General features: G+C 32.7%; 2 protein-coding genes across 4 annotated transcripts; both read left to right on the forward strand.

Annotated features, from left to right (window-relative positions):
* The first annotated feature begins 11,248 nt into the window (after window positions 1-11,248).
* On the forward strand, window positions 11,249-21,163 carry LOC126883262 (mpv17-like protein). 2 transcript variants are annotated; one of them, XM_050648577.1, is made up of 3 exons: window positions 11,249-11,402; window positions 11,464-11,561; window positions 20,758-21,163. In XM_050648577.1, the coding sequence occupies exons 1-3, from the start codon at window positions 11,336-11,338 to the stop codon at window positions 21,139-21,141; spliced, it is 549 nt and encodes a 182-aa protein (XP_050504534.1). In that variant the 5' UTR covers window positions 11,249-11,335; the 3' UTR covers window positions 21,142-21,163. The 2 variants fall into 2 exon arrangements, with proteins under 2 accessions (XP_050504534.1, XP_050504533.1); XM_050648576.1 differs by having other exon boundaries at window positions 11,251-11,561.
* Window positions 21,164-28,645: 7,482 nt separating this feature from the next.
* LOC126883263 (protein Mpv17-like) lies at window positions 28,646-42,873 on the forward strand. 2 transcript variants are annotated; one of them, XR_007697593.1, is made up of 2 exons: window positions 28,646-28,911; window positions 42,465-42,873. XR_007697593.1 is itself a non-coding variant. In XM_050648578.1 (2 exons), the coding sequence occupies exons 1-2, from the start codon at window positions 28,741-28,743 to the stop codon at window positions 42,819-42,821; spliced, it is 519 nt and encodes a 172-aa protein (XP_050504535.1). In that variant the 5' UTR covers window positions 28,646-28,740; the 3' UTR covers window positions 42,822-42,873. The 2 variants fall into 2 exon arrangements, 1 of the variants encoding a protein (XP_050504535.1); XM_050648578.1 differs by having other exon boundaries at window positions 42,474-42,873.
* The last annotated feature ends 29,216 nt before the right edge of the window (window positions 42,874-72,089 follow it).

The following is a 72,089-nucleotide window of genomic DNA, read 5'->3' on the forward strand; positions in this document are numbered from 1 at the left end:
AAGACAATGGGACCTGCTTCAATATTTCTGTCTTGCTATAAAGAAAGTTATAAATTGTTTGAAGTAAAAGGTGCAGATTATTGAATTGCAAAGTTTAATCGCAAAAGTTGAGTGACAAAATTTGAAATTTAGCTGTTCAATTAATTTTATGTTAAAATCTAGAGTACAGAGAACAAAATGTTTTATAGAAAAAAGGTGGTGTAACTTTTAATTTTAAGAAAAACGTGATTTCAAATTTATTTATTTTTAGGGTAAAATTTCGATTTTGACAATGTTTCCCCATCTAAAATACAAAATAAAACTCATTTTCGTTTTCAGCACCATCAAAAACATAAAGTAAGACCAAAATTAGCCATTCACCACAGTGTGGTTGATATCTCGAGAAATGAGCGTTTTTTTTTTTTGGGGAATACCACTTGTCTATAAGGTCGCGTAACTTTTTTTCTGTTGAATATTTTGACTTGAAATTTTCCAGAAAACTTCTTCAGGACCTATGTTTTAATGCTGCGTTGATTAAAATTATAAACTGAACAGTTTGTCACCCAACTTTTATAAGTTAACAGAAAACTAATGAAAAATTGTTTAAACAATTTTCCGGCCGCGGTAGCTCTTGGTACCCTTTGGATTTGTTATAAGGAACTTTTTTTTGAGTAAGTTTGTACAAAAAATAAGAATCGGAATAATTTACCTAACGGGGTCACCGATACAGCCTGGACTACACACGGATTCAAAATAGAGAATAAAAAATGGCCTATACCTACCAATCGGGTTCTACTGTACCAAGTTTACTATTTTTTTTTATCTATGGTACCACATTAAAATAATCATTTTTATCTTATTTTCATTGCAAAATTATCCAATACAAAGCAGCTAATGGGATGTATAAACCTTTTTTAAGTGGCCTTTTTATTGTCATTTTTTAAATTTATTTATTTAAAATATAATTTTACTAAATAAATTTGCAAGATAATAATATTCATAAAATGCAAGTTTCTACCAAAATATATAAATATAATATTAAGCTTCAAATCCGGTATACTGTCAATGTTAAAAATGGGCTGCAACGGTCTAGTGCTAGCGAATGGTAGTCCGCGAATTTATTCTCATTCGGCTACGCCCATTATTTTTTTTTACTTTAGTCGCAACGCAAAATACTTTTTGTTTATAATACTACCGTTTTAACAATTTTTAACATTTTTTCTTGCTAAAAACTTTGTTAAAAACTTTGACTTTTCTTATAAAATATTGGTTAATTTCAGATCTTAGTGTTGTTAATTAACGTAACAGTGATTTTTTCAAAAAAAAAGGGGCATTTTTTGAAAACAACCCTAATTTTCGTTTTCAGCACCATCAAAAATATAAAGTATTACCAAAATTAGTATCAGTATCTCGAGAAATAAGCTTTTTTTGGGGTGTGCCAGTGTGCCGCTCGTCTATAAAGTTACATAACATTTTTCCTATTGCATATTTTAAATTAAATTTTTTTGGAAAACTTCTTTATGAATTATATTTTATTTCTGTGTTAGTTAAAATTATAAACTAAAAAGTTTGTCACTCAACTTTTTTTGTAAGCATGAAACTAACGAAATCTGACGACAAAATGTTTAAAAATTAACAACTTTTCTTTTATTGTGTTTAATCATTTTGGACAAATCTCATTGTTATCTAAATGCTTCAAAGATAGCACATTAAAATTTTCAAAAGGAAATATTTACAGCGACCAAAAATACAGTGAGTTAAAATTGAAAAATCATCAAAATTGATTTATCGCATTTTGGCATAAAATTTGATTTTTGAACATGTTCCACTAATTCTAGAAAAAAATAAACTCCATATTCGGATTCGGAGACCTCGAAAACATAAGGAATGACGAAAATTTGTTATTCACTTTAAAGTTGATTTTTGTGGTCGGTATAACGTAATTTTAGGAGTTGTTGCCGGTCGCCAACCACGCCCACTATTCAGTCAGTCGACTACGCCCGCTAGTTTTTACTTTAGTCGGAACGCAAAATACTTTTTGTTTATAACACTACTGTTTAAACAGTTTTTAACATTTTTTCTTGCTAAAAACTTTGTTAAAAACGTTGACTTTTCTTATAAAATATTGGTTAATTTCAGATCTTAGTGTTGTTAATTAACGTAACAGTGATTTTTTCAAAAAAAGGGGCTATCTCAGACCCCAAGGGTCGTACGACCTAAAATTTTTTTTACAAGTTGTGTATTTTAACCAGCTTTCCGTATTTTTTATTGCCATTTAATTTGATCTAATTTCTACGAAATTATTGTAATTGTTTATAAGCTTAAAAACTGCTATTTATTAACAAATAATTTTGTATACGTATATGTAATTTTTTTTTACTTTTTTTTTCATAGGCTGTTAGTATACATCTTAACGAAGGAAATGAGCTCCGGATTATTAAGATACATTCAGCTATATTAACTGGACTAGCCTCAGAAATTAGCTCGTTTTTCAAAAAAATTTATAAACAAATTCAATTTTGCGAAAACTATTAAACAGATCTGGACCATTTTTTGCACACCATTCAAACACCATAATGCCCTCAAGTTTAGGTATATTTAAACATATTCTAATAAACAATAAAATTGTTATTAACAATATTAAAAAACATTGATTTTGTAGTCTGTTTTGCAATAACTTTTTTGTTTATTAACCGATTTCATTTAGCGTATCTAATTCGATGTATCTTTTTATTCTAAAAAAGTTACCTGTGAACGTCAAATCTCTAAATAAACAAGTTTTTAAGTTATGAGCACAAAACTAAGTTTGACGTTTTGATTGTTTATTTAAAAATTGTTCCACTAAAAAATTGATGAATCCCAAGATGGTAGCCCTTTTGTAATATCTCATACTACACATTTCAACTGTCAAACCTCGTCTTTTCAATTATGTCGAAAAACGGCTTATTTTTTACTAACTTGATTGGTCTATAATGTCTGCTATAAGTTTGTCCAAAGTAGGTATAGTCTGTTCGCTAAACTCAGACACAACCGGCTAGTGGTTTTAGTAGGTAATTTTTGTGTGCAAAAACTTGCAAAATTACTAACTATTTAGTAATTATTAACTATTTAGTAATTTTTTTTGCCAATTTTACCAAATACTCCGAACAGTAGGTACTATAGTGGGGTCACCAACATTTAACACCACATTCTTCAAATGCACTGTTAATGACAAATTTTAATTTGACAGGAGACAATTTTCATTTCACGAATTCACTTGATATTACTTTTTGTCACCAATAGGACAAATAGGTGAGCGGCAGCAACCCCTAAAATCACGTTATACCGACCACGAAAATCAACTTTATGGTGAATGACCAATTTTGGTCATTCTTTATATTTTCGAGGTCGCTGAATCCGAATATGAAGTTTATTTTCATCTACATTTGGTGGAACAAGTTCAAAAATCAAATTTTATGCAAAAATGCAAAAAATTAATTTAAATTATTTTTCAAATTTAACTCGCTGTATCTTTGGTCGCTGTGGATATTTTCCTTTGAAAATTTTACTGTATCATCTCTCAAGTATTTGGATAATAACGAGATTTGTCCGAAATGTTTAAACAATGAAAGAGGAGTTATTAATTTTTAAACATTTTGTCGTCACATTCCGTTAAGTTCATGTTTACTTAAAAAAGTTGAGCGACGAACTTTTTAGCCTAAAATTTTTACTAACACAACATTAAAATATAACCCGTGAGGAAGTTTTCTGGAAGTTTTCAAGTCAAAATATACAATAGGAAAAGAGTTATATGACTTTAAAAATCGGTATCGGCCGCGCGCTCGTTGCACGCATAGTGTGGAACGTACACGGTAACGCGGCAAATCGGTTGCCGCGTGTATGCTCTATATGTGTATATATCAATGCTCTATACAAGGTGTCCAGAAACTCTACCGACAAATGAAGACAGGAGATTCCTAAGATGATTTTAAGACAATTTAACCAAATTCACCTAGACCGACCATGCTTCCTGAGGGAGCTAGAACTCTTTGAAGATGGCGTCTTTTAATTAGTTTTTATTAAATACCTTCAGAACACTTCTAGTTAGAAAAACGAGAATTGGTACGCATATTTATTTTCTCGAATTCTAGAGGATAATCGATTTCATCCATTGCGAATTTCTAGTATCGGTCATAGGCGTCCGTTTTGGTTAGGGCTACGGTTATTTTATCGCATAACTTTTTTGCCTGACTTGAAAGAAATGAAAGGCAGAATTTACAAAACAGTCATCAGACCAATAATGACATACGCGGCAGAAACACGACCTGATACAGAAAGGACAAAAAGAATGCTAGAAACAGCGGAGATGAAAACCCTTCGAAAAATCGATGGTAAGACTCTCTGGGACAGAGCTAGAAGTACAGATATACGACGATATGCAAGGTGGATAGCATTAATAACTGGGTAAGAAGCAGAAGAATAGAATGGAATGACCACATAAGCCGAATGACAACAAATAGGGTAGTCAGGACAGCGAGAGACGGTTCCCCAATAGGAAGACGATCAGTGGGAAGACCACGAAAACGATGGAACGACAACTTACTAGAGGCACATTGAAAAAACAGACAGAGTCATGTCTATACAAAAAGAAGAAGAGAAGAAGAACTTTTTTGCCTTTAAATTTTTAGCATTTTTGACTCTGGATTATTAAATTGTTAGGTATTCGAGTACTAAAAGGCACTCTTGCTTTAAGTCGGTAGGACACACAGTTTTCTAGAAAAATCGATTTGAAAATTTTTCGTCTTTTGAATTTGAAAAAAAACTGAAAAAAAATTTTGGAGGGAGTACTACTCGTTTATAAAGTCACATAACTTTTTTCCTATTGCATATTTTGACTTGAAATTATCCAGAAAACTTCTTCATGACTTATTATGTCTAATATTATTATAAGCTAAAAAATTTGTCTGGCAAAATGTTTAAAAATTAACAACTCCTCTTTTAATTGGTTTAAACATCTTGGACAAATCTCATTGTTGTCTAAATACTTCAAAGATAACACAGTAACATTTTCAAAAGGAAATATTTACAGCAATCAAAGATACAGCTAGTTAACTTTAAAAAATCATCTTAATTGATTTTTTGCATTTTTGCATAAAATTTGATTTTTGAGCATGTTCCACCAATTTTAAATAAAAATAAACATCATATTCAGATACCGCGACCTCGAAAACATAAAGAATCATCAAAATTGGTCATTCACCTTAAACTTGATTTTCGTGGTCGGTATAACATCATTTTAGGGGTTGCTGCCGCTTGCCTAACACTATGTGTGCGTTTTTGTAAAGTCATATAACTTTTTTCCTATTGCATATTTTGACATGAAATTTTCCAGAAAACTTCTTCATCACTTATATTTGAATGCTGTATTAGTTAAAATTATAAGCTAAAAAGTTCGTCGCTCAACTTTTTTAATTAAACATGAAACTAACGAAATCTGACGACAAAATGTTTAAAAATTAATAACTCTTTTTTTTAATTCGTTTAAACATTTTGGACAAAGCTCGTTGTTATCTAAATACTTCAAAAATGACACAGTAAAATTTTCAAAGGGAAATATTTACAGCGGCCAAATATACAGCGAGGTAAAGTTGAAAAATCATCAAAATGTATTTTTCGTATTTTTTTGCATAAAATTTGATGTTTGAACATGTTCCACCAATTCTAGATAAAAATAAACTTCATATGCGGATTCAGCGACCTCGAAAATATAAAGAATTATCAAAATTTGCCATTCACCTCTCATCGGTTCTAAGATTTTCGATTTCTAAGCCTCAAATTAGGGGCGTGCTGTTCGCCTAATAACTAACTTTCTGGGAAACACATATATACTTGCACAAAACCACATAATTATTTTATTACAATTACTGCAGCATTTAATGACAAGAAGCTCATAGGTCTGGATCCCGCATAAGAAAAAAAAGTTGATTAATAGCAAGCTGAAAATTTGTTAATGGCTTAACGGTGTCTAGTCGGACAAACTTTGATATATGGGAACACTGGAACAGGGGAAGTTTTAATGGTGGAACAGGTTAAAAATTTGCAACATCAGACTACGAAAACGTTAGAAGTATTTTGTCGGACAGAACTTCCAATTGATTTGTTACCCTTTCATTAAACTCTCATGCAAAAATCAGACTGCTATTTGTTGGTGAAAAACACCAGTCTGATTTTTGCATGAGAGTTTAACGAAAGGGCAACAAATCAATTGGAAGTTCTGTCCGACAAAATACATGGAACGTTTTCGTAGTCTGACGTTCCAAATTTTTAACCCGTTCCACCATTAAGACTTCCCCTGTTCCAGTGTTCTCATATATCAAAGTTTGTCCGACTAGACACCGTTAAACTATTAACAAATTTTCAGCTTGCTATCAATCAACTTTTTTTTCTTATGCGGGATCCAGACCTATCACTGGTTTATGTCATTATAAATAATCAAAGTATCAGCTCCAGGTTATCAATGATTGTCAGAGTGGGTATCTATAGGAAGTCTTATGACGCTTTATTCATTATATTGATTTTAACCTTTTAAATAATTTCATGTCAGTGAAATTTCATAAAATTAAAAACTTTCATTTTCCTTTTCCTTGTATCTTTAAAGTGAATTTACACCAGCAAAAGGAAATTAGGGGAGATTTATGTATAAGGGAAGCATGCATATAAGAGCATTGTACTAAGAAAATGCAGTCGACATATATATAGGGAATGCGTTTTAAAATCGTTGAAGAGCTGCAAGGGAAAAAGCTTTAATCTTGTTATCACGAAACACTTCCATGGATATTTCTAACAAATTACGGATATTTGGTCGAACAGTTTTAAATGAGTAAAAATTGTAAGAAAAATGTACATATCTTCAGAAAGCGAATATATTCACGGAAACTGAAAGTCGAGGGTAATATGTACACAATATTTTTTCATTCGTATTAACTCGACATAAATTGCCTATCGTTTTGCCCGTTTGTCATTTTTAAGTGCAGATTATCAAACACCTAAAGGAGATTTACGCAGAAAATAAAAATGCTTCACAACTGAAAAATACGAAGTTGTCCGATTATTTACTCAGTTTTTTGTTCGCAAATATTTTGCGCATGATTATTTGTTGCCGAAGATACAGTTATTTTTAATCTAAGTTATTGCTTATGAACAAAATTGACGAAAAAAATTATGGGGGAAAGAATCAGTACTACTTAACCCATATTAACCTATAAATTTTTATAGGCCGTTTCAACATGCTGTCAAGATTGTCAATATGGCGGCTGTGAGGAAAACATAAATTTATTCTATCAGTTCTTGTTCTTAATGTGGTTTAGATCATTTTAGTTGCTTTTATTTGCAATTTTGTTTTGTACAAGGATTAATTTAACATTTTTACTGTAATACTTCATAATATGCTTCATTTCTGTTGTGTTTTGAAGTGTGTAATGCGAAATAATCGTAAAAAAGTTCAGTTTTTTGGTTACCATCAGTGCTACATTTTAGGCAGAAAACTAACTGAACTAAATGAGTTATGATCTGAGAGACAAAAAAAATGGATAAATTTAATAATAAAGCTATAAAATTTCCTATAATAATGCTAAATAACCAACTAGTATACCTACAAACAACATCTGTATATTGTCTGCCAACAACTTTCGAAAATATGTAATCACTTATCTTTATTTATTCACTGTTTAAAACTAAATAAAGTCGTTCAAGTACTTCTACAACTAAAAACTACACAAAATCAACAACACAATGTTCTCAAAATACAACTAAAAAACTATTAAAGTGGTAAAAAATTTAAGAAACACAATGTCAAAAAATATAAACAAATAAAATACGTTCGTTCGCGGAGCCTGACGCGGACTTTTAGTCATGGCTTGTCGTCGACTAGTCCCTGACTGTCTCTGCGAATACACTTATTTCCTCCCAGCGCGCAGTGGTGACATAAACGTCAAAATTCTGAAACGGCCTATTATATTGATTGTTTCCCATCTTTACACGTATCAGAGTATGTCAACTAAAACTGTGACAGTAGTAGTTGCCAAACACGTCCGATACGTCTTAAGGTGGGAAACAATCAATATAATGTTTTATAAGTTATGTATCGCTAAATTTCCCAGCTCGACTAGTTTCATTTCTTTTTATCTCACAACTTAATACGTTTTCTATCTTTTGTGCTATTTTGCCGGTTATTAGCGCGCTCATCACTGTATATTATTATTGTATAATAAACTCATAAATGGTATTTTTTTCACAAATATAGCACTTTATCACGGCTGGGGTCTTGTTGAATGCTATTTAAAATATAATCTAAGCGTGAAATAGGTAATTCTCATAGCTGTTTTTTTTTACTTTTCTTCCTGTTCCGGAGGTGCACAAGTGACAACAACTTAAGCATTTTACATACTGTAATGTAATACAATAATTAGAATTCTAATATTCAATATGATGCTCACGCATACACCTTTAAGTAGTGGTACTTCTTTTTATATACATTGACCATTAGTTCCGATGATGGCAATTTGGTCGAAAGCGCTTAGCTAAGGAAATAAAATACTTTTACACATTTTAATATACAGGGTGTCCTGAAAAGATTGGTCATAAATTATACCACAGATTCTGGGGTCAAAATTAGGTTGATTGAACCTCACTTACCTATATACAATAGTGCACACAAAAAAGTTACAGCCCTGTGAAGTTACAAACTGAAAAACGATTTTTTTTCATATATCGAAAACTCGTTAGAGATTTTTTATTGAAAATGGACATGTGGCATTCTTATAGTAGCAACATCTTTAAAAAAAATTAAAGTGAAATTTGTGCATCCCATAAAAATTTTACGGGGGTTTTGTTACCTTAAACCCCCCAAACTTTTGTGTACGTTCCAATTAGATTATTATTGTTGCACTATTAGGTAAACACAATATTTTTAAAACTTTTTTGCCTCTTAGTACTTTTTCGATAAGCCAGTGTTTACCGAAATATTTTGAATATTTGTCGAATCCACCACATATTTGTATATGGCTAAGTACGATTATAGAGAGCTGTTAATAATTTGAAAATTTATTTATAATTTACTTTATTAGGTATATTTTGAAAAAGAAGCCACATCTCGATAAAAGGTGACATCAAAAAAAGATTAAGAGGCAAAAAAGTTTTAAAACACTGTGTTTACCTAATGGTACCACAATAATAGTTTAATTAGAACGTACACAAACATTTGAGGTTTTTTTTCCTTGACTGCGGACCTTAGGGTCAATTCGCCCATCTAACAGATTTTGCTCATTTTTACATTAATTTTAACTACTCTATGTTTATTTTCCTTCCCTATTTATACATTACAATATCATCATATATTATTATTATACATTTACACATTTTACTTCTATTTTTCATTATATTATTCATGTTTTATATTGAATTATTATTTTTTTTTTCTTTTTTATTTTTTTTTGTTATTTATTTATCTTTTTTTTGTTTTTTTTTTTTCCATTACGGTAATACTAAAACGCGATTCATCCTCTCGGAGGTTATTCGTCTTCTTAACGGTTTCTGTTTTTTTTAAGCAACAAAAGGAAGGTTTTAAAGGAACAAAAGCCCCATAAAATTTTTATGTAAACATATTAAAAAAGAAGCCGCATCCCTATAAAAACTGGCTTATCTAAAAAATACCAAGAGGCAAAAAAGTTTTAGAAACGTTGTGTTTAACTAATGCCACCACAATAATGAATTAATTGGAACGTACACAAAAGTTTGGGGGGGTTTAAGGGAACAAAACCCCCATAAAATTTTTATGGGGTGGACAAATTTCACTATAATTTTGTTTTAAGATGTTCCTGCCATATGAATGCCCCATGTTAATTTTCAATAAAAAATCTCTAATAGTTTTCGATATATTGAAAAAAATCGATTTTCAGTTTGTAACTTCAAAGGGCTGTAACTTTTTTTATGAGCACATTTATACTAAGGTAAGTTAGGTTCAATCGAACTATTTTTGATCCCAGATTGTGTGGTATAATTTATGACCAATCTTTTCGGTACACCCTGTATAACTTTTCACTTACTTTATACAGTCAAATATTTACAAAATTTATCATTTTTTGCCGATGATCAGATGATCCAAAATTCTGAGAAAAAATATAAATTGGTTTTGAAAAAGGCCGTTTGGAAACAATTTAAGCAATACAAACAAAAAAGTGTAAAAATTACAAGAGTATTTTTTATTCTTTTTATTTTAGTAGGGAAGCCTTGGACGCTAAATTTGCAGTTATTAATGCGTCATGGGAACCTATTGGATTGTGAAGTTTGGTCCTAAAACCAAAAAAAGTTAAGTTAAGTTTTGCATGCATGCATGCGCAACTTTTCAAAGTCAAAACAAGAAATTAGTACCTTTCTGCACTTGTTGCACAATATATTATGTACATATGACATGTGGTAAAGTTAAAGCAATAGATTTTTGGTAAAAAATATTGTCATTTACAAAAAATATCGACGACGTCATATCTTTTTAAGTAGATGACCCACAAAACGATCAATTCACTTATTGTCAAGGTCATCAGTTTTACGGTTTTACCCGTTTAAAACAATTCAAGACTTCTTTCCTACAAAACCTTGGTATTCAAATTTTCCATATAGAAATAGAAGACACACTACCACCATCATTAGAATGCGCACAGGCCATTGTTTAACAAAACAACATCTGTATAAAATGAATATAAAAGATAATCCTTTTTGTGAATGTGGTCGTCTCGAGGATCTAAACCACATCTTTTTTGAATGCCCGATTAATGTGATTCCTAATTTTGATATATACACAAAATTTATTTCCATGAACTTCAAAACACCGCTCTCTATATACAATATTCTAAGTTCTTTAACGGAAGAATCAGTCAATGTAATTATGCGTTTTCTTGCAATTAACCAAATAAGCTTATAAACTGCAATGCGTTTTCTAGAAATTAACAAAATAAGCTTACAAATTGCAAGGCTCAACTGTTTATATGTATCCGTGTTATATTATGTTGCTATTTGTCATTTAATTTATGTTTTAATTTTTAATCATACTGAACCTGACCCAATTAATCTCATTTAATTATAATCATCACACCTCATCAAAAGCTTCCTTACAAGAACATAGTCAGCGATTTTGGTATGGCTTAGAGCCAGACTACGTCAAGATCGCTTATAAATCGTGCTGGTAATCGCCTTGCAGCGAAACCAAAAACAAAAAAGAAGAAGAAGTACCTCTCAATAAAATGAAACATCTGTCATAAAATTAATACATCACTAAATTGTCAAAATACCCTGTGTTTGGTACATCCTATTGAAATAATAATTTATGAAAAATTATGTATATATAGTCAGTCATACTCAGTCACATGGCGTTTCTGAAAATTGTGGAACAGGTATTCAAAAATCCACTCTTAGTAAGTCAAGCTTTTCAAGTATCTGGTTTACTGGTTACAGGAGATCTAATAGGACAAGTATTTATTAATAAAAAGAAATTTCGGGAGGTAGATTATATTAGAACTGTACGAGTTGGTGTCCTAGGTGCAACTATAATTGTAAGTAATATGTAGTCATTATTTTACTAGTGTTTAATATACATATTAATATATTAATGGTATCAAACTACGTTTATTTTATAATGCTACGTGTCCCCGTGAGAGTTTTTCTGAGAGTAGCTTGAGACATCTGCACTCAGGTGTATGTCTATGTGAGAGCACTCTCAGGAATTTTTGCTATCAGACAGCACTTGAGAGCACCTATCAGATAGTGCTCGCACAATATACTCTCAGATGCGTGTCCACTTAATCAGTTTTCGCATACTCTCACGTTTTCTCACGATGAACAATAATAAAAGAAAAGTTGCTACTCTTATTATTTATAGAGATTCTCTAATTACTTGTAAATTATTTTAAATTATTTACATGCTCTTATTATTTATAAAAAGATAAAAAAAAATGGTAAAAGTGTTGATCCAACATAGAGCAACGTATGGTGCTTCTTCTACATTAACTGCCGAACTCCATATTGAAGAATCTCAGTAATAATAACTATTGCTGATTTACTGAAACCAAGTTAGTTCAGAGAAATAGGGAAAAAAATATCGTGTTGGTGACACATCCCCCTCCAGGCTGAAACCAAATTTTTCGAGTAATATGGTCATCTATAATAATAACCTATATGTTTCCTGCAGCCGATTTTGATGATATACATAGTTATAAACAAATGAAGATCAAAAAACGGTAAATTTTCGCTTTTTTCGTCTCTTACTAAAAAATTGGGCATTTTAAACAAATTTTATAGTAATAAACTCATAAACCGTATAAAAAACTTCAATATGGCGTTCGCTGAATATGTCTATCCTTATTGGTTACTTAGAAAATTGCCAAATAAATCATAAATTTTGAGTTTTTATAAATATTCATAACTTATGTAAAAATTAACTTAGAACCTTCTTATTACATGGAATGCTGAGACTTATGGTGCTTAAATTACACCCTAAATTACAAAGCAATTGGTCAAATAGTTTAAAAGTTATTTAATTTGTTTATCCAAAATTAATTTTTTTTGCAACACTGTAAGTCAGAAAATGATGAAGTTACAGTAATATTTTGGATAGTTTATGAAAGAAGAAAATTTACAGTATTAATTTAATTTAAAAAGAATGACAAAAAATAATTATATATATTGCAAAATAATTTTGCAAAAACATGTGAATTAAAAAAATGGGGGGGCTAACTTTGTCCCTAAATGTCCTAGAACAGTTGTTTTTCTTTCTAAATGTGTATAAAAATTCAGTCTTTCTAAATATGAAAAAATAATTTTTCTACGGGTAACGGTTAAAAAGTTATTCTAATTGTTTATAAGTAAGCAAAAAATGGACATGTTCTTGCAAAATAATTTAACACTGTTTAAAATTATTTTTTGTCATTTATTTTTAATTAAGGTAATAGTATAAATGTTCTTCTTTCATAAACTGTCCGAAGTATTATTGTAACCTCATAATTTTCTGACTTATAGTGTTGCAAAAAAAATGAATTTGGGAAAAATAAATTAAATAACTTTTAAACTATTTGACCAATTGCTTTGAAATTTAAAATATAATTTAAGTACAAGAAGTCTCGACATTCCGCGTAATAAGAAGATTCTAAGTTAATTTTTACCTAAGTTACGAATATTTATAAAAACTCAATATTTATGATTTATTTTGCAATTTTCTAAGCAACCGATAAAGTTGGACATATTCAGCGAATGCCATATTGAAGTTTTTTATACGATTTATGAGTTTCTTACTCTCAAATTTGTTTAAAGTGCTTAACTTTTTGGTAATAGACGAAAAAAGCGATAATTTACCGTTTTTCGATCTTCATTTGTTTATAACTATGTATATCATCAAAATCGGCTGCAGGAAACATATAGGTTAATAATATAGATGTCCATACTACTCAAAAAATTTGGTTTCGGCCTGGAGGGGGATGTGTCACGAGAAAAACCTTATTTCTCTGGACTAAGTGTGCAACTCTTTTTAGAGTTGTACGGTGCCGATGCGGAAGATGAAAATTAATATGATAAATAATTATGTGATAAAATATATATATTTCAACTCATTGTAAATGTAAAATTACCTCTAAGATGTTCAAATTCTTGATTGTAAAAAAATAAAGAGCTGATTAGGATTTCAAAAAAGTTTTACGTAAAAAGCTTAGGAGTGGGGTGTCGGGCGCCTTTGTTTAGAGTTTAGGTTGGCGTCTTTTTTAGAGTTTTGGTTGGCGCCTAGGTCCAAGACTCAAGGGATGTGTAAGTCTTACTTCTGTTTGATTCAGTTTGATTTGGTATCAGTGTAGGAATCAAAAGCTTTCAAGGCAGTAATGTAAAGCCAATTACTATTATAATTTTCATCGGTACCTACGCCACTTTTTTCTTTTTAATTTTCTTCAACTCTTTGGATACCTCTATTAAGGGGATCGGTGCAAACTATCGTAAATGGGATTCATTTTTTTCGAATCCTGAGAAAACTAATAAGTATTTTTGAAAAATTTAAACGCAGAATGAAAGATTACGTTATTAGAAGGCCGAAACTCCCTGAAAACTGCTATAATGTTTATTTTAATAAGTTACAGGGGTGAAAAACTAAGAGAAAAGTTAGTGTGATTTTTAATTTCAAATATCTCAATAAAAAAAACCTTTATTTATTCTGAGGGACTTTCAGCCCGCGGTAATAATTTAATATTTCATTCTGCGTTTAAATTTTTCAAAAATATTTATTAGTTTTTTCAGGATTCGAAAAAAATTAACACAATGTCCGTGGTAATATTTTCCAAATCGAACATTCGCTATCTTTGTCATACAACGCACTCAGACGAACAGAATGTGCTGACAAGATAGTGAAAATTTTAGATTTTTGACACGGCTTCAGGAATATTTTGAGTTGTTTATTAAATAATATTGAGAGTGTATTTGATAAATAATTGATTTGAGACGTAAAATTAATAAAAAGTAATTTATTGTTTATTATTTATGGAAGATCCCAAGCAGAGATTACAGCAGAATATATACTGTGATCCAAGTATTTTGTTGTTAAAGATGTTCAAAAATCTAAGCGTATCATAGGAACAATACATTATTAAAAAAATAATTTAATCACTTTTCCTCTTTTCTCGATTAAGTATTAGTTTTAATTGCATAGTACCTATATAAATTATTATAATCCCTGAATATATAGCTAGTGAAAAAATTATCATATTAATTAACTGAATAAATAATTTAAGCGATTACACAAGTAACAGTTATCCAAGAACATTCGAAAGTCATATATCTAAGTTAATGGTGACAATGTTATTGTCAAAAGTAATGTTTATGTACATATCCATACCAGTGAGAATTTTACTACACGTACTTTGCCGTGTAAAGAAAGAAAAAGTAGGTATAGCCGTAAAATATTTGCACCTACCCTCTTAACAAAATCAGAAGTAAATTATATCAAACAGAGAAAGCATTTTTTATAAACTTATATTTTTATCTTACTTTTGTTTTTATTTTGTTTATTATTTATTTTGTTTATTGTTAAGAATTTCCTTTTGTTAATATTTTCAATTGTTCGTAATTTTTAGACTACAAACAAATATGTCTTTGTTTGAATCTATGCATTAACACGAAATAATGTACATCCAGTCCATTATAAAGTCAATGATGATGGATGAGTGACTTTTAAGAATATAAAAATATTTCATCAAAATTCGCTTTAATATCAGAATTTATTATTTGGATCAGTTTCAAAAATTCTAAAAAGAGTTGATTCGGAAAGGATCTTCCTGCAATATATTTTACTTGCCGTCAGAGTTTAAAGTGTTACGTTGTGTCATAACTAATGTGTAATATATTTTACAAAGAAAAATGAAACTAGAAATGGAACAGTATCAGCGAATGCAACGATAGATAAAATTTACAACTCCTAATGGAAAAGACCACCTACGTTTTGGCAGAGTGCCGCCAACATTATTAAATGACTAAGACAATATATAAATAAATATTTAATAGCAAGTGTAAACATCGGTGAAAACAATATGTTACACTACGTATGTATAATAATAATATAAAATATAATATAACGGTAAGGAAAAATGCTAACGCCAAATATAAGAAGAAAAAAAGAATGTGTGTGTACCTTGTACGCACGTAAGAAGTTATACTTCTATTACATGATTTCAACGAAATAAATATACTTTCAACAGGTTATTTGTATTTAAAGATTAAACTAATTTTTACTTACTACTTTCAAAAAATTTTTACTAAAACAATACTAAAAATAAAAAAAAGTTAGATAACACACGGAATTGAACCAGGGACCTCTCGATCTCCGGTCGAACGCGCTACCGCCGAGCCAAACTCCCTTTGCTTTGACAGCTTACAAGATTTCTCATACATACTGACAAATTCAATAGACCAAGTGAAAAAATACTTTATAATTTAAAGTAAATATACTTACTATTATTATAAAATATTTTATTCCCGAGGAAGACAAATCCAAAGACACAAAAATAATAATGTTAATAATACATTTACTAAAAACACTAATATATTCTTTTAATGACTTATTTGCGCTGATACATTCATAATTTGAAAGATAAGCAACGAACTACATACTGTCTGTCTGCGCATGCGCCAGGCAAGTATAAAATTTCATCCTCGATCGTAAAGAAGTATAATTTCAAAAAAGAACAACTGGCTAAACAGAAAACTAGAAGAAATAGAACATGACGGGTGCAATAACAAATTAAAGCAGTTCTATATCAAAAAGAAAATCATTTAACACTAAAGGGAGACCCAAAGTAAGAGGAATGAGGGATAATTGAAGGAAGAATTGAGCATGATCCCATAAAAATAGGTAAACATGGCAAGAACATTTCAACAAAACACTGAATCAAGAAAACATAAACGACGAAGCAAATGAAAAAAGTGAGGAGGAGAATGTAGCGGAGAGGCAAGGGAAGTCGGAGGGAAGCATAAGATGCCCAACCGCGAAAGAAATACAAAAACAAATAAATAAAGCAAAACTGGTACAGCCACTGGAGGAGCTAAAATAGTAGCAGAAAAAGTATGTGACAAATATATCACCTGCCAGAATAGTACGCTAAACTTTTAGAATCATACGCAAAGATGAGCGCGCTAATAACCGGCAAAATAACGCAAAAGATGTAAAACATAATACATTGTGTAATAAAAGGAGATGAAACTAGTAGAGTTGGAAATTATCGTATAAATTAACATTACATTACATAGTTTCCCACCTTTAAACGTCTGTGACAGGAGTATTTTAAAAAATTCTCCTGTCACAGTGACAGTTGTCATACTCCTCCGATACGTCTAACGGTGGGAAACTATGTAATGTTAATTTATACGTTTATATCGATAATTTCCACTTCTGATAGTTTCATCTCTTTTTACTTCACAATGTATTATGTTTTCCACCTTTTGCATTATTTTGCCGGTTATTAGCGCGCTCATCACTGTATATCAGACATATACTTAAGGAAGGGTACGTAAAGCAGGGGGAAGTATACACTGAATTGAGACAGATTAGAGCTGGTGTTCCACGAAGAATTATCCTTGGACCATTTCTGTACATTTTATACACCAGAGATATCACTCAACTGCATCAAAATAATATTGCCATATTTGCAGATGACACGGCAATTATCTCTGTTGGAAATAATCATCAAGAAGCAGTACAGAGCTTTCAGAGCTCCTTAGATCAGATAGATAAATGGACTAAAGCATAAAGAATGAAGCTGAATGAAATAAAATCGATACATATTCATTTTACTAATAAAAGGAGACAATACATACCAATCAGAATAAATGATATCCAGGTTTCATATGAGAATACTGCAAAATATCTGGGTATCACTCTTGATGCAAGACTAAGATGGAAAACAACACTATAAAGAGAAAAGACAGGAGCTTGGAATCAGATATAAAAAAATGTATTGGTTGCTAGGACGTGACTCCAAATTATCAATTCATAAAAATTTGCTACTCTACAATGAAATCCTCAAGCCTGTTTGGAGTTATGGCAAAGAACTATGGGGTTGCACTAGCGAAAGTAAATGTACCTACAAATAATTCAAAGCTTCCAGAACAAGGTACTAAAAAACATCGTTGACGCCCCTTGGTACATTAGAAGCAGTAACATCCATAATGATCTGGGAATTGACACCATTAGACAGACTATCTCTAAACTTTCCCGGAACCACGAAGATAGGCTCCATCGTCACGTGAATGTTGAAACACTCCAGCTACTTGACAACACGAGCCAAAGAACCAGACGAGTCAAAAGAACTAAACCATATGAGCTAGTGTAGTGCGCATAGTGCAGTAGTGTACACGTTAATTGTAATGTTAATAGGCGATATGCTGATATAAACTAAAGAAATACCGCTTTTAGCTTGGAAAAATGTAGTTAGATTAGGTTAGAATTACGTTACTCAATGTTCTATCAGTGAACAGATTGTAATAATGTTACTTCGACTGGAGTATTTGTCTTTACCTCTTTATTTGAAAGTTTTTGAAGTAAAAACTTCTTTAGCGACGTTGTGCACTTTTTGGATTGGGAAAAAGCATTGAATTCGCGACCGTCATCGCTTCGCTGAAATAAATTCTGTATGTATATATATTATTATATTATGTGTATGTATAATATATAATAGTATTGAACGCACGTAACGCGTATATAATATAGGTATAGCATTTCTTTTTGGATGGGAAAAAAGCATTGAACTCGCGACCGTCATCGCCAAGTCGGATATTAGTAATTTATATACTATATTGAACTGAATTGCGTATACGTTCGACGGAAGTTATAATGGTCGAAGGAGGGATAGAGTGTGTACCGAAAGGAGCTTGCGAAGTAAGAGCCTGAGATACAACACAGTTTTCACTTCTCACTCCCCTGAGTGCCAGTTTTTTTATTTCTTAGTGGTTCTGGTAGAGTGAATTTTATTCATTATTCAGTTTCTTGTTTATTGTGATAAACAATCTCTTTGATTTTTGTGGCTGCGAATAAAAATGTATGCTTTTTCTCATGAGGATCTTTCAGTGCGTCACAGTTTTTCGATTTCTTTCTAACGCATTAAATTGTATGTGACAGAAAAAAACGCACGTCGGTGATTACATTTCGTCGGTGACATTTATAACATTTATTTAGTTGTCAATAGATGGCGCCATAATCGAAAATAAAATAATTTGCAAATTATATAATATATCTACAAATATAATCTGAACAATTTATAAGACTATACAAATCAAAGAAAATACCATTTTATAAATGCAATAAACACAAATGATTTGTTTTTTAAATTGCAAATAAAATGTGACAACTGTCAGATTCAACTAAAATGTCATGTCACTAAAATGTATATTATTGTCCTTTTCATGATCATTTTTCAGTGCGTAACAAATGATAGGAAAAAGGGTAAGTCCGTGATAATACACATTTATGACATTTATTCTAACACGACATTTTAGTTAAATCTGACAGTTGTCACATTTTATTTTCAATTTGGAATAAAAACAAATCAAATGTGTTTCTTGCATTTATAAAATGGTATTTTCTTTGATTTGTATAGTCTTATAAATTATACAGATTATATTTGTAATATTATTATCTAAGTAAAAAAAAATATTTTTTTATTATGGCGCCATCTATCGACAACTAGAATAACTAGAATAAATGTTATAAAAATGTCACCGACGAAATGTAATCACCGACGTGCCTTTTTTTCTGTCACATACAATTTAATGCGTTAGAAAGAAATCGAAAAACTGTGACGCACTGAAAGATGATCATGAGAAAAAGAATATCACGGACTTAAATACCTTTTTTTCTGTCATTTGTGACGCACTGAAAAATGCTCATGAAAAGAAGCATACGACTAAATATGACATATGACGTCTCAGTTTATTTTTTTTTTATAAAATCGTCAGTGTTTTAATAAATCCCGCAGAAATATGTACTTCGACTCTAACTTCTCCCATGCACGAAATTATTCACGAACTATTTTTTATACTAGGCCTCTTTTTATTTCACAGAAACTAGTATCGCAAAATTGAGCCGCTTTTCCATAGAAATCACAATAAGTTAAACAAGGATAAACAATATCGAATGTCTTTGATAGCTTATGAATTTTGACGTTTCTAATGTTCAATGAAAATAGCTAGAATAGCATGGACACAGAGGAAAACGAACACGGAAGTACTGCGAGAAATGGGTAAAGATTGCGAAATAATAAACACAATAAAAATAAGAAAGTTACAATATCTGGGACACGTAATGAGGGGACAGCGATATGAAATGCTAAGACTGATAATACAGGGAAAGATAAGAGGCAGAAGGAGTATAGGAAGAAGGAGAGTGTCATGGTTAAAGAATTTAACGGACTGGTTTAGATGCAGTTCTATAGAACTCTTTAGAGCAGCGGTGGATAGAGTAAAGATAGTGATGATGATAACCCACCTCCGATTAGGAGACGGCACTTGAAGAACAAGAAGAATTTTCAATGGCAGTGACAGTTTATTGATTTATTTGCATTTACTGTTTATTTGGTTTTATCAATAAAGTTTTATTTATTTATCAATAAAGTTTAGTTGGTTTTATATTTATAAAAAAATATATATTATTTCACTTGAATAAAGGAAGAGTTACAATACTGATTTTTGGGTCCCCAAACAAAGACAAGTATTAGTAATATCGTAATGTTGATAAATCAATTTGTGAAAAATTTGCATTTGTACCATTGTTTCCCCAAAGGTTTGATATATTAAAAATTGTTTTTTTCTGGTGTAATTCACTCGATAGTTTTGTATTTCTCAACCTTAGGTAATATTCAATCTTCTTAATAATAGTAACTTTGTTGTTGTGACTTATTTTTTAATTTATTTATTACCGTTCTATATTTATCTTTATATTCGTAATAGTCTGTATGGTATTCAAGCTGTTTAATTTTGAGTCCATCAATCTCCTCAATAGTGAAAAAATATTAAACACGTCAATAATTAACTTTATAAAATACGCTCACGGGATAATAGCCATTTCCTAATTATTACCACTGACTCTCTGACAGTACGTATAAAATGATCTACACATCGACGTAGGTACGTTTCATTTTCGTACGTACGTAAGTACGTACCTCATGGGAAAAGTTAGAGTAGAAGAACTATATTACATTTGTTTTAAATAAATGCAACTTTATTTTTTAGGGAACTACTGTATCATCATTTTTCAAAATTCTGGCACTAACCGTAGACGAAAAAAACAAATATGTGGGCATCAAGAAAATGTTAATTGACCAATTAATTTTTGTCCCATTCATATTTTTACCGCTATTCATGATAAGTGTGAACGTATACGTGAACTGTAACTCATGGAAACAGACTAAAGAAGAAATGAAGAATAAATATTTTAGCATTTTATTGACGAATTACAAGATATGGCCGCTTGTGCAAACCCTCAATTTTAGTTACGTTCCAATTCCCTATCAAGTATTTGTCACGCAATCAGTAGCTGTGCTCTGGAATACGTATTTAATTTGGAAAACAGTGAATGTCCGCAAAGAAGAGAGTAAACAAAAAGTTGTAATGTAATAAAGGACGTAAAGAAAATGTCTTTTTATGTTTTATTATGTTTTTTTTTCTGCAAATATGATTCATCACAGCATAATATGTGGCAAACTATAATTATAAAGGTTCAGCAAACTAACAGAAAATTCGTAATTCTCAACTTTAAAATTCTTTGGCCTAATAAACTATACTCTGTGATAAAAAATAATGCATAAAAATATGGAGGGACCACAGTATAATATGTAACAATCAGTATTTCCACTCTGATTTGGCGGTAAAGATCGCGCATAAATACAGAGACAGCGACGCCATTGTCTCAGAGGACAAAATCTGCCATTGTTATTGTGTACTTTGAATCGTCTGCATTGTACTGTACTCATACCGAGTACAACCGAATACACTCACAAAAATTTAGTTCGTAATATTGATTAACAGTGATTATTGAATAGTATTTCGTTGTAACAACAATTTAATTTTTTGTTTCAACGAACTTTTAGACATTGACGAATGTATTTGGTTATTGTCACAATGATTGAATAATAATTGTGAAAATAAGTAGAGTACATTAATCAATAACACACAATTTATTCAGCCAATAACTTAGTTTCGTATATTTAATAAATAATGTTAATTCTGGCAGCAACTCACTTTCTTGATTTCGTAGATGACAAGCAATTACCTTGGTTTATCGTGACAACGTACAAATTTCATTAAAACAATGTACAAATGTTGTTAATATAGAGTAATATATGATTATTGTATAGATGTAAACTGATTGTTGTGACAACGAATGCATTAATCAATCTACTACTGCGTTTAATAACCACAATCAATGCGTTCATGGTGACAATAAACGTAGTTGTTGAGACAATAAATATTTTGCTTGACCATTTGAAATGTAACGGCTTTTCCTCATCGTGATACCCCTAGCTTCTCTGTGTTACCATTGTTTAAAAAAGAATTCTTTGTTAAACAATGCTGTTACCTCTGCCGAAGTGCCGAATAATAAATTTATTTCGTTTCCAAGTGTAGTCCGTAGTAGAAGCAAGTTTTCGTGTGTCTATTATAGTGAAATTTCGGTCGAATTCTTTTTAAATTTTTTTCGAATCCTGAGAAAACTAATTAGTAAGTCACAGGGGTGAAAAAGAGAAAATTTAGTATGATTTTTAATTTCAAATATACCATTCATAAGAAACTTTTTGTTTATTCTAAGGGACTTTCAGCTCTCGGTAATAATGTAATCTTTTATTCTGCGTTTAAATTTTTCAAAAATACTTATTAGTTTTCTCAGGATTCCAAAAAAAAATAAATGCGTTTAAAAAGAATTCGGTCGAAATTTTGCACCTGCGCTCTCAAAAAGGATTAAAGTGTTATATACTTTTGGAATCACTATTTCAAACGCTTTTAAATGAGCTGTCACATGATGTACTTTCCCATTTAAAAAAATCAAAGTTATGCCTGTCACCTGAAGAGGGATAGTGTAAAGTTCGAAACATTGATGTTACAATATACTTTGATTATTTTTTTTTAAATCGACCTGCCCGAGCGTTTTGCTTATGTGCTAAAAATAAATAAGTTAATAAGCGGGGGAGTTTCACTTATTCCAGCGCACTGTATAAGTGAAATCATAATATGATTTCTCATATTATGAAAAATTACACAGTGTAAAGTCCATTAGGTTTAGGACAAAAAAGGGGGATTTAAAAAATTATTATTAATTAATATCATACATTGGGCTAATGCATTCAGTAATTATTAATATAAAATACGTTCATAGTAGGAATGAACGAAACTGATTGTAAGAATGAATATAATTGTTTGTAAGAATAACCGTATTTATTGTGGGAATGAACGGAAATAATTGTAGAAATAAACGAAATACGTTAGGAGGAATAACACTGTTATTGACATAACGAATATTCTTCGTCGGTCAATTAACGACGTTGTTGTTTCAATGGATAGTGTTCGTTGACTCAATGAACAGAGTTCGTAATATCAATAAAGTGATATCATGGTATACAGAATGAATGTTCATCCATTCAATAAACGTAATACATTGGCTCAACTTACGAAAATAATGAATTGATGAACAACGCTTTGTTGTTCCAATAAAACCAAGAATTGGACAAATTTTAAATATTGCGTTTGTTATCTGAATTAACATTTTTATTGATATTACGTACCTTTACCGTTGAGTGTACCTATACTCATACCGAAACAATACCTTTAAGGTCTTAAAAACAAGGTCTTCAAATACTACATTTTAACTCTTTCTATATTTTTTTGTACTTTACTGGCATAAGTGTTTTTTTCTCAATTATCTCGGAATTACCCAATCGCAATATTGGGGAAAATGCCTAAATTGATCCTTTAATCGAGGACTTTGTCTCTCACATACCTGAACTTTATTAACCATTATGTTTATTGTACCTAGAGGTATATTACAACTGTAGCACCAGCAATTTTTCTGTCTTTCCATAAGACTTTTGGCACTTACTTTAACCGCTGGACCTGAGTGATCATTATCTTTATTGTACCTATGGCCACAGTATATTGAGGTTCTACAGTAAAATCACTCCTCTGTCGGCGCTTTGAACTCAAGAAGTAATACCGGCAGTACGCAATTGGTAATTCACCAGTGGTGGTTTTCTCTGTTAAAATTCGTACGTTTCTATGCGACTAGCAATGCGAGAGTGGGGCAAAAGCGACTGCGAATATTGCGCGGTCGCCATGCGCGACTACAGATTTTACTTCCAATTTTTCGGAGAGTGGTTCTACTGTCCCTCTTTATACTGTGCTATGACCGGTTTTACCAACGGCAAATAGTAGTTTATTCTATGAATAAAGTTATTCGACCAATAAACTGACATTTCCCCCATTTTACTAACGTCAAATAAGAATTATTTTGCTTATTTATCAAATAAATACTTACTCTTCGAATAAACTGGCAAGTTAATCTCGCTGTAAATATTTATAAGAAAGTAAATTCGCCAGTTTAACTTTAAATTATCAAAATTATATTGAAATAAAATATAAATATAAACGTCTAGTAAATTTTATTCCACGAATAGATTCATTGATTTATTCATTGATTTATTTGTTGTTGGTGAAACCGGACCCTAGAGGCATAGTGTAATTGTCACACCAAATATGCTCTTTCTGCTCAGAGAAATATCTGAAAAATCAACAATAAACCTGCCTACATATGTTTTGTGACATGACATCTTTAACAAATGTCTGAATGGTTAGAAAGTTCGTAACCAAAAATGGCTTAAACATCGTCCACATACAAAAAAGGACAACAAAATAGACTCAGAATTTTAGAGGTATATTAGTCAGAAGCACAATTAACAAATTTTATGGAGAAATAGAAATCTAATAGAATCAGAGTTTATAGAAGAAGAAAAGATATGCGGATTTAGAGTCGGAAGATCATGCACAATAGAATATAACACAGATAATAGATAAAAGATCAGCAGTTGGCTTAAAAGCACATATCCTATTTATGGATCTCTCAAAAGCATATGATAATATACCAACTAGCAAGCTTTGAGAGATATTACAATACCTTTAACAGATAGGCATTTATCCTACAATGTGTAGAGGAACAGGCAGTACTGGTAAGCGAGAAGACCTGGAATATATAGCACCGAAGATAAAAGAACTCTAAAAAGATTGGGGATTACCTAAAAATATTGAAAAGACCAAATATCTACGCATATCTTGCAACAAGGCTACGAACTTGGCATTTAGAAACAAGGAAAAAACAAACTAGGAAGATTGAAGGCAACCGTAAATACGTATTTCTGACTGTTGGTCATTATCAGTACAATGCAGCGAACTTAGAATTGGACAACGTTAACTTGATAAAGGATCACTACGAGGGCTATGTGACCAATTTGTGGCAATAATGTCAACAATGAGTTTTCACAGCAACAACTAACCATATATATAATTACAAGTAGATTAGGCCAGGTCCGAAAAATAGCGTAACGCGGAGCAGTTCGGGTCGGTGGTCTATCTATCTCTCTCTACCGGCGCTTAGCTTTCTTTCTCTAGCATATGATGACCGCCGCCTCTGTGTTTGTGTCGTTCCATTACTCCCACCTCTTGGTAGATACGCTCACACTCGCACGACGGACAAAGATAGCTAGACCACCGTACTTGATATTGGCGTTACACCCCGATGCATTGAGTGGCATATAACTAGCCAGGTTCATTGCTAACATGTCTGCAACTAACACACTCACCGAGGAAGCTACAGCTACTTCAGAAACAGTAACGTATTTAACAGTAATAAGTATTTGGTTACACTTTTGAATTACTGTCCTAAGGTTGACATTTACATGTAAATAGCTACTGACTAACTACTAACAACTGTACTTTGACACTCTAGATCAGTTTAGATAATATTTTCTTTTATATAATTTTTCATAAATAAGCTCTAACTAACAAAAACTTGTTGTTTATTTATTTCATCGCTTTATAACATTTACCTTTATTCAAGCTGGCAAATTTGTTCCATTTTACGTACCTGAAACAAAATATAATAAATTAGAACCAGATTTTCCAAATTAGTAATATATTTTTTATTTCAAGGAAACATTTTGACGTATGATGCACAGCGATTTTAGAGGTTAAATTCGATTTTACATGTGTTGGATTAAAATCTAGGTTCATTGTCAAAACGTGCTATTAGAAAAAAGATTACTGTGTGTGTGTGTTTATGTTTTATTGGCACTGGTTTAAGCAACCAACTGGCCAGAAAAAAGATTACTAAACATGAAAGTGGAACTGTTATATTTTAATATTATATATTATATTAATACATTTATATAAATATTTTTTTTCTGATTTCTGACAGCAGTAAAATGTATTTTGAATTAAATAAATTACATACATTCTTTTTTTGTGTCAATTAATTTAATTAAAAAAATATTTTTTGGACACCCTTTATAAATAATGATGTTAATGTTTGTATTACTATGTAGAGAATAATTCAATTATTGAACCCCGTTCAACTGAGCTATCAAACGACTTTTTTCTCTGATTCTGGCCTTGGTTTAGAACTAGAACCTTTAGCCACGTAATTGTATAACTTATCACTAACTCAGGTGTAATGTGTAGTGTGTGTGTTGAGTAAGTGTCTTGTTACTTTGCAAAGTCGACGTCATTGTCTTTGCAAAGAGACGCTAATCTATTCCCATTTAAAAAATCATCGATTACGTCATCACGTCCAGATGGAAGTCACTAGTATGATATATGTAATGCCTAAAATCATAATTTAAAAATAAAAATTAACCTGTTTTGAAATTTATTTCCAAAATCGCACATTAATGAAAAAATGAATTTATTCCAAATTATACGTGCTCACTGGATACCGTAAAATAGAAACATTGCTATTCGCTCCGTGCGTGACCATGGTGGGGGTACCCTGAAGTGATGCCAGCGTAAGTAGCGGCGAAATATAACAATATTGTATGTATCTCTGTAATGGCATTGTCATTGTTTGTATTAATATCAAATTTTATCAAAAATGGTAAATCAATGTTGGGTATTTAATTGTGCTAATAATAGTCAAAATAGTAAGTGTAGTTTTTATAGATCTCCAATTATAACATATAAATTAGAGAAAAGATTCAAACTATGAGGAGTAAACTCAACAGACAGATTCACACCCAATAATGTCATCTCCTTTTTTGGTTGACCATGTCGGCCTTCGATGGTAATCCAGTAATCAGTATCGGACTATCGGACAACTTATAAGACTAACAATAATACGTCGCTAAAGAGTTATCATAACTCTTTCATTCATTCTGAGTTATAATAACTCAGAAAACATGAAAAATCGCCGATATAATTTAATTAACGTCTGAATTTTAAATGTCAAGTGTTAAAATTTCATAAATGTCAAGTGTTAAAATTTCATAAATGTAAATAGTGGCAAAATTTCATAATTTAATGGAGTAAAGTTGCATGCGGTTGGACCAATTACAAACAAGCATTACAGCGCGGTAAATTTGAATTACTCCTCCTAGTTTAAAAACGAGGGTAGGATTTTACCCTTTCTGTTTCGCTTGGGGCTAAAAAGTTAAATTGTGATGAATTTTTAGAAACCCACTTTTTAATCCATTTTATAAATAAATTGGAAAAATATCGTTGAATAACTAATTATTATTAATAATTTGCAACTTCACAATAACCTCAAATTGTGAGATCCAAAAATGTCAGGTGAAGGCGCTAGATGTCGCGCCAGTCACGCTTGGAGCTCTTCTTCTTCTTCTTCTTCGTGCGACTAGGATTACTCCTGTTTGTCTGCCTCTTATTCTGTTTCAGTTGTTGTTGACTGTACATTGTCTTTCCACCTTTTCGGCGGCTTTCCAACGGGTCTTCTGCTACACGGCTTATTGTTTTTACAGATGTTCGCTAATCTATCTGGTTCCATTCGGTTTACATGTTCGTTCCAGTTTTTCGTTCTTGTTTTTATCCACCTGTTAATATTTTGAATTTTGCATCGTTCTCATACACTTCTGTTGCTTTGTCTGTCTCTTAATGATATACCCGCTATTGATCTTAATATGTACTTTCATTTCGATATTGTCGATTTGTTGTTTCGTCTTTCTTGTATCGGTCCTTGTCTCCGCAGCATATGTTAGGATAGGTCTTACTGTTGTCTTGTATACTTTTATTTTGCTTTCCGTGGTGAGATATTTGTTTCTCCATATGGTTTCTTGAGGGCAACCACTTACTCTCTCTGCTTTTATTGCTTGTGTTGTGGCCTCTGTTGGTTATATTCCTGTCACTAGTGATCTTTACTCCGAGGTAATTGAATTTCATTACTTGTTCTACAATTTTGCCGTATATTTCTGACTTGCATCTACGCGGCTCTTTACTTATTACTATACATTTAGTTTTTTCTACTGATATTCTCATATTAAGTTTGTTTGCTGTGATATTGAAAGTGCGGACCTGCCTTCGTAGGTCATCCTCGTTATCAGCAATTAATACTGCATCATCATAGCATAGTATCGTGATTTTATGCGCTCCCATGTGGTATCCATGTCGTTTTCTTACTTCGTGAATTATTTGATTCATCACCATATTGAATAACAATGGGCTGAGTGATCCTCCTTGGCGGATTACTCCTTTTAGTTCTATGCGTTCTGTTTCTCCTATTGACATTATAACTCTGGTCTTGTTGTTCTTGTTGATTTCATTCATTAGCCTAATTATCTGATGGCCAATGTAACAAGAATAAAACCTTCTGCTGGAGTTTATGTAGAGGGAATGAGAATTAGAAAGTTGGATGAAAAATAAACTCCAACAGAAGTAGAAATAAAATTAGCTAATGTAGCAAAGATGGGAAACGTTGGAAGCCGATATAACAGAAAATACTACTTTTACAGTAGTTTTTGTAAAAGGAAATGATAATTTGAAGAGATTAAGATGAACTAATAACAGAAGTATGCAAACTGACAACGCTTGGAGCGAATAGCTTTGTTTTGACACTAATAATCTTGAAATTGAAGTTAACGTCATATTATGAAATTTGACCTTTAAATTAATTAAGTATATAATACGGTTTTGATACTTACAATAAAAAACTGTACCAATATAATAAGTATGTATAAACATCTAAGTAAACATAAAATCATGATTCGACATTCATTGGAAGTTACATGTTTGATGACAATAGGAGATCTTGTTGCTCAATGTATAGTCGATAAAAAACCTATCTCACAAATAAACTTAAATAGAACACTCAAATTTGGATCTTTGGGATTCATTTTAGTAGTAAGTAGAGTATATCCTTCATATTATGGTTTTTTAATAAATTTTTGTGCTAAAACGTGTTAAAGGACATTCTTCTTCTTGTAGTGCCTATCCGTTTCGGATGTTGGCGACCATCATGGCAATCTGCACTTTGCACACTGCTGCTCTGAAAAGATTTGTAGTGGTTGTGTTGAACCACGTTCGTAGATTTCTCAGCCAGGAAATCCTATAAAGGACATTGGTGCAGTTAAAAAATACAATTGTGGGGCAATGAGTTATTGATTTGTATGAAAGTACATCGAATCATACAATGATTATTCGATGTACTCTACTTTCGATACACTGCGTTCTATGTGTATCGAAAAAGTGTTTCAGAATAACTATTTTTTTCCTGTCAATATATTTTTACATATTAGCCATAAGTATTAAAGATTTAGTTAATTATTCCACAGAAATAGATATATTTCTATGCGCAAGCTAGCGAAGTCAGCGGGATTAAGTAACTTGGTGACATCTTGTAAATAAGTTTTTGTCAGCTTGTGTTAGATTAGATTTTCTTCTTAAAGTGCGCTCTCCTTAATGGAGATTGGCTACTATAAGAATTGTAAACTCTTCTCTGTCTTTAGCTGTTGTTATTAGCTGTTCTAACTTTAGCCAATGTCGGATGGTTCTGAGCCACAATAGTCTTTTCCTTCCTAGTCCGTTTTTTCCCTCAATCTTTCCTTTCACTATAAGTTAGGTATATTGGTACTTATTACATATTTCTTAGTATGTGGCCTAGGTAGGATGTTTTTCTAACTTTCGCTGTGTTGAAAAGTTCTCTTTCCTGCCTATTCTATGCAGCACTTCTTCGTTTGATGTATGCAATGTCCATGAAATTTTGAGGATTCTCCAGTAAATCCACATTTCAAAGGCCTCCGATTTATTTACGGTTGATGTTTTATGGGTCCATGCCTCAACTGCATAGAGAAGAGTTGACCACACATAGCATTTTGATAAAAAATGTAGTCTTAGTGTTTCGAGTTTTATTCGAGAATCATTTCAATAGAATACATTTATTGTAGACAAGACGAAAATGGCGGGTCCGTTGGGAAAAATATTCCCATGAGATTTTTTTGCATAATCACATTCGTGAGACATCCCAGAATAAGGTTCAAGAAGTCGCCCACGTGAAAAGTGGTTCAATTTTTTTTAACATTTTTTTTAATCAAATTGCAAAAATCAATATTTTTGGCTCGGACAATTTTTTTGTAGGTTTTTTGGACCATTCTTAATAAAAAAGTCTCTTATAATTTTTCTCTAAAGTTAATCGTTTTCGAGTTATAAGCAATTTAAAATTAAAAAAAAAAACGAAAAATGGCGATTTTCAAGCTTAATAACTCGGTAAAAAGTTATTATTATGAAAGTCAGAACGTGCTAAATCAAATTTTAATGCCCCCCTACAAGATCCTGAAGAAATGTTTGTCATTATTTTATTTAGTCCTGTCGCCAGGGGGTACAACGGCCTCCTTAATTCAGATGGACTTACCTAAGTTTTCTTTATATATGTATTTTGACCCGCAGAATACGAATTTTTTGGGTAACAGTTGATCCGGGTGTCGATAAGATTGTTATAGACAAAGAACTTGAGGAATTACATAACAGTAATTTCTCGCAAAACAAAACATCTTTTGTATTTTTTTGGGTCATTCTAGGCAAAAAATGCTCTAACAAGTTTTTTCGTAGGGTGCATAGTTTTCGAGATAACCGCGGTTGAACTTTTAAAAAATCGAAAAATTGCAATTTTTGAACCCGAATAACTTTTGATTAAAAAATAAAGTAACAATTCTGCTTACCGCATTTGAAAGTTTAAGTCAAATTATATTGGTTTTTGGTTATTTGCATTGCTAAAAATTTATTATTTTATTGTTAAACAAAGCTCTAAACACCTAGTGCGTGAGTGATGTTTTCAATGATTTCTCATTTAAAATCGAACGAGTAGGTAGAGTAGTTACAAGTGCAAGGGAGGCCATTTCTACGTAGCATACGTTAAAACGCATGTATTAGGCACGGGAAACAATATGTGTTTATAGCTTTGTTTATCAATAACAAAATTAATTTTTAGCAATGCAAATAATCAAAACCGATATATGTAATTTGACTTAAACTTTCAAATGCGGTAAGCAGAATTGCTACTTTATTTTTTAATCAAAAGTTATTCGGGTTCAAAAATTTCAATTTTTCGATTTTTTGAAAGTTCAACCGCGGTTATCTCGAAAACTATGCATTCTACGAAAAAACTTGTAGGAATATTTTTTGCTTAAAATGACCCAAAAAATACAAAAAGATGTTTTGTTTTGCGAGAAATCGCTGTTATGTAATTCCTCAAGTTCTTTGTCTATAACAATCTTATCGACATCCTGATCAACTGTGACCCAAAAAATTCGTATTCTACGGATCAAAATATATAAAAAAAACTTGGGTAAGTCCATCTGAATTAAGGAGGCCGTTGTACCCCGCCTGGCGACAGGACTAATTACTAAGCTGTTATTTTTAACTAATAATAATGAGCGCCTAGTCTAAGAGCTAGTGAACCCTCCGACTAACGGTCTTCCTGTAAGGCTAGAAATTTGTCTAGTGATAATTCATGCCACCATTCACCAAGGCTAAAAACCATGACCTGGCAGGCATCAGCCCTGCACATGTATCTACCAGGTGAATCGAAAAGTGCTTAGTTTAGTGAAAAAATAAACTTTCTCCTGTAAAGTTTAAATTTAAGTATGTGTTTGATTAAGTCATTTAGAAGAAATGTGTATGGCGATTCTGAACAGCATGACCTTGCCAGGCGAGGGGAAAGATTAGGCTTTTTTCCTAAAATTATTTTTTTGTAACAAAGTTTTTTTAGATTATTTGAATCATTCCAAACAGAAAAGGTCTTTAGTGACTTTTCTCGTACGTTAATAGTTTTTGACATATAAGCGATTAAAAAGTTTAAAAATTTGCTAAATCGACCATTTTTAACCCAGAATCGGACATTTAACTGAAAATTTCAATGTTGGTAGGGTAGGTAGATATTCTTTAAACGTCGATTGATGAAATCCCGAAGAGTTCTTTGCAATACAATATCGAAAACCCCTTTGTTCTTTAATTGTTAATCAAGCGGGCGCGACACTGTAGTATAAGTGAGGACGTTTGAGTTTGCATAAATTCATTATCTCGAGAATGGACAAATTTGAAGAGAAATCCTCAGACAGGTCGATTTTTATTTTTAAATTAGGACTTTTTGGCATATATATAATACTAGTGACGTCATCCATCTGGGCGTGATGACGTAATCGATGATTTTTTTGAATGGGAGTAGGGGTCGTGTGACAGCTCATTTGAAAGGTTATTTAATTCTCTATACAGTTATATAAACGTTAACCTAATTATTTATACAAATGGTGTGCAAAAAATTTTTCTTTTTGTGTAAATTAATTTAATAAAATTTTTTTTTGTACATCGTGTATAACTAATTATGTTAATGTTTATATTACTGAATAGAGAATTAAATAACTTTTCAAATGAGCTATCAGACGACCCCTACTCCCATTCAAAAAAATCATCGATTACGTCATCACGCCCAGATGGATGAAGTTACTAGTATTATATATATATATATATATATACCAAAAAGTCCTAATTTAAAAATAAAAATCGACCTATCCGAGGATTTCTCTTCAAATTTGCCAATTCTCGAGATAATGAATTTATGCAAACTCAAACGTCCTCACTTATACTACAGTGTCGCGCCCGCCTAATTAGCAATTAAAAAACAAGGGGATTTTCGATATTGTATTCCAAAACACTCTTCAGGATTTCATCAATCGACGTTTAAAGAATATCTACCTCTCTTGGCAACATTGAAATATTCAGATTAATGTCCGATTCAATGTTAAAAATGGCCGATTTCGCGATTTTTAAATTTTTTAATCGCTTTTATGTCAAAAACTATTAACCTAAGAGAAAAGTCACTAAAGACCTTTTCGGTTTGGAATGATTCAAAAAACCCAAAAAAACTTTTTTCGATGCAAAAAAAAATAATTGTAGGAAAAAACCCTAATCTTTCCCCTCGCCTTGCAAGGTCTTATGCTGTTCAGAATCGCCTGGCATTGTACACATTTCTTCTAAATGCCTTACTCAAACACATACTTAAATTTATACCTTACAGGAGAAAGTTTATTTTTCCCCTAAACTATGCGCTTTTCGATTCACCTGGTAGACACACGTGCAGGGCTGATGCCTGCCAGGTCATGGTTTTTAGCCTTGGTGTGCTATGAATTATCACTATACAGATTTCTAGCCTTACAGGAAGACCGTTAGTCGGAGGGTTCACTAGCTCTTAGACTAGCCATGCACGTGGTAGGCGGCCGTAAATGTGAGTGCAAGTAAGATGCACAATTGGACTGCCGGAGTGGCATCTCTCTCGCACTCAGCATTTAAAAGCTTAAAAATAACAGCTTAGTAATAAAATAATGACAAAAATTTCTTCAGGATCTTGTAGGGGGGCATTAAACTTTGATTTAGTCACTTTCTGACTTTCATAATAATAACTTTTAACCGAGTTATTAAGCCTTGAAAATCGCCAGTTTTCGTTTTTTTCAATTTTAAATTGCTTATAACTCCAAAACGATCAACTTTAGAGAAAAATTATAAGAGAGCTTTTTTATCCAGTATGGTCCAAAAAACCTACAGAAAATTGTCCGGGCCAAAAATATTGATTTTTGCAATCTGATAAAAAAACTGTTAAAAAAAATTTGGCCCACTTTTCACGTGGGCAACAAAAATCTCATGAGAATATTTTTCCCAACGAACCCGCCGTTTTCGTCTTGTCTATTGTGCAAGGTTGAGGTACGTTTTGGTTTTTTCGGATTGACATGCCTTTGGTTTTTTTAATGTTTATTTTCATACCAAATTGCTCACAGGTCGAGTTGGTCTTGTCGATGAGTCGTTGTAGACCCAAGTCGGAATCCGCAATCAACACCGTATCATCGGCGTATCTGATGCTGTTGATATTTACGCCTTTCACCTTGACTCCATCCTTGGAATACTCCAGTGATCCAGTAATCCAGATTAGATTTAGTTCGACAAAATTTGGTTTGGTTTGGTTAGTACAAAAAATGGCTCAGTTCATTCTTAATGATTCAGCGCTTTCCTGCGAACTGAAATATCTCTAGGCTGGTGCTACTACCAAAAGAAAAAGACAAATATCGACTTGTCTACTTTCTTGACTTAAGGGAATGCTAAAAGGACGAATCGACATAATTCGACACAACGAATAAAGGAGAGTCAGGAGTTCTGTCATCCGGTCACTGCGGTTTCAGAAGAACAGGAGCATCTTTGAAGAGGGCATAGAATAAGATGGTTAAGGCACGTTCAACTGGGATATGATAATCACTCAATATGAAGTAGGTACTACGTGTCAAATTACTGGAAGGATTATGGCAGGAAAGTACACCTGGTGGAAGACAGTGACACAAGAAATATCAGGGGTATTTGTATTGATATGATCCAAGATATTATAAGCTTATAGAGAAATTTGATTACAGAAGCAGACTCCGTATGGACATATTAAAAGAAAAGATGATGACGAAGTGAATCATTCATAAGAAACACAATGCAAATATGAATGTTAAAGAACAAAGATTCAATACTAACGGCTTAATATTCATATCACAACAAATTCACATTTATTCCAGGAAAACTACTCTCATTATAAATTGGTCAACAATCGCAATCAATTTTGTATAAAGTAAATTCTCGATGTATGTATAAAGGGATACATAGTTCTTGAAATGACTTACGGAACGGAAACAATATTACTCATTAATAGATTCCTCAAATGATTCACAAAGTGAAATGGATAAACACAAGTTTAATAATCCACATCCTATATGAGATTTTATGACCAAGACCTAACATAGAGGTTATTATTGACATTATATTAATATCAAAATGAAAAGAGGGATGATATGTTGCTCGAGAGGAAAGAGACAGGATGCACAATGAAATGGAGATCGAGATCAGATGAAAAATATTAGGAAAAATGTACTGCATGAGAACAGCGCAACATCTAGTAAAATATTAGAAATACATATTAGCGAAATTTTGGCAAATATTTAACCGAAAGTAAATACTGATAAAAATTTGAAAGCTCCAATCTATTACTAGGTAATAAGCTCCAATCTATTACCGACAAGTACTTAGCCTCCAAAAGAATAACGAAAATTTTGGAAAAGTGGTGATTTATTTTTCAGTGTTATCTCCATTTAGCTCTATACACTTGTCCCAGCGAAGCTCCAACCTGTTTAACACGTCTGAAGAATACGTTTTTTCGAAGTCTGCAAAATAGGTTTGCATTGCTGCGATAAATATTATTAGCTCTTCGACATTCGACTTATAAACCGGGAGATATTATACAGAAGTTCAGCCACGATTTTCTAAGTCCTGCCTTTTGCAATAGTGGACGGGTAGACGAGCTACTTACAATTTGTGGAAATATCCACAAATTTCCTGTGACATTTTCCTGTAAAAATTAGATTTTCCCAAAAAATAAAAATAGGGTTTTGCAATGAATTTCTGAGTCCTGCCATATCCGTAGAATGACAGGATACTATGGATTTTATGAAGAAAATTTTTTGGGCAGGAGGGTTGCAAACGGTCTAACGGAGTTTATATGTATATAAACATGTAGGTAAGGAAAATAATGAAATTTTCATGAATTTCTGAGTCCTGCCAACTAAATAAATTAAACATATTTATTTCAAAATGATCAAAAAAAAAATGTTAGCATGACGTCTCCTACTGTTTAAGTACACTTGTCCCTTGGAAAATTATGCCAAAATTTTTACCCTGATTTTACTCTTTACAAAGAGGCAGGATGGTTTTATAGTTATTTCGTATACAGGGTGGGGCATTAGTGTGACAAAGTCCAATTACTCGTTTGTCGTAAGAGATACGAAAAAAAGTTATTTAGGTAAAACGTGGGGCAAAGAGAGGATCACAATTTAAAAATATTTTCTAATATACAGGGCTACCCGTATTGACAGGGTGACACAAACTTTTGTTTTTTCTAAATGGAACACCCTGTATATAATTTTAAGATTCATAAGATAATTTTAAGACAATGTAACACAATTCGCATAATCCAAAAATGTTTCCTAAGGGAGCTAGAGCTCTTTGAAGATGGCGTCTTGTGATTTGATTTTTTTTATCTCCATAACGCTTCCATTTCGATAGACAAAAACTGGTCCGCCTTTTTATCTTCCAGAGATAAATCGATTCCATCAATTGCGAATCTCTAGTACCGGTCATAGGAGTCCGTTTTGGGTAGGGCAACGGTTATTTTATCGAATAACTTTTTTGTCTTTAACTTTTAAGCATTTTTGACACTATATTATTAAATTGTGAGATATTCTAGTACTAAACGGTACTCTTGCTTTAAGTCGGTAGGATGCACCGTTTTCTAGAAAAATCAATTTCAAAATTTTTCGTATTTTGAATTTAAGAAAAATTTTAAAAAATAAAAAAAACGGTGTATTTACCGACTTAAGGCAAGAGTAACTTTTAGTACTAGAATACCTCATAATTTAATACTCTACTGTCAAAAATGCTTAACAATTAAAGCAAGTTATGAGATTTCGTTGATCTACCCAAGACGGACGCCTATAACCGATACTAGAATTTGACCATTGATAAAATATTCATCTTTGGAAGAGAAATAAACGTACCAGTTTTCGTTTTTCTAAATAGTTTTTTTTATTTTTTTTTTCAAATTCAAAAACCGAAAAGTTTTTCAAATCGATTTTTCTAGAACACGGCGTATCCTACCGACTTAAAGCAAAAGTACCTTTTAGTACAAGAATACCCCATAGTTTAATAATCCAGTGTCAAAAATGTTTAAAAGTTAAACACAGAAAAGTTATGCGATAAAATATCCGTTTCCCTACCCTAAACGGACGCCTATGACCGGTACTAAAAATTGACAAATGATGGAATCGATTTATCTTTGGAAGATAAATAGGTGTACCAGTTTTCGTTTTTCTAAATAGAAGTGTTCTGGAGCTATTTAAAAAAAAACTAATTAGAATACGCCATCTTTAAAGAGCTCTAGCTTACTTGGGAAGCATTTTCGGACGAGGTGAATTGAGGTAAATTTTCTTAAAATTATCTGAGGAATCTCCGGTCTTCGATTGTTAGAACAGTTTCTGGACACCCTGTATAATTGGTACAATCCCTACTATAACCAATTAATTGTAAAATTATTGATATTCTTCCTATTACCTTTATTACGATTACTTAGATCAGTGGCGGCTCGTCAGGGTCGGCAGGGTCGGCAGTGCCGACCCACACATTTATGGACACATTATAGATTTTTTAAATATTTAATTTAATCGGAGTTGATGATATTCGTTTCTGTGAAATAAAAAATATATCTGTGAGATAATACAGACTAAATTTTATTCATTGTTTTTAAAATACTTCGATCCCGATACGTTAGTTAAGTGATCCCTGTGCGCTGTGCGTAAGAGACTTTTCAAATTAATGATCCTATAGCCATGCACCCGCACCCCATTGCGATTGTGTGAATTCTTATTATAAAGCCCGGCACGGCATGCCGTCCCCAGATCGAGGATTTGGCGAGGATAGGCAACCAATTATACATTCTCCCTACTTATTTGAATGTCAAGTACGGCAGCGGGTACCTCTGTCGAGGCCGAGCGGTGATCTGCAAACGGCAGAAAGGCACGTACGTAGCCACGTATTGCCTTGCTAGCGCGCCCGGGAAAATTATGAAATAGGTACCTAAGTAGTTTTACGTCGTTTAATTATTAATATTATTATTGATATTGTAATTCTTTTAAGTTGTTAGGAATTACCATTTAGGGGACAGGATGTATCGAAGCATTCGTTAAATCAAGTTAATTATAGAGAACAAATAAAATTGTTTAACAAATACGATCTGGAATTTTCTAATTTATTTTCTGACTCGAAGAATATACCGGCGTACCTAAAACAGCACAGAATGAAAGAATCAATTAGTAGTTACATTTTGATCCTTTTCGGTAGAAGTAGACGAAACTACTGATAGAGGTAACATGTCATTCACAAGTATCAATAATTGTTCTTCGATACGCGTTACGTCTAAATTTATGAGAGGTTGTTAGGTTTTCAGACGTGAGTAGAAGCCATAAGACAGAATATATTTTTGGTGTTTTAATTTAAAGGATAGGATAGATTAAATTTTTTGATATCAAAAATAAATTGGTAAGGCAAATTTATGACGGGGCTGTCTTGATGTCCAGTGAATTGTATGGTCTCCGGACAAAAGTTAAAACAATTGCACCAGGCAAAACTATTATTTACTCACTGTTATAAGTCATTGACCTCTTTGACTATTCAAAATTTAAAAGTTACGCCAAAGATTTTTCAAAATATCTATTAGACAAGTTCATTAAAAATTATCCATCATTTTTTAATCAAATAAAATAAGAAAATTAATTAACAGTTTTATATTCTGATCCAAATATTTTCGGAAGGTGGGATAAGTTACAGACTATGTATAATTTTATATACTGCAATTCATTAGGTACAACAAACTGTTCCCGAAATTAATAAATTATTGTGCTCAAATGTGGGCATATTCTGTCTCAAATGAACGGGATTTCTCTTGTCTCAAAAGAGTCAAAACGTACTGTCGAAACTTGTCTCAAATGTCGATAGAAAAAAACTTTTAAAATCCCTCCAAAACAATAATAAATTTTACAATTACATACATTATAACCCATTTTGCTACTTCCAAACAACATAGACTAGAGTTAATTTATAAACAGGTATAGTTTCTAAATTTATAGGAAAAAAACAAAAAAAAAAAACGAAAAAAATAAAAAAAATAAAAAAAACAAAAACCAAAGATCTCCTATGAAATTGAAGCCTTTGGAGACAAAACCTTGCCGACCCTGTCCCTAAAGCCAAGAGCCGCCACTGACTGATACTAAATATGATCTAATCGCTTAAAATAAATAGGTTACAGTTTGGTATTAGATTTGAAAGGTGTGTAAAAATCTGAGACATTACTCAGGAAAATAATATTTAATACTGTACGATTCTTTTAACGATGTAAAAATTAATTTTTATGTATTAAATATCTTTGCGGTTATCCTGCCACGTTGTAAACGGTTTTAGATTAGTATTTTTTAAGCATACTTGACATGGCATGACTCAGAAAATTGTGGTGATATGAATATGTTTGTATAACAAGCTGCAATAATTTTACTGAACTAAAATTTTATTTTTATATACGAAATAACTACACAACCATCCTGCCTCCTTGTAAATAGCTTTATATTAACATTCTTGAGATATGTCCAAAATGGCATGACTCATAAAATCGTGTAACTTTCCACGAATTTTCTTACACATTTTTAAATATGTGTAGGAAAAAAGGTGTAACTAAACATACTGCCATTTTGAATAATGTCTACTTAAATTATTTATTTTATAATACAATTTATTTTATGACTCAGAAAATCACGGAACAAGGGTGAAAATTTTCCACACAATTTTCCAAGGGACAGGTGCAGTTAAACATTAGGAGACGTCATGCCAACATTTTTTTGATCATTTTAAAATAATTATGTTTAATTTAATAAGTTGTCAGGACTCAGAAAATTATGAAAATTTCATTATTTTCATTACATGTTCGTATATCCATATACACTCTTAGTCCTTTTGCAACCCTCCTGCCCAAAAAATTTTTCTTCATAAAATTGATAGTATCTCCTGTCATTCTATGGATATAGCAGGACTCAAAAATTCATCGCAACATCACATTTTTTCCTCGTGGAAAATCTAATTTTCACAGGAAAATGTCACAGGAAACCCGTGGATTTTTCCATAAATTGTAAGTACCTTTTCTAACCTTCCAGTATTGCAAAGGGCAGGACTTAGAAAATCGTGGTTGAAGTTCTGTTAATATCTGCCGGTTTATTAAATTTCTGTCTGACGAGTGACGTTTTCAAGTTTGGAAACAAAAAGAAGTCGTACAGAGCCAAATCTGGAGAACAAGGTGGATGGAACAGTAGTTCGTAGCCCAAATCGACCAGTTTGGCCATGACGACGGCGAAGGTGTGAGCCGGTGCGTTGTCATGGTGGAAGAGCACTTTTTCTTCCCCAATTGGGGCTGTTTTTTCTGCAAGTCGTCGTCGAATCGACCCAATAATGCGGCCCAGTATAGCTCTGTCATCGTTTTCCATTGTTGGATTTGGTTTTGGACAGGATAGCTCTCAGAGTGTTGGTTGTTTTGAATTTTGTTGTGATCTACTTATTTCCTGTCCTTTTTAATTTTTCTGATAATCTCTTTACATATTATTATGATATTGTCATCTTTGAATCCCTTCTTGTGAGTGTTTCTGGGTTGCTTGTGGTGTTCTGTTGTCTCTTTTCTTCAATCTTGTGAAATTCCTTGTTTATAAATGACAACGGGTAATCATTTTTAGTCAAAACCTCAAATGTCAAACTTTAGTTAATTTAGAATGTAATTTTCATTAAACCAATAATTTATATAATGTGATAAGTAATATGGAAAAACTATACGTGGATATGTTGAATTAGTTGTGTACATGACTTTCACCAACGGCCGGAAACCAGAGTAGGGGCCGAGGGTAGTTATAAGGGGTCAAAGTCACGGATTTTATTATTTTTTTTTATGACGCTCATGCTCGAGATAGTGCACCAAAATTTGGGAATAAGTAAGTCATGACGTACCTAAGTGAAATCTCTAGGGGCGCAACGCTGCGTGGCCGACAAAGGGGTGGGGCAGGGGTGAATATAAAAAATGTAAGGGGTTTTTGCGACGTTCGTGATTGAGATAGTGAACCAAAATTTGGGAATAAGTAGACCATGACATAACTAAGTCATATCCCCAGAGGCGAAAACCAGAGTGGCGGACGAAGGTAGTTATAAGGGGTAAAATTCGCGGTTTTTATTATTTTTTTTTGTGGCGCTCATGATGTAGAGAGTACACCAAAATTTGGGAGTAAGTAGGTCATAACGTAACTAAGTAAAATCTCCAGGGGCGGAACGCTGCTTGGGGTACAAAGGGGTGGTAGGCAGGGATGAATATAAAAATATATGGGGGTTTTTTGCCGTTCCTGATCGAGATGGTGCACCAAAATTTGGGAATAAGTAGATCATGACATTACTAAGAAAAATCTCCAGGGGCGGAACGCTGCGTGGGGGACAAATGTTGTGCCAGGTCACAAAAAAAAAATAATACACACTGCCACTTTGACCCCTTAAAACTACCCTCATCCCCAAATCTGGTTTCCGGCTCTGGGGATTTTACTTAGCTAAGTCATGGTCTACTTATTCCCAAATTTTGGTGCACTATCTCAATCTAGAACGTCGCAAAAAAACCCCTTTTATTTTTTATATTGACACCTACCCCCACCCCTTTATCGGCCACGCAGCGTTCCACCCCTGGAGATTATACTTGGTTACCTCATGACCTACTTATTCCCAAATTTTGGTGCACTATCTCGATCATGACCGTCACAAAAAAAATAATAAAAACGGCAACTTTGACCCCTTATAACTACCCTCGCCCCCACCTCGGGTTTCCGGCTCTGAGGATTTTATTTAGTTATGTCATGGTCTACTTATTCCCAAATTTTGGTGCACTCTCTCAATCACGAACATCGCAAAAAATCCCTTATATTTTTTGTATTCACCCCTGCCCCACCCCTTTGTCGGCCACGCAGCGTGCCACCCCTGGAGATTTTACTTAGTTACGTCATGACCTACTTATTCCCAAATTTTGGTGCACTATCTCGATCATGAGCGTCACAAAAAAAATAATAAAAACCGCGACTTTGACCCCTTATAACTACCCTCGGCCCCCACTCTGGTTTCCGGCCGTTGGTGAAAGTCATGTAGACAACTAATTCAACATATCCCCGTATAGTTTTTCCATATTACTTATCACGCACAAAATCCGCTTCTATCTCTCCGACTAATTGCGGCTCAATCCCATATAAACATAATACTTAAATAAAATAATATTCTTTTTCTCATGATCATCTTTCATTGCGTCACAGTTTTTCGATTTCTTTCTAACGCATTAAATTGTATGTGACAGAAAAAAGGCACGTCCGTGATTACAGACATTTACAACATTTATTCTAGTTATTCTAGTTGTCGATGGATGGCGCCATAATAAAAAAAATATTTTTTTTTAATTAGATAATAATATTACAAATATAATCTGTATAATTTATAAGACTATACAAATCAAAGAAAATACCATTTTATAAATGCAAGAAACACATTTGATTTGATTTTATTCCAAATTGAAAATAAAATGTGACAACTGTCAGATTTAACTAAAATGTCATGTTAGAATAAATGTTATAAATGTGTATTATCACGGACTTACCATTTTTCCTATCATTTGTTACGCACTGAAAAATGCTCATGAAAAGGACAATACTATCCTTTGTTAGCTAATATTCTTAATCGAAAACGAATTAAAATATTTGTTATAAAAATCTGTCCAGTATTTTTAGGGGCCCTGTATGTCGGCTTGGTACAAGTTCCTGACAGTCTCGGTTAATGCGAAAGACCCACGTGCACCGATTAAGAAAATGTTAATGGACCAACTCATTTTTGCACCCAGTATGTTGCCCATTGTCATGACAGCGGTTGGAATGTATGTAAATAATTATACGTGGAAAAAGACGAAGAATGAAATCAGAAATAAATACTTCGATATTTTGATAACCAATTATCAAGTATGGCCCATTGTGCAGCTGGTTAATTTTAAATATGTACCTTACAAATATCAAGTTCTGGTTGCCCAATGTGTTGGTATATTTTGGAACTCTTATTTATCATGGAAAACTGTCAGCAAGTAAGAGTAAATAAGTTACTTACATTCTTTATTACTAACTAAATTCCAATAAATGTATACGCATATTATGTGTTAACTTTTAATTTTCTTCTGTAGGTGCCGTATTTAATGCAGGTTGGCGATGACTTCTGCAAATTTATCTCTATTTTGAGCTTTTATCATTAAGGTTTGGATGTCCATTCCTTGATGTTACGTAGTCATTTCATTTGTTGTCTGCCAAGCGCTGTTAAGTTTCCAGGTTTAATGGAAGCGTTATTGTATTGTTTATTAATAAAAAACCAACAAAAAAACAAGCAACGACGCTGTAGAAGTAAGTGGAGTAAAAAAGTGGCCCCTGCGGAGAATTTCTTAATTAACTACTGTTTGACTTGTCGATCTGCACTCTGGAAATCGTCCGCAGAAAAAATTAAAAGAAAATTAGGTTTGAAAATTCTAGGAAAATTTATCATATTTAATTTTCTTTTATTTTTTTCTGAGGACGATTTCCAGAGTGGAAATCGAAACGTCAAACAGTAGTTAATTAACAAATGTAATTTTCATAACACCTACAATTATTATGGCTCAATCCCATACAAACATAATACCATTGTATAACTAGACGGTTAAACAATGATAATACTATATTAAACATGCCACAAGAAAACAGTTTCGGTATATTATACATATAAGTATATAAACTTTTTTCAACGGTAGTATACCAATATTAGAAAAAATAATAGTTTTACTAAATAGATTTTAAAGAATTCCCTATTTTAGAATCAATTAAAAATAAAAAAAATTATATATTACGTATTAAATAAAAAGCGTATGCTTCATTTTTCTTATTCCTGTCGGAATATTCTCTATCTGTCGGAATATTTTCTACTCTTCACCTTTCATAATGCCGGCAAAGATTTGTATAAGTCTATAAATTCAGTTAAGAATTGTTTTGAAGCACTTCTTATGCCGCTCATTTCGTCTGGTCTTGGTATATCTACCTCGAAAACTTTTGCGGAACTGAAGAACGGACTGAACTGCCGGCCACACGTTCAAGTAAAACTGTAGAACCTAAAACTGCACAGGTAAAATCTTCAGCATGTCGACGAGGAGAGTACATGTGGTACAGTCCGCGCTTGGAGGCCTGCGCGCGATACAGTCTTGCCGTCCATACACACGCTCTTACCTGCACAAACGAGTCTCTGCAGGCATGCTCTCAGGCAAGACGTTGTTGTAGCCGGCCTAGGGAGCTAGAGCTCTTTGAAAATGGCGTCTTGTAATGAGTTTTTCTTAAATACCTCCAGAACGCTTCTATTTAGAAAAGCAAATCATTTATTTCAAATCGATTTGAAAATTGGTACGCGTATTAATCTTCCACAGATAAATCTATTCCGTCCATTGCGAATTTTTAGTACCGATCATAGGCGTCCGTTTTGGGTAGGGCAGCGGTTATTTTATCTCATAACTTTTTTGTCTTTAATTTTTAAGCATTTTTAACTCTGAATTATTAAATTGTGAGGTATTCTAGTACTAAAAGGTACTCTTGCTTTAAGTCGATAGGATACACCGTTTTCTAGAAAAAGTCGATTTGAAGATTTTTCGTTCTTTGCATCAAGCATTACGTCAGATGCCCTTCATTACTACGCGAAAATGAACATTCAGTGACATTAATGACAATTAATGTTTTACAACTTGTCACAGAGAACACCAAGAAACAGGTTTAGCAAATACTCAGGTGAAGATATCAATAAAATATTAGTTAAAATGATTTAAAAAGACAGTATTCAGACGTTGGCCGTCATCATGTTTATAAGTTCCTGAAATCTCTCTCTATTGGCTGCTGCGCGAAATAATTCTTCTACCGTGGAACCACACCATTGTCTAATATTACTATTCCGGGCTAATTAGCAAACTACAAGGAAAAGTTATTTACCAGCAATTTTATTGCTGGAATCGAATCTTATGATTGTATATATTAATAATATAGGTATGCAAAGTCCGCAGATAGTGTGCGAAAATCTTGATTTTTTCAATTTTTGCTCCATAACTCCAAAGATTTTAACTTTACACCAAAAACACCCAAATAAAATTCACCGTAATTAAATTCTGCATAGAGACGTATTTTTCCCGATTTACTTCGATGAAAATTTTCCCCGGAAAATGCCGGTTTTTCCTACAAAATCTTTAATTTTCAACTAAAATTTTAGATAAGTAATTGTTTATCAATAATTAAATAACTTGGTAATATAAAGCTCTTTTCGTATAGATTATAAGTCCAGAAGCCGATGGAAGTTAAATGAACAGTTTAGCAACAATTGAATTGTTAATTAAAAATTTACGGTCAGAAAAGACACTGTACCTATCTAATGTACTTTACATAATTCAAATTGGACTATTTAAGCGGCCTCAGGAATATTTTAAAATTATAAACAATTTTTTGGCTTATAAACAAATAGAGTATCTCGGGAAATATTAAATTAAATTAAATCATGAAAACGGTATTGGAAAAAAGCGGCAGGACGCTTCTTTTAAAAGAAAAAACGTTTAATTGTGATGAGTGGTTCCTGAGATACAACCGATCAAAGTTGACCGGCATTTACGGCAAAGATATAAACAAATGGATCATAATTTTCGAACCATCACCTTTTTATTTTTGTCCTCTTTCTTCACACCAATTTTCATATCTTTAAAATACTCATAACATATATTATTATAATAAAAACTATCGATATTACGAGTGAAAATTGCCAAAAATAGCAAAATTCCAATCAAAAATTAGGTTGGAGAAAATGTAATCTCAAAGTACAAAATCGGTATACGTTAAAAAAATGCATTTTCTCGGCTTCCCATGGAGCAATTTTCTCCATTCTTTTTTTGTTTCCAAGTAACTCGAGTAGAGCCATCTAACTAACGCATTATTAAATGTCAAACTTGCTTTTGTTTTGTTATAATAGATTAATTTATTTATAAGAAAAAAAAACTACATATTTTTTCCAGTTGTAGACTTATTTTAGATAAACTTACTACATGTGTACCTTTTAACGTTAAAAACACAAATATTCTCATTTGAAAGCTGTATAATTATTTAAACAATATTTATTTAAACAAATTAAACATTTTTGTTATAATAAATAAATTAATCTATTATAACAAAACAAAATTAAGTTTGACATTTAATAATGCGTTAGTTAGATGGCTCTACTCGAGTTACTTTGAAACAAAAAAAGAATGAAGAAAATTGCTCCATGAGAAGCCGAGAAAATGCATTTTTTTAACGTATACCGATTTTGAACTTTGAGATTACATTTTCTCCAACCTAATTTTTGATTGGAATTTTGCTATTTTTGGCAATTTTCACTCGTAATATCGATAGTTTTTATTATAATAATATAACTTTTGTGGTCAAAATATAATAAAAAATTTCCACCCCCGAGATGGGGTGGCAACGTGGCAACCACCCCCATGGTAAAAGGGACTTTCGGCATCATATAGATTTTGATCCTTGGACTATCCACTACTTATTCTCAAATTTTCAAGCAAATCGATCCATTCTATTTTAAGCTTCATTACTTGGACTATTTGCGAAGCTCATGTTCATACTTTGTAGTATCTCTAAAGTGGTTTGAGTTATATCGAGATTTTATCATTTTACTAGAACTTGCGATTTGTAGTGGTACCTAGTTATCGATTTATTATAGTATGAGATTTTTTTAGTGTTTATTAGGAAAAGAATAATCCAATAGTTTTTAGATACATTACGTTGTGTAACATTTCAGTTATAACATCCTCCTACAAAGACACCGATTTGTTAAACATCCTATTACCATCTAGTGGCATTTAACGTTCCGAAATTACATGTACCCTGTAGAAGGACATCATATTTACCTTTGGGCGAACGTAGTACCTAAGACATAAACATGATTACGTCTAGCTTCCCATTGTCTAGCCGACAAACACGTGCAAATTAATTAGTGATCGATTTACAGGCTGAATTTAAAGCTGAAATATGTAAACAATTGGTCTATCAGTAAAACCATGAAAACTTTTGTTTGCAATACTTTCACAAAATTTCTTATAACTTAATGTCACTACAGCAGTTTCGGCCGAGTGCCTTTCTCAATGGTAGGGGAGCAAAGTATGCTAAATGTGCAGTCACTCGAGCGTTATGGTGGCCTATTGGGTTGTGAAGAGTAGGTCCTAAAACCAAAAAAAGTTACGTAAAGTTTTCCATTTTAGTGGCGACTTTCCATTTTTAATTTAAGTTTCCATTTCCAACAATCGTGTTTTTAGATTATAGCGTCATCTATCCATAATTCGAAAAAATGTCACTTTTTTACGTAAGGAATTCAAATCTGAAATAAAAAATTGGGGCTCCCATTTAAGATTTTAAAGTAACCCCCCACCCCACCTCCCTGGAGGGTCGTGTTTGGTGCCATTCGATAGATTTTTCAAAAATATTGAATACGTGTATTTTTCAGTTTTTCGATCTGATGTTACTTTCGCGAAATATCGCGCGATTCGTATTTAAAATTTTAAATTTACCCCCCACCCCTCTCCGTGGGATGTCGTGTTTGATATCATTCGATAGATTTTTGAAAAATATTGAGCACGTATTTTTTAGTTTTTCGATCTGTCATTCATTTCGCGAGATATTCGCTTTTTTCTTGTGAAACTTTGGGACTCGCCCATTTCCTTACGCCTCGCTCAAATCGTCAGATTTTTGAAATATACACTCTTTTGCAGGCACTCAACTTACCTTATCTTAATCTGACGATTTCGAGTTTGTCTAAGGATAGATTTTTTTCGGCCCCCCTTAACAAACTTCCCTGCATTAAGAGCCAATATATGGTAGAGGTACATTTTGAGGGTACAAGGTTTCTCCCCATGTAATAATCTGACGCGCTCGAGTAACTGCAAAAATCCCTGCTTGGGTTCCCCTACCACAAGTGATCTATTTTCAATAATATCCTTGTTGATGGTTGTAGGTAAGTAACCATTTTTTATTCATAACGCCCAAGTCATCCCTCTCACAAACATTGGCGCACTGTATAGTAGCGATCCACGTAGAGCGCGTTTGAGTTAATTTATTATAATTTTTTAACTAATTGATCAAATTAAATTTTACAAATTGGAAATGAAAGAAGAACATTCAAGCTATCTTATAGTTGTAATAAAAACAAAAAAAATATGGGCATACGTAAGTACGGTGTGGGCGGAAAATGAGACTTACATGAATTTTGTTTAAAAATTATTAAAAATGTGTAACTAATACAATTTTACATATAAAACTCTAAAATTTGCACAACTCACTTTTTAAAGACGATGAATTTTGAATGAAACGATGCTTCATTCACAAAAATCTCTAAAATTTAATTCAAATGATACCACGCATTAGTGATGTTGATTATAGTTACTTTCGAATATTCGTTACAAATCGTTACTTTTGTATAAAGTAATCATTTACAGTATTCGTTACTTTGATTACTATGATTACTTTTGTTACTTTTGTATTTGAGTACCGGTAATCATATCGAGAATCGTATTTCTCAATAGGTAGATATTTTGTATAGGTATTCCGATATAACAACGGCTTTCACCGATCTATTTAAGGGATAAAAATGATTTGATTGCTATGATTACTTTTGTATTTGAGTACCGGTAATCATATCTAGAATCGTATCTCAGTAGGTAGGTATTTTGTAGAGGTGTTCCGATATAACAACGACCTTCACCGATTTGTTTAAGGGATAAAAATGACATGATTACTTTTGTTACTTTTGTATTTGAGTACCGGTAATCATATCGAGAATCGTATTTCTCAGTAGGTAGGTATTTTGTATAGGTATTCCGATGAAACAACGACCTTCACCGATCTAGATAAAAATATAGAGTTCTAGCATTCGATCTTTGTTAATGACACACATTACATATTTTACATATCGATGGCATAGTGCACAATTGTGGTAAGTGCAAAAACTAACATTTTACAGTACAGCCATTTGAAAGTTATAGGTATGTACTTACCACATGTGGAGTTTCTTATATTTTACATACCCCATTTGAGAGGTATATACTACAAGCTTCCAAATGAAATTAAATAACCAATATCAAGGAAAAATTGTTTAATTCGCAAAAAGAATGAATACAAATATTTATTCATTATCAGAAGTATCATAATATTAGAACAATGAAGAGAAATCATTTGTGGTAAGGGCACATACAACATTTGGCTTATTTAATTTTTCTTATATTTAGCAGTTACCACATTATGTCACCTTGTATTTCTTACACGTTTCATTATTTGCTTACCACATTTGTGCACAATATACTTTGGGTCAAAATAATGTACTATGTGTACTTATCAATTTTCTAAAAATGTTGTACTTACCACATTTGTGCACTATAACATCGATATATGTATTACAGTTACCTTATTAGATACATATTGTACCTATACCATTAAACCTCCCTCTGTTTCACCTTCTATCTTCTCCTCACCCTCACACCCTTAAAACGCTTCATACCGATAACGATATTCGATGAAACTCGTAAAATACCGGTCCCGTCCGTTACTCGCTGGGATACGATTTATTAGAAAGTAATCAAGTGTACTAGTTGTAGATACAGTAGTCTTTACTCGCTCTGATACGATTGGTACAAAGTAACGAAGTAATCAGAGTACTCAAAGTAACGATTTGCCTCTCTGTATAGTAATCGTTACTTTCGGTATTCGTAAGTAACGAGTACTTTGTAACGAATAGATACTTTTTCAACATCACTACCACGCATGTCTCAAAAAATGTAATTTGAGGGAATGGTTGGAATAAAGTAGTGCAGAACTACTTAGAGCGACAGTCAATAGGTTCCGCGTAGCCATGATGATTTCCAACCTTCGGTAGAATATGGACTTAAAGAAGAAAAATTATGGCCTTATGTGACGTATAACGTTGTCGTTGCGTTTGTTGCTCCAGGTAACAAAATCAGTCGAAGAAAAAAGTTCACTTTTTAAGACATTTTTATTTGGAATCACAATATACAAAAGATCAGATCATTAGCCTTAATGACTCGTTAATTTCGTTAATAAAATATATTTATAATCTACGCATCGACCTTTCGTTTCGGGTCGATGTGACGATATTTTGTACATGAATGAATGATATTGACGATCGCGTGGATTAGGAATTACTTTGGAGAGGAAATCTCGCTCAGCTCGCCAGGGAAAAATATATGTTGGGAAATACGATCGCCGCTCGTATAAGGATAGGTAAAAGGAAAAACCGTCGGATTCGTTCAGCACACCAAAACGACGGCGGAAAATGGTCGGGATAACTTGCCTCTTATACCTCGTTGTTGTTTATTATTCTTCGATCAACGTTCCAAGAATAATAAACAACTAGACTTTTCGTTCCGACTTTTATATCATCCGAGACGGTACAAAAACACGTTTTACTTAATTCATTGGCGTACTCTAGCTAGACGATAAAATTAAATTATCGTCACAGACACTTCTACGAAATCGTATGGCTCAAATTTATAGACCTCAAATATGTTGAGCCTTAATCTATCCAACCCAGAGCAATTGAATCGAATGTATTCCTCCGTCTCGTCATCAGCCTGACAGAATCTGCATTTTGCACTTTTTGTCAGTCCATTGTATTCAGGTGCCTCTTGAGGCGACGCGATTCTGTGAGGACAACTACGACAATTCGCAGATCATTCATATTCATATCTAATAAATATTTGGATCTCTTCTTCGAAGGTTCATGTATAAAAGCCTTCGAATAATTAAGACCCGTTTGCTCGTACCAGTGGTTACGTATCATTCGTTCCACCCAGTCCGATATTGTCCTTTTGGCTATCTTCCTCATGTACCATGTCCTTTCAGAACGTTGGTTACCATCATAGCTATCTTAATTTTATTCACTGCCACCCTAAATATCATGCTTGTATCAACACCATACCAATCTCGCAAGTTCTTCAACCATGAGGTTCTTCTTCGTCCTGGACTGCGTTTGCCTGCTATTTTTCCTTGCATGATATTTTGCAGCAACCTATATGTGGGAATTCTCATTACATGTCCGAAATACTCCAGCTTTCTCTGCTTGATGCTTTTTATGATCTCAGTAGTCTTGCTGAGACGTTCTAGTATTGTGGAGTTTCGAATCTTCTCCAATAAGGAAACTTTTAAAATTCTTCTATAGCACCACATTTCGAAAGCCTCAAGGCGATTTAGATAGATTTTATTCACAGTCCAGGACTCGACACCATAAAGTAAGACCGAGAACACGTAGTAGCGAAGTAGGCGGATCCTCAATGCCAATTTTAGGTCTCTGTTACATACCACCTTGGACATCCTTCTAAAAGCGGCTCTAGCCTGCTCTATCCTAGATCTAATTTCGCCGTGACTTTCTACGTTACAATTTAATTGCTGTCCAAGGTAAACTATTTTATCAACTTGCTCAAGTTTGGTATTATTTACATATTTATATAGGTTTTATATGCTGTTGTTTACTTATTACGAGTATTTTGGTTTTCCGTATGTTCAGATCCAGACCTGCCTCCCTACAACTCTCAACGACACTATCACGTCCACATCCACATCCGTCCACATGCGTATCGTCCGCATATCGCAAATTATTGATGACTTCACCGTTCACAAGTATTCCTTCTTGTTTTTCAGAAAGTGCTTTTCTGAAAATTTTTTCGGAGTAAACGTTAAAAAGCAGGGGTGACAAGAGGCATCCCTGCCGTACTCCTCTTTTAATATTAAGAGCCTGTGATTCCACACCATTCTAGGCATTCCAAAATGCCTTTTGGAAGTCAATAAAACAACAGTATATGTCTACAGATATATCTCAACATCTTTGAGCAAGTACGTTCATTCCAAACAGTGCCTCTCTCTCGTTCCAAACCCGTTACGGAAACCAAACTGTGTGTCATCCAGGTATTCCTCGCATTTATTGTAGATGCGACCATGTAATACCTTCTGAAAAATTTTCAATAAGTGGTTTAACAAACTGATGGTTCTACAATCAGCACAGGTTTTTGCAGTTGTCTTCTTAGGTAGAGCTATAAACAGTGAATTAGACCAACCATTAGGTAGTTGTCCGCTGGTATAAATAGTATTGAAAAACGAAGTTATAGCCTCATTGCTATCATTTTAAGCTTGTATATTTCAGTTGGAATTTCATCAGAACCAGTCGCTCTGCCATCTTTTGATGAGTGTATGGCTTTTATAACCTCAGAGCGTGTTATTAGGGGTCCGTCGCAGTTAGTAATATCGGGAGGTGAACTACTCCTATCGTCTTCGAATAGGTTCGTGACGTAATTTTCCCATTCTTTAAGTTTGTCCTCTACTTCAAATATTACTTTACCATGTTCATTCTGCAACAATGCAGTTTGTTTCTTATTGAAGATACCAGCCGCTTCTTTCACTTTTTTATACATGTTAAACGTGTCGTATCTGTTTTCAAGTTCTTCAATGTCATGACACTGTTTGGCTAGATGTTGACTCTTTGCTTGTCGTATTTTACGTCGAATTTCTTTTTGTATGCTGCTATACAGTGTTTTGTTGTTTTTCGCTAGTCGCCGTTGTTCCATCAAATCCAATATGTCATCTGTCATCCAAGCCTGCTTTTTTAGCTTTGACCTGCCTTGTAAATTTCTCACACAGATTTCTTTTACTGTTGTTACGATTTTATTTAAGCCCTCATCGACATTTTCACCAATATTTTGCCAAATTAAATTTTCATTCAGTTGTCTTTGAACTGATTCTTTAACTTTCTCGTCTTGTAATTGGGCTGTATCAATATTTTTGTGAGACTTCTTTTTGATCACCTTTTTTAATTTTAATTGGGTTACAGCTACTATGGGATTGTGATCAGACCCAATGTCAGCACCTGGATAAGCTTTAACTGATTTGATGCAGTTTCTAAATCGATTTTTTATTAGAATGAAGTCGATTTGGTTCCTAATAATTTTGTCCTCTGATTCTGCATTTGACTTCCAGGTGTAGCGTCTTCTCGGTGGTAGTTTAAAGTAAGTATTCGATATAATGAAATCGTGTTCTTGACAGAACTGGACAAGTCGATCTCCATCTTTTGGGTATGCTTCTTGCTATTCTGTGGCCTATGAATGTGTTTTTTGCTCACGTCCCTCAAGTTAGCAGAACAAAGTCAGCAGAACACAGTTATTCTTATACCATAATTAAGTGTTAATTTAATGCTAATTTAATGTTCCAAGAAAAAATTTATTGCTCTTCTTCTTTAAAAGTTATCGCATGTTCTGCTAACTTGAGACTCAAGCTAGCAGAACAAAGTCAGCAGAACACAGTTATTCTTATACCATAATTACGTGTTAATTTAATGCTAATTTAATGTTCCAAGAAAAAATGTATTGCTCTTTTTTAAAAGTTATCGCATATTCTGCTAACTTGAATTCAAGCTAGCAGTAGTTCAACTTTAACATTGAACAGTAGTTTAATAATTATCGATAAATCATCAAATAATTGAATACCACAGTATTCTCTAAACTAAATGCAAATGAAATGTTCCAACAATAAATTGAATTCTCTTTTTTTTTTCGGAAAACAAATTTAATTCCACTAGTGCTATCTAATACCTAGAGTTACGTTGTTATTCTTTAAAGGGGTCAAACCTTACTGGGGCTGTATTGTACAAATTCGTTTACAGCTTTGCTTAACTCTTTATGGCATGAGATTTTATAGAATTTCTAGACACTTGCTGCAAGGAAACAATCAATTGTATGTACAAAATGGATCTTACCCTCACATTTCAAGAAACAGATGATAAACATTCGCGTTTGGTCGGACGAAGCCATGGGAATTTTACCAATATTTACCAAAAGCAGATGCGATTAGAAACTCTATAACCATTCTTCTTCAATGCACAATTGAAGTTTTTTTACCATTATTATTCGTCAATATTGCTTCAATAATATTGACCGTGACCGCCTTTCTGACAATTCAACAAAATTAAAATCTTAGCGATTATCAACGGTTCGGACTGTAGCGTTGTCGATAATAATAAAAAAATATCATTTTACAATGACTTCCGACTGAGCAATAAAAAAAAAGGATTTCGGTACCACTATTAATAGGTCTGGATCCCGCGTATGAAAAAAAAAGTTGATTAATAGCAAGCTGAAGATTTGTTAAAAGCTTAAAGGTGACTAGTCGGACAAACTTTGATATGTGGGAACACTGGAACAGGGGAAGTTTTAATTGTGGAACAGGTTAAAAATTTGAAACGGTCAGACCACGAAAACGGCACATGTATTTTGTCCGACAGAAAAGATTTAAACTCTCCGAACAGAGATTAAACTCTCATGCAAAAATCAGACTGTAATTTATCAAAAATTGGGCATATTAATGAGCGGAACACGTAGAATATGCCAAATGACAGGAATTATGACAGAAATTTTTTCTTGGAACATTAAATTAGCATTTAATTCAGAGAATACTTTGGCATTCAATTATAAATGATTTATCAAATTTTTGACCTAGTGTTCTGCTAGCTTGAGTCTCAAGTTAGCAGAACATGCGATAACTTTTAAAGAAGAAGAGCAATAAATTTTTTCTTGGAACATTAAATCAGCAATAAATTAACACTTAATTATGGTATAAGAATAACTGTGTTCTGCTGACTTTGTTCTGCTAGCTTGAGTCTCAAGTTAGCAGAACATGCGATAACTCTTAAAGAAGAAGGGCAATAAATTTTTTCTTGGAACATTAAATTAGCATTACATTAACACTTAATTATGGTATAAGAATAACTGTGTTCTGCTGACTTTGTTCTGCTAGCTTGAGTCTCAAGTTAGCAAAACATGCGATAACTTTTAAAGAAGAAAAGCAATAAATTTTTTCTTGGAACATTAAATTAGCATTAAATTAACACTTAATTATGGTATAAGAATAACTGTGTTCTGCTGACTTTGTTCTGCTAGCTTGAGTCTCAAGTTAGCAGAACATGCGATAACTTTTAAAGAAGAAGAGCAATAAATTTTTTCTTGGAACATTAAATTAGCATTAAATTAACACTTAATTATGGTATAAGAATAACTGTGTTCTGCTGACTTTGTTCTGCTAACTTGAGTCTCAAGTTAGCAGAACATGCGATAACTTTTAAAGAAGAAGAGCAATAAATTTTTTTTGGAACATTAAATTAGCAATAAATTAACACTTAATTATGGTATAAGAATAACTGTGTTCTGCTGACTTTGTTCTGCTAACTTGAGGGACGTTTTTTGCTCCTCTCGTCACGCAGGTAGGTCTGCTTTTTCGTTGCCTTCAGTACGAGTATGGCCAGGCATCCAGAGCAAACTTTTGTTCCTTTTTCTGAATCCGAATCAAATTGTGAAGACAGTCCTCTTACATTTATATCTCTAAAATCTTTAAGCCGGACTCAAACGACTCGTGTACTTGGCGAATAATCGTCACTTGCCATGTCGTGTGAGTGGTTTACTCGTACAATTATTTATTTATCACCCGTTACCACTCATTGGTTTTCCATCTGTTGTCAGTAAAAATGACCCGAGTTAAAGGGATCACGATTATTTGCAAACTTGCGTAGTATGTACATACTTGTCTATACTTGCAGTGGCGGTCAAACGAAATGTATAAATAATCGGTATTTACGGCGACTGTTTATTTAGAACAGGGCATTTGGCACCACAATCACCGGAGTATCGATTTTTAAATACAAAAGCTAGATACTTGCAACTTTTTATATACATCGTGTTCAGGATGATGTCAGGAAAAAGTCTACAATAAAAATAATGTATAATTGCATTTTAAAGTGCATGAAACGCATCCCAAAGAGCATAAACATGCAAAAATAACAATAATTAAGGATCAATTTTGGTTTATCGGGGGTTTTTTGGGGTCGCTGAACAAGACTACGCCATCAGAACCAATCTCCCGAACACCTGGTGCCCAAAATCAACTCTAAGGTACGCCATCTTGAGGTTCGAGGGTTATCAACACTAAATTGATGTAAACAAGTTATTTGGATGATTTTGGAGTCACTGAATACGAATACCCTATCAGAACCGACCCTCGGAGCACCTGGTGCACAAGGTCACTACCAAGGCATGTTACGTTCTGGAGTTTGGAAGGTTTTTGGGCTCCAGGTGCACCGGTGGTCGGTTCTAATGGCGTATTCGTTTTCAGCAACCCCAAAAAGACCCTAGAAGTAATATTTTTTCTATAATTTAAGGCCGAAAAAAACCTCGAAACTCCTGAAGATGACATGCCTTAGCGGTGACACTGGGCACCAGGTGCTCCGGTAGTCAGTTCTGATGACAAATTCGTCCTCAGCGACCCCAAAAACCGCCGAGTAACAAAATCTGGCCCCTAATATACTTATTTTGAGACGTTTATGCACTTTTGGATGCATTTTATGAACTTTAAAATGCAAGTATGCATTTCCACCCATTTTTCTATTGTAGACTTTTCTTTTATGATGATGGCATCTGGATATAGTTCTTCGAGCTTTTTCTTAGTTCTTATCCTATATTGTCCAGCTGCTTCATCAAGCAGAGGCCCAAAGGTCTTCCTTAAGATTTTTCTTTCCCAAACACGTAGTCTCTCTTCGTTTGCCTTTGTTATCATCCACGTTTCGCTTCCATACATCACTACGGGTCGTGTGATTGTTATACAGGGTGTAACAAAAATACAGGTCATAAATTAAATCACATATTCTGGGACCAAAAATAGTTCGAATGAACCTAACTTACCTTAGTACAAATATGCACATAAAAAAAGTTATAGCCCTTTGAAGTTACAAAATAAAAATCGATTTTTTCGAATATATCGAAAACTATTAGAAATTTTTTATTGAAAATGGATATGTGGCATTCTTATGGCAGGAGCATCTTAAAGAAAAATTATAGTGAAATTTGTGCTTCCCGTAAAAATTTTATGGGGGTTTTCTTCCCTTAAACCCCCCCAAACTTTTCTGTACGTTCCAATTAAATTATTATTGTGGTACCATTAGTTAAACACATACAATACATGTTTACATAAAAATCTTATGGGGGTTTTGTTCCTTTAAACCCCCCAAATGTTTGTGTACGCTTCAATTAAACTATGACTGCGATACCATTAGTTAAACAAAATGTTTTTAAAACTTTTTTGCCTCTTTGTATTTTTTCGAGATAAGCTTCTTTTTTAATACGGTTCAAAATATACCTAAAAATGTAAATCATACATAAATTTTCATATTATTACCAAGTCTCCATAATCCTACTTAACCATATACAAATATGTGGTGGATTTGACAAATATCCAAAATATCTCGATAAAAACTGAATTTTCGAAAAAGTACTAAGAGCCAAAAAAAGTTTTAAAAATATTGTGTTTAAGTAATGGTACTACAATAATAATTTAATTGGAACGTACACAAAAGTTTGGGGGGTTTAAAGGAACTAAACCCCCATAAAATTTTTATAGGGTGTCCAAATTTCACTATAATTTTTTGTTAAGATGCTACTGTCATAAGAATGCCATATGTCCATTTTCAATAAAAAATCTTTAATAGTTTTCGATATATTGGAAAAAATCGATTTTCATTTTGTAACTTCAAAGGGTTGTAACTTTTTTTATATGCACATTTGTACTAAGGTAAGTTAGGTTCAATCAAACTATTTTTGGTCCCAGAATATGCGATTAAATTTATGACCTGTATTTTCGTTACACCCTGTATATAGTTGTATCTTTGTACGTCTTGTTAGTTACTTCGATTTTATAAGATTTTGAAGGGCATAAAGACATATGTTGCCGGCTTGTATCCTAAAATCTCTCACATCGGCATCTTCAATTTCCGCTAAAAATAAACATGAATCGAATATTTTTCAACTGAGTTTATTATTGTAGTTGGGCACAATATTTTGAAACATTCTAGTTTGAGACATTCTGTATAACAAATCTCTTTTGTCTCCTTAAATTGACCTATTAGTAAGACTAAGGTAATAACATTTTTTCGCGTGTAGCTAATCGGCCCTTCCCGTTTCCAATTTTATTTACTAAACAACGCTCGCCGCCGTTTTCAATTAAATTTCAGCCTTTCTATGAGACATTCATTTTCCCATTCGTCCATTCTTCTTCATAATATTTTGACAGCTTGGCATTTAATTTCTTGGCAGAGCACGCCGCGTTTTAATGCTACTACGGACGTAATAACATACATTTTAACGTAATGAAACTGCGATAAAAAGTGTATTTAAATCTTTGCAAAAACTACATTGTTTCAACTTTGCCAGAACTCACAGCGCTATTTTTTCGTTCTTGTTTTATGTTTAATGTTTTTTATTACTTTTAGTCGTTGCTCGTCTCCTAGTTTTAGAATATGGAGATTATTATCAGTTCTTTATTTGCGGTTTGTGACTATGTTAAATGCATATATGATACTTATTTTACAGTTACTTTTTAACAATTTCTTTTCAAATATTCTCAGTTGTTGTAAGACGTCAATAGACATAAAAAAATTAAATAAATAAATAATAAATTTTAACAAAAGAGTTTTATAAAAAATGGATTTTAGCCCGAATTAGATCATCATCAGCCCGTACGCGTCCACTGCTGGACATCGATCTCCCTCAGCTCCCTCTATACTCTATACTCTATACGATCGGCTATAAGGACGATTCCATCTGCGAATCTCAAATGACTAAGCTTCTCTCCATTTATGTTGATACCATATTCCTTTAGATCTGCCCTCTTACAAGTGTGTTCTAAATAGGTGGTGAATAGCTTTAGTGAGATGGTGTCTCCTTGTCATACTCCTCGCTGTGTACACAATTTATTTTTTTCGTGTTCAGATAGTCTTACGCTAGCCGTTGCATTTTGGTAGATATATTTTTAATCATGTTAGTGTAGCGATGGTCTATTCGGCATTCTGTCAATGCTTTAAGATTTCTTACTGGCTTATGGTATAGAATGCTTTCTCATAGTCCACGAATATCAGTGCCAATGGTTTGTTGTATTCCGGAGACTTCTCTATCAGGTTTTTTAAGTGGTCGTTAGTGCTACATCCCGATCTAAACCCAGCTTGTTCTCTAGGCTGATAGAAGTCTCTTAGCCTACAGTCTTTTTTCGAGAATTTTTATGAAAAATTTTTTTGGCATATGTATATATCATACTAGTGACGTCATCCATCTGAACGTGATGACGTAATAGATGATTTTTTAAATGATAATCTGCGTCGTGTGCTAGCTTATTTGAAAGGTTATGCAATTCTTTATTCATTAATATAAACATTAACATAATTATGTATGACACGTTGTCCAAAAAATTTTTTGTAGAATGTATGCAATTTATTTAATTCAAAATCCATTTTGCTGCTGTCAGTAGACAGAACAAGTGTTTATTTTACGAATAAACATTACTTTTTGCTTAAATTCAATGTTCAAGCTGCCGCCCACCTGCCTCTTGGTAGTTTAAACATTTAATTTAAGCGAAAAGCTGTGTTTATTTCTCAAATAAACATTTTTCCTGTTTACTGACAACAGTAAAATGTATTTTGAATTAAATACATTAAATACACTCTTGACACCCTGTATAAATAATTATGTTAATAAAAACATAGACGAAACCCAAGAGACTCCATTTTGAAAAAAAAAATATTTTAAGACAAAAATCTAAAAGATTTCTTCTAAAGATCCAACGAATTTTGATTCCTAGTACTCAATTGGTGAGCAAGAACGAAGGTAAAATATATTATAAATTATGTTAATGTTGATATTACTGAATAGAGAATTTTCCACCTTTCAAATGAGCTAGCACACGACTCCTATTCTCATTTAAAAAAATCATCGATTAGGTCATCACGCCCAGATTGATGTCGTCATTAGTGTGATACAGGGGCGTGCGGTGAAATTTGAAACAGGGGTGAAGCAATTTATAAAAAAATTGTAAAAACACCTATTTATAATGTAATTCGATTCTTCTATCTGAACGAAAGTCTCGGTCATCAAAATTCTTAAACCTATTTTCCATTCGTTGGCATATTTGATCTAAAATCTGATAGTATAGTCGGTGGTAGCACGATTGGACATCTAAAACATTATCAGTAGTGATGTTGAAAAAGTAACTATTCGTTACAAAGCACTCGTTACTTACGAATACCGAAAGTAACGATTACTATACGAAGAGGCAAATCGTTACTTTGATTACTCTGATTACTTCCTACTTCGTATTCGTACCAATCGTACCAACACAGCTGTATTGTATCTACAACCGATTGATATCGGGAGGGACCGGTATTCCACAAGTAACGACGAGTGTTATCGGTATGCAGAGGACACAGATTACAGATGCCACATGCCACCCTTGCCACAGATGTTCAGCAGATAATTTTATGATGACCACTTTAAAGATTTTGGGACTAATGTACCCGAACCACCCTGAACTATTTACAAAATAAATAAAAAATTAGGTATACACATTGGCGTCATTTGACAGGGTCAGGGGGGCATTTGCACCCCCTGACCCTGAAAATGACTGAAATTTACAAAAAATACATCAATTTTATTATGTACTATAGTATTGTATAGTGTATTGTATATTCAGTATGTCCCTGTAAGTTGTATCCATATGGAAAACTTTTTTATTATTAATTTTACGAAAAAAAGTTATTCTTCATAAAAAGCTCTGCACGGTCCAAAACCTAAGATTCGACCATCAAATATCAAATTTTATGAATATTATACGAGGTATGTCAAAAAGTTTGAATTTCACTCAAGAGTAAAGTAGCTTTATTTTTCAAAATATTGAAAATTGTTATTAGGAAAAGTTGGTTGGAATTAAAAACTATATTTTAATATGCAATTACATCCTACTAATTGAAAAAAAATTTTTTGAAAAATTATGGATAACGTAACATTATTTTCAGTTATTTCAATTCTGATAACTCTTCTATTATTAATTTTACGAAAAAAGGTGATTCTTAATAAAAAGTTCTGCATGGTCTAAAACCTAAAATACAACCATCTTATGTCAAATTTTATCAATTTTATACGAGGTATGTCAAAAAATATGAATTTCGCTCAAGAGTAAAATATATTTATTTTTCACAATATCGAAAATTGTTATTATGAAAAGTTATTTAGAATAAAAAACTATGTTTCAGTATGTAATTACATCCTTCTAATGGAAATATTCTGAACTTAAAAGGTACTTTACTTTTGATCTAAATTTATCTTTTTTGACATACCTCGTATAAAATTGATAAAATTTTATATAAGATGGTTGTATTTTAGGATTTAGACCATGCAGAACTTTTTATTAAGAATAACTTTTTTTCGTAAAATTAATAATAAAAGAGTTATCAGAATTAAAATAACTGAAAATAATTTTAGTTATCCATAATTTTTCAAAAAAAAATTTTTTCAATTAGAAGGATGGAATTCCATATTAGAATATAGTTTTTAATTCCAAATAACTTTTTGTAATGGCAATTTTCAATATTGTGAAAAATGAAGCTACTTTACTCTTGAGTGAAATTCAAACTTTTTGACATACCTCGTATAATATTCATAAAATTTGTATCTGATGGTTGAATCTTAGGTTTTGGACCGTGCAGAGCTTTTTATGAAGAATAACTTTTTTTCGTAAAATTAATAATAAAAATGTTTTTCATATGGATAGGTACAACTGGCAGGGACATACTATATACATATATACATACTATATACTAATGCTTGCCCTACAATCAAAATTTCAAATGACGCCCCTGGGCATACATAATATGTATTTAAATATTATTTAAAAATCTTAACTCAGCAGAATTTAACTTATTTTTCTCTTTTTAACTTCATTATTTATACTGAAATCTTATAGGTCTGGATCCCGCGTATGAAAAAAAAGTTGATTAATAGCAAGGTGAAAATTTGTTAATAGCTTAAGGGTGTCTAGTCGGATAAACTTTAATATATGGGAACACTGGAACAGGGGCAGTTTTAATTGTGGAACAGGTTAAAAATTTGGAACGGTCAGACCACGAAAACGGCACATGTATTTTGTCCGACAGAACAGACTTAAACTCTCCGAACAGAGATTAAACTCTCATGCAAAAATCAGACAGCTATTTATCACCAAATGGGCGTTTTAATGAGTGGAACATGTAGAATATGTCAAATGACAGGAATTATGACAGGTGATAAATAGCAGTCTGATTTTTGCATGAGAGTTTAATCTCTGTTCGGAGAGTTTAAGTCTATTCTGTCGAACAAAATAAATGTGCCGTTTTCGTAGTCTGACCGTTCCAAATTTTCAACCTGTTCCACAATTAAAACTGCCCCTGTTCCAGTGTTCCCATATATTAAAGTTTATCCGACTAGACACCCTTAAGCTATTAACAAATTTTCAGCTTGCTATTAATCAACTTTTTTTCATACGCGGGATCCAGACCTATTAGTATTTCGAGATAATTAAACAACATTAAAAATTTTTCTCGTTATCAAAATGAATTGCTTCAATATCCGAAATATCAATTTTATTTCCAAATTTGGTTAAAGAGCACAGAAGAAATTAAATCCTTTTCAGATGAATCTGTACCGTTTTGGATAGACGTTCAAATTTTAAATTAGGAGATGGAATACAAATGTTCAAAACTAAGTAACAACTTTTGTGTTTAACCGGCTTTGTATTCCTCATTCGTCAGCCGATAGCCAATGTCGAAAGAATTTTTCTGCTATAAACAAACTTATGAAAAGATCAAAACCACTATGATTTTGTAATAGAAAACGACCACTTTAGGCCGAAAAAATGTGGAAATGATGTTTCTACACTATACCTAATCAAAAACTTTAATTTTACATGCATGACATTGTTTTTATTTATTTTGTTGTTTCATTATAACGAGCGATCCACAATTATTGGGATCAAAGCTAGCTGTGCAAAAAATTACGTATGGCTTGTTTTAATGTGAATTTATATCATTGATTTATCAATTAATTTTTATTACCATTATAAAACGTAAAAATCAGTCAAAACCTTTAATACCACAGAACTTTAATCAAAAATAAAAAGAATTAACAAAATTTTAAGTAACAATAATAAATAAAATCAAACAAGCTGCTGTATATGTCCACCACCAACATCTCTACATAACCTTACTTTTCTTGTTAAGTTGACGTACACTGCAAAGTTGACGTAAACTGGAAAGTATATCTGAATTAAGAATCGACATGCACTGTATAGCTATCTCTGTCGTTCAGAGCCACCTATGGTGACAATAATTTTGGATCACACGTTATTATATTCTTCTTAAAGTGCCTTCTCCTCAATGGATGTTGGCTACTACAATTGCAAACTGTTGTCTGTCTTCAACTGTTCTTATAAGCTGTTCAAAATTTAACCCTGTTCATTGTCGGATGATTCTTAGTTACGATAGGCTTTTCCTTCATATGCCTCTCTTTCTCTCGATCTTTCCTTTCACTTATTGTTTCTCAGTAAGTGGCCTAGGTATGATGTTTTTCTAAATCTAGATCTAAAATCCTAATACATACATAGATATCTGCACGGGCCGAAGAAAGTTAGAATTTATAAAAAGTAGAATTTATAAAAAGTCTTGTTTTGCTTTTTTTTAACATTTTTAACAAAATAAATTCAATCATCTCCTATTTTACATATCAAATCATTTTTATCCCTTACAGATCGGTGAAGCTCGTTGTTATATCGGATCTTATGTACCTACTAATACAAATACAAAATATGTACTGAGAAATGCGATTCTCGATATGATTACCGCCATTACCGGTACTCGAATACAAAAGTAATCATAGTAATGAAAGTATCCTACTAATACTAATACAAAATATGTACGTACTGAGAAATGCGATTCTCGATATGATTACCGGTACTCAAATACAAAAGTAATCAAAGTAACGAATACTGTAAATGATTACTTTATACAAAAGTAACGATTTGTAACGAATACTCGAAAGTAACTATAATCAACATCACTAATTATCAGTGCGTATGCGTTTCCTTTTAGGTTCAAAACTTCTTGCCATCATATTATTCCAGCATTTTTCAAAGTCATCTCTCTCTTTTTGTTAATAACATCTTTAAATTCGCTAACTTTTTTACACAGAAACCAATCTCGTTTATATTGCATTGCAATACATTAAATAAATTATCTGAGAATGTAAATATTTCTGAAAAAAGCAAAGTTAAAAAAACTCCAAAAATCCTCTCGAGCTATTTATGGTTTCTGTATCCCATTTTTCACATTATTTTCGCCATTGTCCAAAACCCTAATACATATATTTATATAAATATTTAGTATTTATAATATAAATAATTTTATAATATATTTATTTATATAATAAATAAAATCAATCTTCATAATTCCACAAAATCAGTCAACGAAGCCCGTGATTGTCAAATGCTGGTAAATCCCATTTAAATTCACGAAAACAGCTCCTTGTATGCAGTTGACAAAATTGCTTATAAGGGATGGATATGCCCGAAATTTGAACTCGCCACTCTGCGTGTAACTCCGGTGATTTTTACATAGGCACATAGGCTGAGGAGAAGCAAATTTGAAATCAGATTATCTGCCGACCTGACTCCGAATACCAACGTAGAAATACGATCATGGCATTGGATCCGTGTACGGAACGAAAGCTAATAGATATGCAGCATGCAGCGCTGCTTACGAGTATTTCATTACTTTGTTATTTACTGTATGACAAGAATAGAGTAAAATACGTTTGTCTTTTCTTATTACTTACTGCTTGTATTACATAATTAAATATTCTCGTATGCAACTTAAAAGCCTGCTTCTGTGTTTGTTCAATTTTTTTTTAAATACATAATCAGTTACTCAGTTGGTACGGTATTACCTACGGAAACCAAGGGAAGCAATGCTTCCCTTGCTTCCATGGACCGCACGTCGCTGGTGTGATATTAGTATATGCCAAAAAAATAGTAATTTAAAAATAAAAATCAACCAGTTTCGGGATTTTTTCCAAAGTCATTCACGAAATAATGAATTTATTCCATTTGGCTGTGCCACACTGTATATTCGGTTCAAGAATATAATATCAGTTTAGAATATCAGAATAATCATTTTATTAATGACGACCAAATAGTCAGAAATACGTATTTAATGTTGCCTTCCATCTTATATATAGGTATTATATTATATAGGTACCATTGTTTTTTATTTTCCCTTGTCGCGAGATATGCCAATATTTTTTACCTTTTTTAAAATATTTATTATGTATGTAAAATTATTTTATTATGTCAGATGTCAGATATAAGAGAAACTCAAGATATTATTGATACAAACTTATACAGTGTGTCTGCGTAACTTGGAACCATATGGGAAACTTTTTTAATATCAATTTTACGAAAAAAAAGTTATTCTTCATAAAGTGCCCTGCATAGTCTGAAACCTAAGATGCAATCATCAGATATCAAATTTTATCAATAATATACGAGGTATGTCAAAAAATATGAATTTCGCTCAAGTGTAAAGTGCCTTTATATTTCACAATATCGAAAATTGTCATTAAGAAAAGTTGTTTGTAATTAAAAATATGTTATAATCTGGATCTACACTCTTCTAATTGAAAAAAAAAAATTGAAAATTTTCTTCAAATTAAGGATACCCAACATCATTGTTATAACTCCTTTATTATTAATTTTGAGAACAAAAGTTATTCTTTATAAAAATGCCGGAATAGTCAAAAAAAAGATGCAATCATAAGATATCAATTTTTTTCAATTTTATACGAGGTATGTCAAAAAATATGAATTTCGCTCAAGAGTAAACTACTTTTATACTTCACAATATTTCAACTAGAAGGATGCAATTGCATATTGAAACATAGTTTTTAATTCCGAATAACTTTTTGTAATAACAAATTTCAATTTTGTGAAAAATAAAGGTACTTTACTCTTCAGCGAAATTCATATTTTTTGACATACCTCATACAAAATTGACAAAATTTAATATCTTATAATTTTATCTTAGTTGTTAGACTATGCAGAACGTTTTATAAAGAATAACTTTTTTTCGGTAAATTAATAATAACGGAGCTATCATAAATAAAAATGATGTTGGGTGTCAGTGATTTGAGGAAAATTTTCAAAAATTTTTTTTTCAATTAGAAGAGTGTAAATGCAGATTATTACATAATTTTGAATTACAAACAACTTTTTTCAATGACAATTTTCGATATTGTGAAATATAAAGGCACTTTACTCTCGAGCGAAATTCATATTTTTTGACATACCTCGTATACTGTTGATAAAATTTGATATCTGATGATTGCCTCTTAGGTTTTAGACTATGCAGAGCACTTTATAAAGAATAACTTTTTTTCGTAAAATTTATATTAAAAAAGTTTCCCATATGGTTCCAAGTTACACAGACACACTGTATAAACATACAACAAACAAAACAAAGTATTTGAAATACCTTATCATTGGCGATAGTTTAAAAATATCTCGACACCAAATACCAGAAAATTCCAATACAAGTATCAGATTGATTTTATGTCCAAATATGTTGTTTTATATTGTTAAATACCTTCTCGAAACTACTTCCCGCTGTAAGCCGTGAATAAATTAAATAAAATAAAGTGTCCTTAAAATATTTCCATTTCCATCGACCTTAAACGGTGATGTGATACAGGACGTTACTAACCCATCCATTTAGTTTCTTTTGTCGGCAAATTTAGATGTTTCCCTAGACATCTACTCGTTGGAATCGACAGTCCCGATGAAACGATACACAACCGATGAAATCTCGACGATGGTAAAACGCATTAAGACCGACAAACGCCGAACAATTAGCGAAATCGCCTAATCATCGGTGTCAATAGGCATTGTGGTGGTGATGTGAGAGGAGAGGACGAGACATTATTCAAGAAATAAGATACTAAGAACTCTAAAGAAATCTGTTTGGTTGATGCGAGAGACAAAAGTGTACATTATCCGTTGCAAAATAATGGCCAAACATTTCCAAGCAAATTTTTGAGTGATGTACGGTAACAGTATTAATTATACTGTCACGTATGCGGAATGCGGAGAGGAGTATTTAGTATCAAAATAGTTGGTAAAGCGCGGGTCGTGTTTGGTGCCATTCGATAGATTTTTCAAAAATATTGAATAAGTGTATTTTTCAGTTTTTCGATCTGATGTTCATTTCGCGAAATATCGCGCGATTCGTATTTAAAATTTTAAATTTACCCCCCACCCCTCTCCGTGGGATGTCGTTTGGATCAAAATAGTTGGTAAAACCTTGAAATTTTTTGAAAAATAAGTCGCGGCATAATAGCTATTTGTATAACAAGGGAGGAAAGTGCTACTTTTCCTTCCGAGATTGAAGTTTACTGCCCAACGCGTAGCGGTGGGCAGTAATCATTCAAGGGAGGAAAAGGCACTTTACTCCCATGTTATACATATGGTTTTTCCACCTTCCTCAAATAACAAGTCATTTTTTCATTTTTACTTAATTTATTTATGTAACTAACCAACAAAATTTATTAGAACTAAAACTAACAAGTAGGTACAATATAACTGTCAACTGTCAAATATAAGTCAAATTATTAATGTAAACATTGTTAAATCAAAATAACAATTTACTGTTTTTTACCATTCTGCAAAATACAGGGTGTTTTATAAATAAACGTTAAAATGTATAGATCCTTACGTAATAGAAAATAGATATTGTACAGGGCGTCAATAAGTTATATTTCATGAATGAAATACCATGACGTCACTTTCACTTTTCCTCCCTAGGGAAGAAAAGTACAACTTTGCTCCCTACAATCAGGTCCGGAAAAGTATACTTTTGGTAGAGGTAGGTGGAAATAGCTATTTGTATAACAAGGGAGGAAAAGGCACTTTACTCCCATGTTATACATATGGTTTTTCCACCTTCCTCAAATTAATAACAAGTCATTTTTTCATTTTTACTTAATTTATTTATATAACTAACCAACAAAATTTATTAAAACTAAAACTAACAAGTAGGTACAATATAACTGTCAACTGTCAAATATAAGTCAAATTATTAATGTAATCATTGTTAAATAAAAATAACAATTTCTGCTCTGCAAAATACAGGGTGTTTTATAAATAAACGTTAAAATGTATAGATACTTACGTAATAGAAAATAGATATTGTACATGGCGTCAATAAGTTATATTTCAAGAATGAAATACCATGACGTCACTTTTACTTTTCCTCCCTAGGGAAGAAAAATATTTTCCTCCCTAGGGAGGAAAAGTACAACTTTGCTCCCTACAATCAGGTCCGGAAAAGTATACTTTCGGTAGAGGTAGGTGGAAAAATTATTTCCTCCTGGCGTTTTGTTTGCAACTGCATCAGACATCATCAACAATACGACAACGGATGTCTATCGGTCGCTGATAATCTGCATCTATTATATGCTCTATTTACAGCTCTCGATGGCCAACCGGGATTGTCGGCTATGATTTAATAAACAGCTAATATTTAAAATTATCCGAGGGTGATAAATTTAAAGATTTCAACTCATGCCTGTTTTGTGCTATTTGATACCAATTTCTCTCCAACCAATTTTTCTCATCAATTTATGATGAAATATCAGGCATAGTGATTAAGAAAATTGCATTTCACATTTTGACTCCACTTGCTCGCATTGTAAATGCTTCTATCAGTACTGGTGTTTTTCCTAGCATACTAGTATGCTGAAAACGTCCATCATTTCACCGGTATTAAAACCAGAGACATGTTAAGGATAGTCCGGGCTAGTCATATGCCACTCAATGCATCGAGGTGTAACGCCGACATAAGATTGAGTGGTCTAGCCATCTTTGTCTGTCACATGCGCGGGATCGCTTGGTTAAAAGAGATAGATAGACCACCGATCGGCTGTTTCCATGCTGTTTCCGCGTTACGCTTTTTTGGTGAGTATGCCTTGTCTACGCTTAATATGTCAATGATTAAAACAAGAGGATTCTGAGTTAATGTCAAATTATCGACCATTGTCTGTTCCATCAGTGCTATCTAAGATTATTGAATATGCAATGCTAAAACAACTTTTGTCGTTTTTAGAGATATCAACAAAGTTATCACAAAACATCAACATGGATTTCGAAACAAATTTTCTACTTCCACAGCCATTAACAGTTTCTATGAGGAAGTTTTAATGTCAATTGAAATAGTGAAAACCCGACTGCCATTTTTTGTGACCTCAGTCGTGCTTTAGATTGTGTGCAACACGATCTATTTATTCCTCGATAAATTGTACAGATATGGTGTTAGGGGAGTTGCCATAGTTGGTTTGGATCCTATCTGAAAGACCGAGACCAAATAGTTAAAATAAGAAATGACTTCAAAATTTCAATGTCTGATCCGATTGTTAATAAGAATGGCGTACCACAGGGCTCCATATTGGGCCCGATATTATTTATCTTGTATATTAATGAACTCATTATATGCTCATAGAATATACTAAAGAAAAATCCAGTTAATGTGACAAGTTTAAATATCGATGAATATTAGTTTGAAAAGGTAGAGCACTTTAACTATCTTGGAGTCTCAGTTAATGGAACTAATGATAGAATCATCGTAATCAGTGAAAGAACCCAGGCAGGAAACAGAGCCTACTGGAAATACAATAACTTCCTCAAAGATAAGAAGCTTACTCAGAATACTAAATTGAAAATTTACAAAGCAGCAATTAGACCAGTAATCACATATGGTGCTGAAGTAATGTGTCTGACCCAGAAAGAGGAAGAAAGTAAGAAAGATTGAGGATCCTAGAGAGGAAAATAATTCGGAGGATAGCAGGCCCACTAAACTTAGGTAATAATGAATTTACAAAACTCATGAACCACGAAGTAAGAGGACTTATGAAAGGAGAAGACATCGTCAGGTTTATCAATGCACAGAGACTCAGGTGGGTGGGACATATAGAAAGGAGAAATCCAGAAGCCGTCATCAAGAAAATTTCCAAATGGAGACCTGTATCAGGCAGACCACGAGGAAGACCCAAAACTAGATGGGAGAACCAGATAGTCGAGGACCTTAACGACGTTCTACACCTTCGTTCCGGGGTATGCCTCTCAGATGAAAGGGGGGAAAACTTATATGCAAGCGAAAGTTGGTAACAATGCATTTATAGCAGAATACTCTAAATCATATGTTTCAGTATTGAATACTTTATAAAAATAAATTATAATAAATTACGGAAATTACGGAATAAATTACGGAATTAATTATAATAAATAAATTAAAAATAAATGGTACGGTAAACAATCCTCATTTTTTAATACGTTATTCCTTACAAAAAAACCTTTCATTTAAGCGCAAATAATTAAAAATCGTAAATTTGGGTCAAAAGTTATTAACTTTTTAAGCATTCCCGTAAGAACCCATGTTAAAACTTAACTTTGACCCTTAATAGTAATTAAACGGCACGGTAAAACAATTTTTAAAAAATCAAGTCTTAGTTTTTTGAAGTAAACTATAACATACAACATACTAAAATTTCATGCAAATCCTTAATTCTTTGCCGAAGGTGTTGAACAGTGGTGCTCAGACTTACAATGCGTCGGATCTACCACATAAACTGCAAGCGTTCAGTGATCGACTGCTAGTAAAAAAAAACAATTTAGAAAATAAAAAACTTGATTGCGCATTTCTATTTGATAAAAAGTTGTAAAGTTGCGCATGCCGTGAGTCAGCGCAATCCCCGTCCTTTCCATTTGTATTTTTTCCGTGAATCGCGATCGACTTCAAAAACTTTGGCGATCGATCGGTCGATCGCGATCGACTCTTTGAGCACCGCTGGTGTAGAACGTCGTTAAGAAGATGGGAGTAGAGAATGGGTAACCATAAGCAAAAACAGGAACGAATGGAGAAAAATTGTAGAAGATGCCAAGTCACACAACCAATTGTAAAACCCAAATGTTAATGCGGATTGATTCACCGCGACAAACGAATCGGAAGAGCCCAAAGAGGACGGCAATCACTCCGCTAGGAGTGTGGATGCCATGATGATGATATTAATGAACTACCTTATGTAATGTCTGATGCCACTTTATGCGGATGACTGTACAATGCTATATAGTAATAAGGACATACATTTTTTATAAGGGAAAATAATAAATTCACTGAAGACCTTTTTTGACTGGTCCAGTAATCAGTCGCTTCTGTTTAATGTTCAAAAAACTAAATTTGTATCATTTACATCCCGTGCAAACTGTACTAAACCTGATCTAAATGTTGCCATCAATGGTGAAAGTATTTTAAGTTGTAGTGATGTGAAGTTTTTTGGAGTGACTTTTGACTCTCATCTATCGTTTAAGACTCATTGTTGGAATGTATGTAAAAAACTCAACTCTAAGTAAGAGGAAAAAGCAGTTTTTGTTTTTATTTGATTCAGAGTTGGACCACCATCTCCAGATAGCTATTTCTGCATCTTATGCGTCCTCAGTGGAGCTATGCAGTCACAACTATAAACCAAATATCAACAGCCTGCCTATTTAAGGGAAAACACCGCGATGCAATGATTCCACCTTTGGAGACGCAAAACAGCGACATCTCTCGTAAAACGAGGAAGACGATATCGAAATGACGAAATGAAGAAGAGGAAGTCCTAGATACAAAGTTTACTACATTTAAACAATTAAAATAACTGAAATAAAAATAATAAACAATATTTTAAATCCAAGACTTTTCGTTAACCCTTAAACGCCCAAGGGTGGGTAAAAAATGTCCACCTAATGCGTATTCCCTTATTTATTACGTGTTTAAAACATTTAAAAAAATTATTTATTGTTAAAAAGACAGCCCTTTATCGAATGTTAATTTGGTTCTACCGATATTTTTGAAAATAAAAGTAGCATCTTGAGTTAAATATGGATGGGCATAAAAAGTAATCCCTTGGTAAAAATTCTATATAATTTCTTGTTGGTAGGAAGATAACCCATTTAATTATCGACGTATAATTACATAATCTACATAATTATCCGCCAATGAGGAGGTTGAAAGGAAGAATGTGGAGAAAATCGATAAATCTGAATTACTGGCTTTTACTGGTATGTTAATTTTGATGTACATTGTAATTTTGTTGTACGGTTTGTAAATTGTTTATATTAATATTTTAGAATATGCTTAATCCATTTCCAACAACTCTTAATAAATATATTAGCTATTTTCGAGGTGGACATTTTTTACCCACCCTTGGGCGTACATGGAACCTAAAAAAGGTTGGGCGTTTAAACTGCTTTCTGGCTGCATCCCGTATCTCTGGTTTTTAATATAAGCAC

The sequence above is a fragment of the Diabrotica virgifera genome, chromosome 4 (genome assembly GCF_917563875.1).
Source record: "Diabrotica virgifera virgifera chromosome 4, PGI_DIABVI_V3a".
In the NCBI taxonomy this organism is placed as follows: Eukaryota; Metazoa; Arthropoda; class Insecta; order Coleoptera; family Chrysomelidae; genus Diabrotica; species Diabrotica virgifera.

What these genes read in the sequence shown, in the direction of transcription:
- LOC126883262 (XM_050648576.1), top strand. Translation starts at nt 11,376, where the DNA reads ATGGCGTTTCTGAAAATTGTGGAACAGGTATTCAAAAATCCACTCTTA. An exon ending in TCCTAGGTGCAACTATAATT is followed by an intron (nt 11,562 to 20,757) that starts GTAAGTAATATG and finishes TTTATTTTTTAG; the next exon opens with GGAACTACTGTATCATCATT.
- LOC126883263 (XM_050648578.1), top strand. Translation starts at nt 28,741, where the DNA reads ATGTATAAACATCTAAGTAAACATAAAATCATGATTCGACATTCATTG. An exon ending in CTTTGGGATTCATTTTAGTA is followed by an intron (nt 28,912 to 42,473) that starts GTAAGTAGAGTA and finishes CAGTATTTTTAG; the next exon opens with GGGCCCTGTATGTCGGCTTG.